Below are 72,089 nucleotides of genomic sequence, written 5' to 3'. Positions count from 1 at the left end.
TGTCATCATTTCTCACAAGGTCATACATATATCGTCCTTTGTGGATGACTTTAGTTGAATTTACACTGGAGACTGTGCTATCATTTGAGTGTGTTACACATGGAAGCTGACGAACATTCCCTGGAGTTTATTGTACAAATAGGATTACTGGATGGGAGTCCTTGTATGTATGTATGTATGTATTTATTTACTTATCTCTCAGGAGAATCAATAGAATGGCAAACTCTTCCTAGAAATCTCAGCTGTTCAAAGCTTGTCATTGTCCTCACGGTATGGGGTTGTAGTTCAGTGTTCTCACACTGGCTTAGGCGCACAGATTACTTATTTACCTTTTTTAACAGTGCTGTGAGAAAGTATTTGCCCCCTTTGTAGCAACCAGCCTGTGGAAGAAGGTGTGCTGCTAGTAGTTAGGACTATAGATCACCGCAAATGACGGTCAGAGGATGTCACGATATTGTTAAAAGAAGAGGATATTTCATTTACGACAATCCTTTGAATAGCTTGTTCAGGGTGCAAACACTTGCGCTGTCTTACCTAAGGGTCACCATCACATTATATGCCAACCTCTTCTTCTGCTGCATCAGTGCTCGGTGAGGCTTAGAGCCTCACGCCCTTCCTGATTTACTTCGCTTTTGGAAATCTTTCTATCTGTTCCCAAGATCTTTTCCCAAAAAAGGGCACCCGAGTGAACAAATAACATATTTTTTAACTTGTTAATTATCGACAGTATAGATCACCAGCTGTCACTGTGTGAAATGTAACTGCTCCTTTACATTTAATAATTGGTCGCATTACTTTTAAGCTGCTGGCAAATTATGCAACTTCTAGCTGATGGGAACGTCAGACTCGATGGCTGCAGTTGTTGAGCACATCGCATGAGGATATCACAATACATGATTAGTAACTGCTGTTACTTCATTGTGTGCGTAGTTACGTCAATTACAATCCCCAGAGTACTAATACGGAAACCGGCTGAACTGACCACATCTGCACGTGAATGCACGATCAGCCGGTTTCGTCATCAACACATTGGGGCAGCATGGCTACAATACCGCATATAACTATGCCCTCCCCTGAGCTCTGTTTCTATTTAACAACTGCACAATGCAACAGACCCCAAATACACTTTACTACAAGGAACACCGACAAAACACTAAGCACTTAACAATAACCACTCAAGACAGAGATGTAGGCGAAGATGATGATTGAAGTGAAAATGCATTATCCAGGTTGATGTAATACATTGGTGGTGGTGGAAGTGGCTCTCCAGTTTCCATGTACAGTGGTACCTCGGTGTACGTCCTTAATCCGTTCAAGATCCTTGGACTTATACCAAAAAGGACGCATACCAAACAAATTTTTTCCATATGAAATAAAGGGAAAATGATTAATCCGCTCCCATGAAAAAAATCCTATTGTTATTGGCATATTATACATTGATGGGGTTGTATAAAATAAACACTGCTTAATACTAAAATACATAAATACAGAATCAATTAGATGAAATAAATAAAAATGTAACCTCACTTTACTTTTTAATAACGTCTTTGTTTTTCACAATCGTAGATACCGTCGTTCTCGGCATACAGTATGCAGCAGGCATGTCCCGGATACGCATGGCATACTTTTCAACAATCAATTCAAATTGACGCGAAAATTCACAGAGAGTTATAGCACGGGTTGCTCGGTGAATGCTAGCATCTGGCGTACTGACGCTCGTGGGCAGTCGTGGCTTTGTCTTGAGAGAGGTAAACAAGGGTAGTGTAGTGTTCTCTAGATTGAAGTAGCGACACACTCAGAATAACGTTTCCAATGCTGTTTACTTTGAATCATGTTTAACCAACTCTCCATACAGCGTGCCTTCTAAACCACATCCCTCCCTCCGGCAGTCATATGTCTCAAAAGACCCAGACCATAGCAATCAACACCCAAACATAAAGCAATGGACAAAAGCATCATTGAACAATCATATACAACAGGTAGCACATGGGTTGCTCAATGAATGCTAGCAACTGCCATACTGACGCTTGTGTGCAGTCATGGCTTTGTCTCAAGAGAGAGGTAATCAAGGGTAGCACACGAGTCGTATTCCAAACAAAGGTCGTATACCAAGCAAAATTTTTCATGTCCAAACAGGACGTATACCAAGTTGGACTTATTCCAAAGTGGAAGTATACCAAGGTATCACTGTAAACCTCTGAAGTGACCAGAAAAGTGTTATATAAACATAATTGTCTAACTATTGTAGATGCTAAGGCGAATGGACTGGCATCCCGACTGGCATGGAGAGCGAACCATTACCTGGCCAGGAGACCATAATAGATGGACAGTACAGAAGGAGCTGTAACCTGGCATGGATGTTTGGCAATCCTTATCCCAGCTTAGATAAAATACTAATGGATGAATTGGGCAAACATTAATTCCAGAGGCAGTTCATTCCCCACACGACAGGTGGCAGTGTTCCTCCAGGCTGTCTCAGTTAGGACTCCCATTGGGTTGCATAGAAATTTGGGTTTAAAACAGCAGCCCTGCTGGGGTCCTTGAGTGCCACAAGGGTGTGCTGAATTCTGTATGACCCAGAAGTGCTCCAGATGACCACTAAAGTGGCACGAGAAGTGTTCTTGGGTCCAGTTTGAAGGAAGCCTGCCACATATCCTTGGGGAGTCACAGTTGGGAGGCAACACACACTTGGAGGAAGGAAGGAGAGAGAAAAGAATCATGCTTTATAATTGTATATTTGGGCTGTATTCACTAGGAAACGTGTTGGTGACAAATAAAATCCTGTGTTGGGTGATACTGTGTCTGTGGTTTTGGGCTTAGTGGTGCCCCCTTTTGGTCACATTATATTCCAAGTACAAGTTCAAGTGCTCCATATCAGCATTGTGCTTGGTATTGTATTCACCATTCTGTAACTAAAACTACCCTACAAGTGTCACATGAAGCACACGCCCGAGTTTAATTTCCTGCATTTGGTTGCATCGGGCAAGGCCATGATGCATGGTGTCAATTCAACATCAAGCTGAAAATAATTTGTTGTCTCTTATTAGACACCCAACTGCACGTGCAATGCATATGGTGAAATGTAAAAAGGTGGGAAAAAAGAAAATGATGTTAGGCTTTTTGTTAAGAAAATTGAGAGACTTTCACAAAAGTCAGCCAAGAAGGACTGAATTGTTGAGGACAGCCATTTTAAGTCTTTTGTGACTTTTCTGTATTTGAGCCGCAGCTCAATGGCACCTAATGTATGCAGTCTGATTGAAAGTGGGCTAATAAGCAAACAAGTATCCATTCATTATCAAAGTCTCTTAACTCAGTTCAGGGGGCCTTTGCCTATCCCCACAGCACCGGGCAGAAGGCAGGAAGCAGTCTTGGATGAGATGTCAGTCTCGTGAAGACACCTACACTCAAAACAGAAAAATAAAGAGCAACCACTTAATCAAAAATACACTTCTTTGAGATATGTAGAGAAAAATTATGCATTTCAAAGGAAAATTAACAGAGACGTAATAAGTTTCCTGGGGAAGAATCTGTCCATTCTCAAAGGACACTAGTTGACATTAGGAGGTTATTGACTGCACTACCGATTACATCAACTTCTGTATGGCCATTGTAGTTCTATGCGGTGGTGTTCTGGGGAGGCAGCAAAAAGAAGAGGGACGCCTCACACCTGGACAAACTTGTGAGGAAGGCAGGCTCTATTGTAGGAATAAAGCTGGACAGTTTGACATTCGTGGCGGAGCGACGGGCGCTGAGCAGGCTCCTGTCAATCATGGAGAATCCACTGCATCCACAGAACAGGATCATCTCCAGGCAGAGGAGTAGCTTCAGCGACACACTGCTGTCACCGTCCTGCTCCACTGACAGACTCTTCAGTTCCACCCGGGGGGGTAAACGCTAACATTATACAAAGTTATTATCTGTTATACCTGCATTGTTATCACTCTTTAAATTAATATTGTTCTTTATCAGTATGCTGCTGCTGGATTATGTGAATTTCCCCTTGGGATTAATAAAGTATCGATCTATCTATCTATCTATTAAGGGGAAGCCAGGAAGCACTTCTTTACGTAAAGAGGTGTGGGAATCTGGAACAAACTACCAAGCCATGGAGTTGAAGCAGAAACGTTCACAACCTTCAGGAAGTACCTGGATGAGATATTGACGCATATTAGCTATTAGCTAATGAAACGAGCTTGATGAATTGCATGGTCTCTTCTTGCTTGTCACCCTTCTTATGTTATCATGTTCTCATGTCCCAGGACTTGAGAGAAGAGGTAGCTAGATATCACTTTAGCTCCCACCCTGTTGTTCACTGTCTTACCTTGACAGAGCTACTTTGATGCTCGCCGATCACTCGTGACATAAACATTGTCTTGCATGTGCATCTGTCGTTCACTTTCAGGGTTCATTGGAGGTAAGCACTACCACTCCAGGACACCAGGGGGCGCCATCGGTGAGGTATATTCTCATTTTTCTCCCAAAGCCCTGAGAAACCGCCAACTGAGAGCACCTGACTCCACCTGATTTCTCAACTATAAAGGAAAAGGGCTCCTGCCAAGAGTTATTCCATTCTTAGAGAGAAGACAGACGAATGGAGTACTGATCCCTTTAAAAGGACCTTGAATCCTCCTGTTTTTGCGCTGCTATTCGTTTGCTATTATTTGATGAGCCAATGGGCTCCTGTTTATTTTGGACAGTGTAAATATTAAAAGGGACAACCCAGTTGGTCCCCTGTTTTCTCTGTGACCAGTTGTGTTCCATTGGTCAATGACAACATTTTACAAGATTACCTGAAAGAAAATCCCTGCAGAATGGGGAGAACAACTCCATTCAGACAGTAGTCAGGCAAGAATTTGAATCCAGGAGCTATGAAGCAATATCGCTAAACTCTGCACCACTAATTGGCAGTCATTAACATATTTTCTTATTCTGTTTGTCATAATATTGACGTTTGGAGATACTAGAGCCGATCCCAGATACACGGTATAAGAGTACTGGAAGAAAACCTTAACTTCGTAACCTCCATTTCTTATTGAATCCAGCTGGCAACATTGTCAAGCTTTGATAAGAGCTGCTGTGAGAAGCCTGGGCTAAACTGGATTTCATCTGGCAACGATTAGCCTTGAGAAAAGCAGACTGAACCCATTACTGATAACATTGATGAGATCCTTGTGTGAAGTGAAATGCTTTCATCCATTTAATATCTGAAATGCCTGCATAATTCATAAAAACATGTGCTTCATCCATTCACGTATGGATATATGTACATGTGTAGGGAGAGAGATTGAAAGGTCTTGAGCCTGGCCAATTAGGAGAAATCCCAGTAAACAAGATTTGTTTTCACCACAATCCCATGAACACTCATGGACTTCTTAGAGCATTCATGGTTCTGCCTGGTCTCTATCTCTGTTTAAGTTTTGTTTAGCCGTCGGGCCATGAGGAAATTAGAAACAAAATGATCAGGAGAAAAGAGGCCAGCAAAGATCATTACCAAAAGGAGAGCATCAAAACTATTAGCATGTAAATTTCTGGAAACTATAATTATAAATGAATTGCTAGGCTATGTACTATATTATAAAAAAACTAAGGTTTGTGTTTCTGGTCCCTCTGGGCAATCTGATTGGTCAGTTTGGCTTTGGTGACATGATGAAAGTGGAAATGCGAAAGTGAGGAGAAACAACATGGAAGGCAAACGGAGAAAGTCGCCTTGAAATACGACAAGTACAAAAGCGGACAGGATGCAAGAAAGGTGCTTTGAAAATAATGACAGAGTCTGACAAGTGGGCTTTATGGAAACGCACTCGAGAGATGGAGCGGCGGTGAAGAAACATTCACCGTGCGGATACTAGTTGAAAGTGCATGTAGGATAAGCAATAACAAATATTTTTTAATTATTCCATTACCTGTCTTTGAGCAGTAGCGTGGCTATCATGAGAATAATACACCAAGTCACAGCCAGCAAGGGTTTATGAGAGGAAGATCTTGACAAAGCAATCTTATAAGATTTTTTTGAGCAGGCTACAGCAGTAATTGACAAAAGCCAAGCATACAAAGGAATTTACTGAGACTTCCAATGAGCCTTTGACTCGGGTGTCCCACACCGAAGATTAACTCTGAAACTGGAAGCTGTAAGCATCAGAGGTGACCTACAAAATTGGAGCTCAAGATGGTTAACTGGCAGGAGACAAAGAGGAGAACAGGGTGAGGCAATCAGTAGAGTCCCTCAGGGGTCCAACCTTGGTCCGTTACTTTCTCTGATTTATGTTAATGACATGGACTCCAGTATGCTTAGTGAACTTGTGCAATTAACAGAAGACACTAAAATTAGAGGAATGGAGGAGGCAGAAAAAACTAATCGAGAAAACTTGGACAAGCTACAGAACTGGGTGAACACTTGGAAAATGGAGTTTAATGAAGGAAGGGACAAAGTGCTACACGTGGGCAAAAGGAACATAAGTCATAAATACAAGACGGGAGACCTTCGAAAAGGATTTAGGGATTTATGTTGACACAATGTCTTCAATGTCTAAACAACATTCAGAAGCGTTTAAAAACTCAAATAAAATGTTAGGTTACGTCGTAAAGAGTGTTCAGTATAACTCGAGGGATGTTCTGCTCAGTACTAGTGAGACTGCGTCTGGAGTACTGGGTGCAGTTCTGGTCACCACAAGACAAGAAACACAAAGCAGCACATACTGTAACTGCACAGAGAAGAACAATCAAGAGCATCGTGAGACTTAAGGGCATGTCGTATTGTGACAGACCCAAGAGAAGTAAACCTGCTTAGTGTCAAGCAGAGAAGACTGAGTGGAGACCTGATCCTGGTCTTCAAAATCTTCAATGGCATTAATAAAGTAGATCCAGCAGGACTCTTTCGACTAAACAGTGAGGACCCCAGTGGAAATTTATCTATCTATATATCTATCTATCTGTCTGTCTGTCTGTCTATCACCATACAGTGACTTTTATATTAATCTGTCCATCAAAATGACTAAAGGAAAAGTTTATGGCAGAGTCAGAGCAGTTCAGATGATTAAAATGCTGCCAACAGCAACTGACGCCAAGGGAACTTTGTTTCATTCATAAGATGGACTACATGCAAGCATAAAAAAACAGAAATTAACCTTCATCTGCACTTGTTCATCACTTCTCATTCTGAAACATGATGTGCCTTCTCCCATGATGTGGTGTATTGAGTTGACCACAAAGATCCCGAAATGCTCACCATCGCTAATCTAGGAAGGAGGAAAGACTTGAGGCAAAGTGAGAGGATGTGGAGAGGCTATGGAATGCAAAAGCGGATGAGTCTGATCGGTTGATTTAATGCACGTGAATCGCCATCTACACAGTACACATTCTTTACATATAAAACACACACTGATGAGGACCCTGAATTCGCATACATCTGCAGATGGAAGGAATTACAAATAAAGCATATCAAAATGATGCGTGATTGCATCTACTTAACTGGAATAGAAGTCTGAAAATTGTGAAAATATGCCAAGTGAGGAATCTTGCAGACAAGTGTTCCAAACGGAAAACATGCCTTAATGGTGTAAAAATTAATAAAGAAATGAATACATGTGAGGGTGTGTGTCCTCCACAGTATGCATACATTGCAAAACATTTTGGCAAACAATATAATGAGGCAGAGAGCTGCTGGCCGAAAAGCTGGCTGGGCAGATCACAGGAGATAACAAGTGACGTGTCAGGCAAGTGAAGAGATGGATATTCACAGCCACTTAATGTCAAACAAAGAAAAACTGATGAGGAGCTGACTGTACATTTGGGTCATTAAGCTTAGTTACGTTATATCAAAATAAATCAGGACAATGGAATGCGATATATATTATATATATATATATATATTACATTAGATTAAATTATATTAGATTACACCTCTGGGTGCTACGGATTCCTCCCACAATCCAAACACATACTGGTTCGCTGAACTGCCCCCTGTAGTGGACTATCTATCTAGTATGCTTCATATCTATCTATTATACAGTGTCCATAATATTTATCCATCTATCTATTATATAGTGACGTTCTTTCTATCTCTCAATCTATCTAAATAACTAAAGAAAAAAATTATGGAAGGGTCAGAGCAGTTCAAATTACTCTCGTGTTTAAAATGCTGTCAAGGCGTTATTCCTGCCTTATATCCTATGCTTGCTGAAATGGCCCCCTGTGATCCTGCCCTGGATAAGTGGGTTAAGAAAACAGAAGAATTACATTATATTATGACTGGCACCTTGTCCAGGTGTTGCTCATGCCTTGTGCATCATGCTTGCGCGGGTAGGCTCCTACTGCACCACAAACCTGCCCTGGATAAGCAGGTTAAGAAGATGGATGTATATATTATATTATATTATATTATATTATATTATATTATATTATATTATTCTCCAACCTGTTTGATCAGATTCAAGGTCAAGCAGGAAACAATATCAGATTGTCCATTGTAGATATCATTGTAGAACATCTAATAAAATAACATTTATAAACTAACCTTATACATTTTAGTGTTGCAGGAAGCTGGAGCCAATCCTAGCCCCATATAGACAGAGCAGGAACTGAACCTGGATGAAGTGCCAGTCCATTGTGAGGCCCACCATAAAAACAACAGCATTTCTTTCTATAGCTCATTTTGATACACAGGATGAAGCTCAAAGTACAAGATGTCAAAGAAATAGTTACAGGAAAAGGAAAAAAATCAGGTAAGAAAAACAATGAATAAGTAACAAAAAATTAAATAAATACAGGCTTACATAACATAAATATATAATAAGTTCAAAAATAAGAGTCTTTTTATTCTATTTTGTTCTATTCTAATCTGTTATGCTCATTTTACTGTTATTTCCATTTTAATTTGTTATATCCATGGCCACAGGAGCCAGAACTCACTCTGGCAATACTTGGAATATAGCTGTATGTTTTCTTCTATTCGATTCTGTTATGTCCAGAGTCATAGGGGATAGTGCCCACTATGGCAACACTGGGCACAATGTTATGTGTTCTGTTCTTTTTGGTACTTTTTAATCTATTCTGTTCTACTCTTTTATGCCCATGGTCAGAGGAGTCAGAGTTCAGTCTGGTAACCTGGGGCACAATGTTATATGTTCTATTGTATTCTTTTTTGCCCATCCTTATATAAAGCTCACAGACCCTTGAAAACATTAAGCCAGTTCCACAATCACCAGGAGTAATTCAGGAATCTGACTCCAGTCCATCTCTTGGCACACTCACGCAAATATGCTCACAACATTTCAGTTTATGGACACCCCTGAGCGGAATGTGCACATCTCTGAACCCAGAGAAGGAGGAGAACGGGCCGCCTCCAATCGGTACAGCTTATTATGATTCCAGTTCCTTGTGTGGGGGGTCAGCGCTGCTGGCTGCTGTGCCGCTATACCTCCCTAACAGGAAACTTTTTTATTGTTAATTATAAGCACATATTCTCAGTCAGCTAGTTTGAATGTTTGTCAATTTCTTCTTTATTGTAACTTTATCCTCTCAACAGATGAATCAGCTCACAAGGATTTATGCTTGACAGACAACGTCTGGCTAAGACAGAGTTAATTGAAGACGTGATTAGTCCGGGGTCATGGTGTTAGTCTGAAACAAACACACCCTAATTGGCTTTCCTTCACTGAGCACAAATGGAGTGAAGGCTATGGCTGCTCTGTCTTGGCTCAGTGGTCTGTTGGATGGACAGAGCGCATTCCAGAGGCCATCATTAATGCAGTCAGCAATTGTTTGTTAAAACCCAAGTGCTTCACTCTCATGCAGCTCTAATCCAGCTCTGTGCTCATCCTGCTGGTCACACAGGGCACCAAGCGAAAGCCTTTGGAAATCCCTCGTCCCAGTAACAGGCATTTTAGAGAAGCCTAAACAAATGGATAAAATACAAACAAAAGCAGACAAAAATGTTCAAAATTATATGAAGCAAGCATCATGGGTGGGCTCGCCTGGCGTGCCGTCTTGTTTCTGTGGCATTGATGGTTCTCTGAATCATGGCTTCTATATTTGGTTTGACCCAACAGAAACAGAGAAACTGAAATTCACTCACATATGTGTGATCTGTTAAATGTGAAACAAGCACTTGAAAGGAAAGCCACATTGAACCTCTGCAGCCCAACTAAGGGATCATTTGTACACTAGCTGGACATGAATCAGAAGTTCAACCTGAGTTCATAACTATCTGATATCTCAACCACAAGGTTTGTCTAGACAGAAAATCCCATTTTTTTTTTTTTTATTTTACTCATTTATTTTTTTCTTGTCCTGAAACTGCTTTCAATACCTAAAAAGACATTTAGATATAAATATATTTCTCCTCAAAATTCAATCAATCTATCTTGTATATAGCACCTTTCATATCTATCTTGTGTCTATTTTATAGTAGCCTTCATATATCTATCTATTATTTACCCCTTACATATCAATCTTTTATGCAGCACCTTTCATAGACCCTTTCTTGTCTATTATATAGCCCCTTTATATCTATCTATCTGTTTGTCTGTCTATTATATAGCCCTTTTCAATCTATTTATCTGTTATATAATGCCTTTCACATCTAACTATTATATAGCCCCTATCTATCTACAGTATCTATCTATCTATCTTATAGTGCCTTTCACCCTGTCTTTCTATCTATCATATAGTGCCTCACATATCTGTCTAGCTATCTTTACCATTCCACTACAACTGCAGATTGATGGGATGATTGGTGCCAGAGGTGTCAAACAATGGTTGTTAAGGCAGCCCTGGGATGGAACCCTAGAAGAGAAGTCATTTAAACAGAACACTAAGAATAAGAACATCCAAACAAAGCTGTACCCAAGCAAACATGCAGTTCAAACATTTTTTTATTCGAAATCAATAAATTATGGTTCCATCACGTCAATATTTTTACTGATGAATAGCTGAAGTCATCCATGAAACTTCCTGGACCTCTCTTCAAGGCAACTGCCAAAGCACAATGGCTACTTTAAAAATAAATGATGAATTGCTTGAAAAATAATTAATAACCTTATGAACAAGAAAAAATGATTTACAATGAAAAAACAATGTTCACAGTTGGTACTGTCTAAGAACATAAAAAAATTGACAAACGAGAGGAGACCTTTTAGTCCATCAGGCTCATTTGTTTAGCTAATAACTAAGTTGTCCCGATATCTCAACCAGATCCCTCTTTAAGGTAATTGAGGTTTCTGCTTCAATTCCATATCAGGGTACTTTGTTTTAGATTTATGTAACTGTTTTGTTTCCGTTGGTCTCCTGGAGTTTGTGATTCGCCATTAAGCTGAAAGAATGCTGCTGGATCTACTTTATTGATGCCTTTTAGGATTTTAAATGCCTGTATGAGATCCCCACATGGTCTCCTCTGCACGAGACTAAACAGATTAAATTTTTTGAGTCTGTCACAGTAGGACATGTCCTTAAGGCCTGGGATGTACCTGGGTATTCTCCTCTGCACAGCTTCAAGTGCTGCTATGTCTTTCTTGTAGTGTGGTGACCGGAACTGCACACAGTACTACAGATGTGGTCTCACTAGTGCATCATATATTCTGAGCATAATGTCCCTTGATTTACATTCAACAGCTTTTATGTCATAATCTAACATTTTATTTGCCTTTTCAATCACTTCTGCACTTTACTTAAATGGTGAAAATGTTGTGTCAACATAAACCCCTTAACCGTTTTCAGAGGTTGATTCCCACAGCTCAGAATCTCTCATCTTGTATTTATGATTGATGTTCCTTTAGCCCACAGGTGGCACTTTGCGATTTTCCACATTAAACTTCATTTTTCAGGTGCTCGCCAAGTTCTGAAGCTTCTCCAGGTCTCCTTGAATTCATTTTGGTGCCTCCTCAATGTCTGCCATTCCCCCAATTTTAGCGTCATCTGCAAATTTAACTAACTATACCAAAATCAATGTCACTAAAATAAACCAGAAAAAGTAATGTACCAAGGACAGACCCTGGGGGACTCCACTAATGGTCTCACTCCATTCTCTTCATTGTCTCCTGCCAGTTAGCCCACCTTCAGCTCCAGGTTTGTAGGTCACCTCTGATGCCTACAGCTTCCAGTTGCAATTGTAAAGGTAAATGGTGCTTCTCACAAACATTTGGGTACAAAGTTGAATTCCTTTTTTCTGATGGTTATGTCTGTCTCGCTCTTTCTAACATATATTTTTTAAATTTTGGCTCTGCAATATTTGAGATGAGGATGAAGCCTTCTCCTCCTTGTGTTCACTCTGTTCAAGATCTGCACAGATGGCAGAGTGACTGCATTCAGCACAACATTTTTAGAGAGACATGCTGAACTCTGGTTTAGATTTTGGAGATGTACAAATTTATTCCAATTTACTAAAAATAAAATAATGAAACAGTTAACGCTTCAGGGATGCAGATTTGTGCGTAAGTCCAGGCTAGATGCTACTTTTCTATTTATTGTGTTTATCTGTGTGTAGCCGAGCTGTAAGATTTTTCACTTTGCTCGCAGTGCAGAATACGCCCAGAAGGTAAACTGAGATCGATATGTCTATCCGTCCTGTTGCTAGGGAGAGGAACACCGAGAAGCAAAAAATAAACAGAAGACAGTCCTAATTTGAATTGAAGTCAGTAGAGATTTAAAATAAAATTATTCCCATAAAAAGCTGACAGGCATAAACATGACGAGAGAGAACATATTTAACAATCCTGCTGGAGGTGGCATATTTAGGACTTCATACACCGTAGACCTGCTTTTGTTTATCAAGCCGGTTCTGCCGCAGTCTGTATGTTTTCAATTCATTAATGTCATGTGGATCTTTCTTGTCTGGGGTTAAATTCTAAACTTATTGGTGACAAAAGTGGTTGTTTTCATGTTGGGTGCGGTAGTGACATTTCACTCTCACAATGTCTATGGTCAACACAACTGACCACCTACATCCTGGCAACAAGGCAAGAAAGATCAAGACCAGGAGATGAGAGCAAGAAATGGGCAGCGTAGTGAAATCGTTAAGGCTTTAGACTTCACACCCTGAGGTGGTGAGTTCAAATCATACTACTTGGCACTGTGTGACCACAAGCAAGTCACTTCACCAGGCATGTGCTCCAACTGGGAAAACAAAAAAAAAAAGTAAGTAGCCTTGCGTAAAGGTGTTCACCAAATAACAAATAATATTGATGGCTAATGGGCAAAGGTGTATGAAATGGTGGAAGAAGAAGAATTGATTGATTGATGCTGCTGCTGGAGTATGTGAAGTTCCCCTTGGGATTAATAAAGTATCTATCTATCTACTCAATTAGTTAATTATCAGCATTGTAAAAAAAGAAAAAAGTGAAAAAAATTAGTCGGACACCCACCCAGGGACGCCAGAATAATGTAGGAAATGTAAGGATTTTTAATTTTAACCCACCCAAGGATCTCTGTTTCAACATTCAGCCAAGTCGCCAGAAATATGAAGAGACCTATACAAGTGATGAACAAGATTCATAAATTGGCAAAGTCTTCAATAAATACTTAGTAAGAGAACAGACAGAAGAGTTGGGGCACCACCCTGTTGACTCCCTATAACTGCAGTGAAATAATCATAAAAGAAACACGTGAATTCCCATTTGAACTGTCTCTGATTGGCTGATCATCTGGTCTTAAGTCGTCCTACCGGCAAGATGAGGTGGGTCCCGGTGAAAGGACACTGGAAGTGACGTCAGTGGTGTTACAGCTGTCAGTCTTCCGGTCTGCGGTGGGACAGAGGGAAGGGCATTAGGACACAGTGCCAATCCCTGGAGCACTGGGGAACTACAATCATATTACAAAATATTTGCATAGATTTTGGTCCCACCATGTAGAAATGGCAACATTTTTTCTACATGGTTCCCTCCTTTTCAGGGCACCACAATGTTTGGGACACAGCAATGGCAGGTCTATTAAAGCTGTCACATTTAGGACTTTGTCACATATCCCTTGCATGCTGTGCCTGCTTGAAGTCTGCGATTTATAGATATTACCAGGTGCTGAGTGTCACCTGCATGCTAATAATGGGAATAATAACATCATGGTGATCTGACTGTACAAACAAAATAACGATTAAGGGATAATTAATCATTATATTATAACTGTGAGGAAGCCACACAGATTGGTGCTAAAGAAAAAACAGGCAAAATACCCAAGTAAAATATTGCTTTACAAAATATTTTGAGAGAGAAGAAAAAAAAATTTTGAAAGTACATAACTCATAACAAGAAGGTCACTAGCAAACCCTGTGGATGTGCTGCTAGAAATGCTTTGATAAATTTCACAGATCAACACTAGTATTCAATCGATGCGGGCAGATCAGCAGTGCTCTAATCCCACTAACATGACGCTAGTACTGGATGAGTGAGGAACAAAAATTGAAATATATTTTAATAAAAGAAGCGAGGAAAATTTTACAATCTTAAATGACAACAGACATCATCGAGTCAAGTCTGACGACGATTGGCTCGTTCAATCCTCTTCCCCGTTCTTCTTCTCTCACCGTTTGGATGCCCAAATGACTAAATCGGTCTGTCCAGTTTCCGCTAATTCTAGGTCTACAAAGTTGTCTGATGGGTTAAAATAATCATGGCTCTTCCCTCAGATCCTCTGGAATCATTCATCGAGATTCCTTTAATACAGAAATAACAACCATCTGTGTGCACCAGGGCTCCGAGATGACTATACATGATGTTTGCTCTTTGATTTTCTATAGTAGTGGGATACTTGAAATCGTTCCAAATGTTTTTTTTTTCCTTTTAACAAATTGCACACATGTAAAGACCCAACTAAGTTTTATTCCAGTTATCTCAATAAAATCAGAAAACATTTCACGGCCCAGAAAGAGCGAGCTGTGAATTAAGGCCGTCGATGTTCTGTTAAACAAGATCCTCGGCGACTTTAATGCGTCTCCAACCGCTGTTTCCTGTTTTCACAAGTAATCAGGTCATAACACATTCTCTTTGTGTCAATTTCAGGTCACTCTTCCTCTGAATGTTTTAATGGGATTCTGTTGGCACACTCAACTCTTTATTTGCCATATTGTTTCATTTAGACTTGTGCTCAAAAATATGCTGCCATTTAAATATTTAGCTTGGATTTCCTCTGCGTTAAGAACAAAGTTAATAGTGTAGCAAGCATTAAAAGCTTAATATAACCTCCTCTGATGTTGCTCTACAAAACCTCTTTATCCTGCATGAATAGGATTTTTATTCCTAGATATACTGCAGCAGGAACTTTAGAAAGCATCCTTTTATCTTAATCTCACAAAAATAATTACTAAGAGATTGTGGGAAAAATTTTTTTGGATACATCTGCATTTTTACTTGGGTTTTGTTGGCCTGATTAACTGGTCTGGTGCAGATATGCTGCGTGCCAGACGGGCAGCCCATCCAAGTTTGGTTCTGCAATGAGCTCCAGCTTGGACGACCCTGAACTTGGATTAAGGAGGTTTGGTTTATTGTACAGGTTGTAGACATTGTAGCAGTCAGTCATGGTGAGAAGAAAGGGCTGAGCCGAAAGGTAAAACTCTCAATCTACCTGTTGATCTACGTTCCTACTCTCAACTATGGTCACAAGTTGTAGGTAATGGCCAAAAGAATTTGATCACGGATACAAGAGGAGGAAATGATCTCCCTTAACAGGGTGTCTGGACTCAGTCTTAAGGCTGATTTATGTGTGATTCTGCATACATGGTGTTTATGGTGTAACCTGACACGTATCTCCTCAAAATTGTAACTACATGTCGCGTCAAGACGAACCCCACGCAAAACCCTACAACTGTGATTGGCCAGTTTGGAAACTATGAATTTCCTGAAATGTGCTTCCATACATTTTCCAGTTTGAATGTCCATGAATTTATAAAAAATGGCAGGGATAATTCTATTCACCAACGAAAAAATGTGTGTGCCATGAGGGGCAGTGATCCTAGAGGGCAGGAACTTCCTGTATTTTAACGTGCCATTTGATTTTCTTACGTGCCATAAACACCACCAACTAGTGTTCAGGCATGTGCATATGTCACGTCACGATGCATACGTTACAGGTATCCCATGCAATTCAGGTGGGCTACAGGTGCAGAATTGGTGAGAATGGTTGCTGGGATTTGCAGTCCATTTAAGTAGTGCTGCATCATCTTGGGTCTTCCACAATAGGTCACAAAATAATTTCCATTTCTTTATTGTTGACAAACCTGCAAATAGGTGGATCAGCGAATCGTAAACCCACAAATCGCAAGCCCCGACCTGTATAATCTGCTTTTGACAGCAAAGCCTATGGTGTAGGCTTGACGTATTTGCATACATCAGTCTTTACAGACATTCAGGAGGAGCTCAAAGTACAGCCACTGTATCTCCTCATTAAAAAGTGCCAGCTGAGGTGGTCTGGGCATCTGATTAGGAGACCACCAGGTGGCCTCCCTGAGGAGGTGTTTTAGGCACTTCCAAATTCGAGAAGACCTCTATGAAGATCCAGGAAACACTGCAGAGATGATATTTCTCAGCTGATCTTGGAATGCCTCAGTATCCACCTGGAAGAGATGGAAGAGGTGGCAGGGAAAAGGGATGTCTGGGCATCTTTGATCAGGCTGATGCTCCTGCAACTTGAACCAGGTAGGTGTTCGTTAATGAATGAGTGGATGGATGGATGGATTGACAGGTTGTTCATAATGCTCCTGGTTCAAACTTCAAACCAATCTCTACTTACAAAATAAAATAAATCAACTAAAAAACTCAAAGCCTGCTGCCCATGGCAAATACATGAAACCATTAGGGGGCACTCAAGAAAAACCATCCATTTATCATAACAAATGACTTAGATTGGACTTAAAATGTCGGCTCACTGTAAAGCTCTTTTTCTTTAAAGCCCCTTTATTCGCACGGCGTCTGTGCTGTGAAAGCCCGCAGTTGGCATGAACTTCTTATGAGGTTTTTTCCTCCAGGATCTCCTGTTTTCTCCAATTTTTAGGATAAGCTGTCCAAGAGACTGACAACTTTAAATGGTGCAAACATAGCTGTCCTTATGTGTGTCACCATGAAGAACAGCTTAACATTCATGGACTGATGAAGTAGTGATTCACCCAGACCTCGCCTGGAGAGACTCCAGCTCCTAAGATCAATGTTAATTGTATTTAAATTCATATTTAATTTTATTGTACACATACACCTGCTTTCCGACTCAAGTGCAAAGTAAGGCATCACATTAAATAAAAGGGTGCAGTAACACTGGCACAGGGCAGATTTCCTGCCAGAAGGACAGATGAGGTTTTCTAGTCCTGACAAAGGAGTATTGGAGGAGTAAACCAGAGAGGTCATGCCATGGTGGTAAACGTCGAGCCAGTGCATTCAGAGAGAATTGAGACCACCTTCACTATTTTCTCATTTTGTTCAGTTGCAGTCATGTGCTAAAATTATTTAAACATTTTTTTCCCTAATCAAACAACACTCAGCACACCCAGAGTGGCAAAGCAAAAACAGGAATTTAAAACTTTTTGCAAATGTATTAAGAATTTTTAAAAAATGTATATACCACCTCAGCATAAATATTCAGGCCCTTTACATATGACACTTGAAATCTGGCCCAGGTGCATCCCATTCAATTGATTACCATTGAGATGTTTCTACACATTGTTTGGAGTCCACCTGACTCAAAATATATCCTCTAGAAATGAGAATCTGTAAAACTATGGCTAGTGAGGAAAACTGCAAATTTAGAATTTAAAAAGATTTATTATCAACAAAAAAAATCTTCTATAACAGTAAAGTGCCGAAGAGCACAAAATGCTCAACAGGCAAAGGCAATCTAAGGCAAAAAAGTCTCAAAAGCACAATCAACAACAGAGCATAAGGTAAAAAAAATCCAGAAAATTAACAAAAAAGCACAAGAGAAACTTGCCATCCCAAGTACCGTCAATGAACCGCAAAGGACTGCGGGGTTTTCTCCACCTTTATATATGCTGAGGGCAGTCCCTGGATGGTGATGAGCAGGTGGCTCCACCTCTTGGGGAGCCACCCACAAAACACATGATACGTAGAAAAAGACACAGACATAAAGAAACAAATGAACAACAATGACAACATAAAAAATGAACTATACAGATGTGAATGAGACATTTAAAGTACAGCCCCTTTGGCAATCCTAGCTGAAATATAACACCTGAAAGATTCTTCTGGTCTCAACTTGTACCAGTATTTGTGTCTCATGGTTTGGCTTTGGTAACAACTTTGATTTGAATTCCTCATTTTCGACCCTTTTTGGCTTTTTAACTTACTCTTTTCTCCTGGTTACTTTCCACAAAGTTCTCACCAGTTCCCTAGCAGAACAAAACATAAAGTGCACATAAACACAACTTGATGGGTAACAACGCCTTGATCCCGAGATGTATGACAAGTGAGAATGCAGAATTTTTATGAATCTGGGGTTATCTGTCTGTATAAATTAGTGATGAGCAAACAATGCTGAGTTTGCTTTGCTGTGAGTTCAGTGAAATCACAGAAATATTCAGGAACTTCGCCAAACCTCATGAAATGCATCAATGTCAATAGGGAAGGAGAAATTGAACTAGTTTTATGTGGATTACAATAGTGCAGTGGTATTTGAAGTGTCCCAGAGTGCTAAGAGAGCGTCTGTCAATAATGCTGGACCAATTATTGTGGCCAATAAATGTTACCTGAGCCGTGAGGCAGCCATGCTAATCACTGTGCCACTGTACCCCAAACAACACAGTTGGAAGGTCAACCACAATGTACAACAAATGGCTACAAACTAGGAATAAGTAAAAATAAATATATATACAGTATGTATATATATATATATATATATATATATATATATATATATATATATATATATATATATATTGCTCTCACAGAGTTTCAATCTTGGAGCACATATTGGCTGTGCCACGAAGCATTGGTGTGGGACTGACTTTGTTTGAAGTCAGGGCTCTGGATACAGCTCTTATGTCTTCTTTTCTGTCTATCTGTCTGTGCAGATAACTTTGCATTTTTCAAGTTATAAATGCCTTGTAAATAGTAATAAACTTTATTATTATTAGTATTACTTCACAGGGTCTCATTCTGACTTGACGATGAGGTACAAAGAAGGCTCCTTTAAGGGTTGTTTGAAGATGGAGGCTGAGCTCATGGCTAATCATGCATGCAAATTATCCATGCTGTGCTGCACCACCAATCCATTGGGATCAATGTTAATATATCTGTTGACAAAACTCACAATATTCTCATTTCAAAATCAAAAATATATATATGTTCAGCCAATGCACCCCTGAAATGAAAATACTGGATGTTTTCTGTTTTTTTTATTTTTTAACAAATCTGGCCGGATAGGGTCTTGATATCAAGCATCCCTGTAGCAGATCAGCTGAGGCAGAACCATTTTTATTTCTGAATCAGAAGATGAAACAAGAACAAAACGGAGTACATGCCAAGTCAAAACCAATGTGACAAACCAATCTTTCACCAAGCCAGAAAAGTGAGACAAGAATCAGAATCGTAAGCCAGAAAGTAAGAACACCTAGAATGAAATACAGAGAAGCACATGTTAAGTCTTTAGTTTTATCCAAACATAATGCATCCATTTATAGAGTTGCGCCAATGATGTCATGAGAGCACGCTCCTAGGGACTTCTGGGTGTGACAATGTGGGTTTGCTTCACGCTCCCATCTGGCATCTGGGAGCCCTTGAACCCATCACCATCGGTAATGTTACCGATGAGCTCGGCAGTGAGGCACTACAATGGAGCAAGAGGATGGTGCAAAAGTGCAAAGTGCTTTTAAAAAATCTTTAATATATAGAAAAACAAAATCCTTTAAAACAACATGGTTAAAATAACGCTGGAAGCAGTCCCTTTTGCCTGGCGGCTCCCCCTGCTTCTCCCATCAGGCTTCTCAACAGGGGAGTCACCCTTCCTGCAGCTGGCCTTCTCACTACTCAACTGGTCTGGAAGCTTCAGTTGCACTCTCCAGACCGAGACTTGGCTTTTCACCCAATGGCTAGGACACTCACGTTGGGGCTTCTACTTCCAAGTCTCCCGACTCCCGCTGCCTTCTCGGATTTATGCGGCCAGCCGTCCTTTTGCTGGTCACTCCCATTCCTTCATAAAAAGCTCAGTGGGAGCGACCAACACCAACTGCCCTAGGTGTTGGCCAAACACGCCTGCTAGTGCTCAATTGTCTAGCTGCCTGCCTCGCTCCGGCTCTCTCTCCACGTTGCTTCCTGCTCTCCTGCAACCTCTGTCTTTCTTTATCCTTCCTTTTTTTTCCTCTCCCTAGCTGCCTCGTGCTTCTATTTATGACAGGGATGTGATTCACCTGTGGCAATCGGTGGCTCTTGGGAACAATTACGGATGCGGACAACTCCTCACCTGTGCACTTAAGTGCACATCTTGAAAAGTTTCCCCCCTCACATATACTAATGTGCCACAAATAGGAAGTTAATATCACCAACCATTCCCATTTTATTAAGGTGTATCCATATAAATGGCCCACACTGTACTTCAGCCACACATCACCATGCCCCCTCGCTAAGCCGTGAGTGCAGTGATTATTTATTTCAAAAATGGCCCTTTGACATGAGCTGTGGACCCGCTATTCCACATTGGGAGGTTGCCTCAGCCACAGTCCACATGAAAATGACCAAGATTAAACCACCTGTCAATACTGAAAACAGCACTGTGATAAGACATTTAAAAATTACATCTTAAGCTACAAACAAGGATAGGACAAAATAAATGTTTGATTCGTATTCCTCACTTTCAGAAACCCCATACTAACCACCAAGGAGTACCAAAAAATTCCTGTGGAATGCAAAAATAAATAAATAAATAACCCTAATCTTACAAGCTCTGGGCATGACTGCTACAGCTCTATGATGTCATGCTGGCTTCGCAATGTATCATGGGGTACTGACCTCCATACCCATCTGCACCATGAATTTCCAAGAAAATATTCAATGAAAAATGCTTTGGTGAATTTTGCCCATCGACACTAATATAAAATGAAAAAATGTCCGGTGCCTGTGCATGGATGCAACGTTGTCCATATCCACAAGAGGGCTGCATAAAGGCAATAAGGGGCACAAAGAAAGAAGGACGCATTCGGCTAGCATATCCAGTGAACAGAGGATCCTAAATGCACAATGTGATCAACATAGACAGACTTGCCATTGTCCCATGCTGCCCATTTTAATAAATGGGCATTTCACTGTACTAATGTACCTAATGATCTGACACTTCAGCGGTTGAACAGGATGCCCAGTCAATTTTAGTGCACCCACCAACACCCACCACAAGGGGGCCAGTTAGAGTCCCAAGATAACTTCTACAGCTTTAAGAGATGGAAGGAAAACTCCATAGAGACAGCGACGGGGACAAAGCTTTATGAACAAGTGCTTTGTGAAAAGCTGGTGGGCAGGCGGTGTGCGACACTGGCCACTTGACAAGTGCATTCAGGGACCTGACCTGCTCTTAACACACAAAAAGATGGCAGGAAAGCGAAGGCAGCTGCACACACACAAAGCAGACGAGCGCTTGGCAGAGGCTCAAAGCCGCTTCACGCTAGAGCTGAAGATCTACATTTCCAAATTAAAAACAGCCAGTGTTTTTAAAGCTTGAGGGAAGGAAAAAAGTGATTATGCATTAATGTGTTTCTTCAGCAACAAAATCTTAACAGTTTCACTCAAGTGAACAGAGTTTGTGGCACTTTTCTGTAATCCATTATACTTCAGCACGTGGGCTCTACAGAAAGCAGGCCAGAAGAGGAAGCCCCTGAATACTCCTGTTCTCTCGCCTTCACCAACGTTCACCCGGTAACATGAGACTCCTCGCCTATAGTTACTGAACTTTGAAGCGGGACGCTCGTCTGTGTGGATTGAAGATAGAGAACAGACAGCGGGGAAGATCTGCTTCACGAGCGTACCCGGCCGCACAGCTGCAGGAAAGTGATAGTCCGCTAGGCTCCATAAATCTCCTTCTGGGCTGTCACTCATGATAACGGCCAGATAGTGCACAGGGATGAAGGCGCTCCCAGTCTGCCAGCATGTGAGGTCAGCACTTTTAAAAATAACGGAAAAAAATTAGTCGCGGCAGCCCGGGAGATAATTGAATTTGAATTGTGCTCTAATTTATCATTCGGCAATGTGGCTTTCAGGAGGTTTGGCTCCTGTAGATGAAAATGTCTCCAGCTGTCAGTTGTTCTAAATATAAGTGTGGCCAGGCCCTCTGGTCTGTTCTGCTTGCAAATGTGACCTGTAGGGGGCACCATTGAGCCCTCAACACATCAACACAAGTTTCAGGTTCAAATAGGACTTATTTCAGCAAATAATTCAACAAGACTTCTTTGTAAAGTTTATAGAAGCAAACAAACACAGTTCTCTTCTCTCCCATTCTTTCTTCTTCTCCTTCCACTCCTTCAGGTGAGCCTCTTCTTCTGACTCCCTAAAGTTAGGCATCAGAGCCCTTTTATGCCAGACCTGGGAGTACTATGTTATAGCACAACATGTTGGAAGCACATCCGGGTCAAGTGGAAGATCCTTAAAATCGGGGTGGTCTGTCTTTGCCTGGCAGCACTCATGGGACCTAGCAGGGCTGTCTCACAGGACTGCAATTCCCAGCCAGCCCTACGGGTATCCATGCAGGCACCGTAGCCCTGGGAGACTGCCACTTATTGTATTGGATTAACAAATAGTCCATGTGGATGGTCTTTCCTGGTCTTCCTATTATACTGGCCTGCCAAATGAGTAAGTAGGACAGCTTGGACCATTGTAACCAGAAAACCATCTCATGCTTGGGGTCATGACGCTACATATCAGGCAGTATTAAATGGAAAAGTGTACCAAAAAGTTACTATAATGCGATATCTGCTTCACAGCTTTCTGAAATTCTGCATGTTGTAGCACCTCACTGGAAAAACAGCAGGACCTCTGAAGCTCGTACCACTTCAATTTTTGTTCATTTTAAAGAAAGCAGCTGATGCTGTCTTAGTCTGGGATACTAACTGGAATTGGTCAGCACATCAGATGATGAACTGTGGTGGGCTCTCACTCTTGGATTCTGTAACAGAATAAGTGGAGTGAGAAATGGATGGACAGATGAGAAGATAGAAAGGCAGGAGGTGTTGGATGGATGGTGTCATGCTTGTGCTCCAGAGGGTCGCCTTCCAGGCTCACCTAAGGTATGTGGTACCACCTTGGGATGAGAGGGGGTTGCTGTCGCTAACAGTCTTGCCTCCTTTTTCCCTCACATTGCCGAGATACCGTCCCATTGTGGGAAACGGAGCCACAGAAGCAGATATACTGTAAAAGGGAGATGTCCCCGGGAAGGTGGCATCTCATTTGGACCAAAAAAACCATAACCACCTGAAAGCGCCAATAGAGGGCAATAAGCTTGTATTGTTTGCCTTGTGCCATTGTGTGCCTGTTTGTTTCTTTTTTTATTTATGTTTGAAATTAAATGGGTTTTGCCCAGTTGGCAGCCCAACTATTTTGGGACTCAATCTGCCTTCTTCTCACTTGCCACTCTACAATTGACAGGTTTAAAAGATATTATAAATTAAACCTACTATATATAAATTGAATACTATATTAATTATACTTCAATATGTTATTAACGAAATATATTTAAGCTTTTCTTTTTAAATCTTGAACTATGAAGTACATTACAGGTTAATATTAATCGAAAGTCATTTACAAATCTAATCCTACATACCATATTCTAAAATCAAATACAAAATAACATCTAAAAAAGCACAACCCTGGATGCAAGCACACCCTGCGTATTTCTTGGATGACTGGCACAGACCCAAAAGGAGCTGGCGGACGGTGGGCACTAGCTGTCCTTGGGGACGGCTGCCAACATAGAACTCATTAAAACACAGGGAGCGACTGGCTAATTAGGTCTCTTTTGGGGGCTGCAGTCCACTTCCCTTTTGTACGCTCAGTTACAAGGATAGAAGTTCGAGTTTCTTTCAGATAACCGTTACAAAGCCTGACTGACAGCAAATAAAGCCTGCAGCACTAGTCCGGTCCGAATGGGGTGTGGCCGGGTACAGCAATGGGGCTCAAAGCGGGTCATCCCATTTAATGTACAAACAAAAATCAACAACAAAAAGTGCCCCCTCAAGCATCTTTGCTCTTGTGTCTGTCAAACTGTTAATGAATGATTTTTGGTCTGTGGATATTTGTCATATTGTTGATTGATATTTTTTTTATTATGCTAGTTTTGTAGCACTTCACTTGGTGTGATGATCAACGTTTGTAAGCAGACCTGTTACACCAGTCCAAAACAGTCCTGGATGTCATTTTGGACAAAAGGCTCTGATTAGCAAATAAATATAAATGTAATGGATCATTTACTGAGTCTGTGTACGGTTTGTGTTCTGAGTCTTTGGAATAATAAAATTAGTAGGAAACCACAGATGTAAACTCTCATACTGTAGATGAATGTTACTTCCTTTGCAGTTCAAAGTGTGAAACCACCAGCATCCTGCACCTCGCGGCAAGAAAGAAAGAGAGACAGAGATGGAATGGGCCTTCAGACCTTTTTATTGTTCAAAATTTTGAGGCGAGTAAAATCCTTTGTGTTTTGTATTTGTAATAACACAATGAAGGAAGGGAACATGGCGATGCAGTGGTTAGGACAGCTTCCTGATAGATAGATAGATAGATAGATAGATAGATAGATAGATAGATAGATAGATAGATAGATAGATAGATAGATAGATAGATAGATAGATAGATAGATAGATAGATAGATAGGAAAGATGCTATATAATAGGAAGACAGACTACAAATAAATATTGTTTCATAAACAAAACAAATGTAAAAAATGAGCAAAAAGAGCAACAGAGTGTAATTGCAGCCTGCAATGCCAATGAGGTCAATCAGACATGTAATGCCTACAACATCAGTCACAGAACACCCATCGAATGCCTGGTTAAGACAAGGGTTGTTACATTTTGTGACTACTGATGTTGTGGACATTCTGTGATGATAAGGGCATTACGTGACCTACATCATACCTATCGTGGGCTGAAGTCAGTCCCATCCAATAAAGGCAATATGGGACAAATAAAACATGTTTCTTCTAGATTATAACTAAAAGAACATTTAACTTCTTTTAACTTTTAACTTCTTCTAGCGTATAAGGGCAGCAGAAAAGACCTTCCACAGCTGTCTGTCTTGGGCCAGTTTCTCAAAAGTGCCCCAGCTGTGGTTCATAGATTTGGTTTCACCTTGACATTATGGCACCATGAGTTCCTGGGCCAGCCCATTTTTGCATTTCCCATTATGGGTCCAATACAGGGCAGTTTTGATGACAGAACTTCCTCAACTTCTGATAACATGGCCAATCCATCTCCACTGTCTTTTCATCACTATGGTGGTCACATTCTCTAGATGGCACTGGTTAAGCAGATCTTCATTAGAGATGGTTCTTCACAGAAGATGTGCAGGCTTCATGTCAGGCTTTTTGTGTAGTTTGTTCACATCGCCATCCTCCAGCACTTCTCTATATGGAAAGGTTACATGGACACCGCTTTGGTTGAGCCTGAGCTTCATGTGGACACTGTACTCTGAGGATTTCCAAAGTTTACTGAGAGTCCAGAAGGCAGTCCTCACTTTGCACAATCTGTTCTGGATGGAGCAACTTACTCCTCCATTGGGCCTCAATGTGCTACCTAAACAGCTGGAGTTGTAAAGCCAGCCCATAATCCAAATTTGTATTTCACAAAACAGAACAAATTAATCAAAAAATGTTCTAATAAATAACAACTAAACAGATGAATATCAATATAAATTACACAAAAAACAGTAATATGAAAAACAACAATAAAAAAGGAAAATACATAAAAGGTGATAAACAATGGCTGTTAACACAACATGACTGTTGAACTTTTCTTATTTTGTAAGTACTTAATGAATCTTTGTGATTTTTGACTTCTCTTCCTCTGGCTTTGTAGATTCTTCATTATAGGGGACTGGATTTTGTTTGTTCTCAGTTGCAGGTAAGGTGGAGCCCAGATAGTACAAGATATCAATATTTTAAAACTTTAAACAAACTACAACACTAGGCATAAACCAATTTCTGTCATTCTGCTGGGATATACATGTCACCTTCTTCTTCATATTTAATCGCCTGCTCTTACAAAAGCTTAGACAACAGCCGTGCTCGCTCTCCATGTTCCTTCAAACAGCCTGTGTCCAGGTGCTGCATCTCTCAAGTGGCTACTTTGCCGTAATTCTGGTGGACTGCTGCATTGGCGACACTCAAAGCAGGACCATCTGCATGCAGTTATCACTACAAGAAGAAAGACATTTTTTTACAAAGCCAGTGGGAGCACATTAACTTAACCAGGCGGCGTTTAATTTCTGGGACGCACATTCACCCCACATGCCCCAGGGCTGGAAACTCTTTTGATGGCATTTGGTTAAGAATGTGTAAATGTGCGTGTGTGCAAGTTGATTGTGCTGAAAACGAGGAGTCCATTTTTTTTATTTAAGTGGTGCACTTGGTGCAAATGCAAGGCTTCAGTGAGGCAGACATTGTAGCCAGCAAACCTGCTTCAAATGAATCCTTCAAGATGACAGCAACTGGAATCACCTCACTGAGGTAAATTACATCCTGAAATGGAGTTGCAAACAGGACAAAATGGATGCCAGACCTCCATATTAAGCTAGAAAAGCAGGTGAGGAACTTCACTGGCCAGCCAAAAAGTTGCCACACAGGGCCAGACATGATTCTCAAACGAAAATGCACATCTGGTGCCACACAGGTGCACATGGGGGACAGTTTACAGGTTGAAATACTGATATTCATGAGCCAGACTGGGGGTTGGCGCTCTCACTTAATCCTCTCTCCACTTGTTCTTCTGCAGATCACACAAAGACCTGGCCCCTTGATGACATCACCACCGGTCCACCAACTATAGATGTCACTTCTGGCCAACACTGATGACATCATTTCCCATACCCAGAATCCATCATACTGCCACATCAGTTTCCTTTTCCTGCCATCCTGACTTCACCTTTTCTTTTTGTCCACCATATTTAAGCTCAGTTATTAACCTGTTAGCCAGTTCCATTTTGAACTCAGCCTGTAAAGACGGGTTTTCTTCATTTTTGCAGTATACAGGGTGGCCATTCTCAAACTGTTTTCTGTCTGCTTTTTCCCACACTGGGGAAAACTCCTTAAAATGTTTACTGTGAAAAGTGGTGAAATCAGCCACTGCAAAGGCTTTGCCCAGAGGATTTCTTCCTCAAAACCCAAGCCCAATTTCATCCAGTCCGTGCACTTTAAATGTTCGGGGTTGCAGGGTATCTGATTTATACTTGTGCATTAGACAAACATGTAAAACAACTATGGAAAGACGCGCATAGAAGAAACTGAGCAAAAGACTTGACACTGAGAGGAAGCACAAAGGTGAATTGATGTCATCAATTCTGAGCTTACTGCCTAAACCTTTCTGATGAATTTATACATCATGCTTGTCTACATGGCACAAAAGCAGCAAATGGAGTTTACAGAAGTACTGGGGTCTGCATGTTAAAATGCTGCGACCATATTCAGGTACGGCATGTTTGGCAGTTCCTAAGAGACAGTAATGTAAAATTGTTGACATGGTGTCAGAAGGTGAAGGCTGTGTAGCCCTGTCTGTGGTTCTACTGGAGTCGTGTTCAAGCCGTTAAGCACATTTACTGTTTCAGGTGTACTGAGGACTTATGATGACCTCTCCTGTGGCACCTCACTGTTAACTGGGGGTGACAGAGCACCGTTTAGTCTGTCCATCCAGCCACTACCCTAACCTGCTTATCCAGGACAGGGTGGAGAGGCAGCTGCTGCACATCCCAGCAAGCACTGGGCATAAGGCAGGAACAGCACTGGGACAGGCAGCCAGGCACACTGTCCATTTTGAATGTGTATTTGACAATCCGTCATTTCGCAGACATAGCTGCAGTTTCTTTTCAACTGTGGCAGTGGTATAACTGACAGCGACAGACACCGCAGGAGGCAGTGCTTCACCCAGTCTGCGGTGGTGTGCACTCTGGAGCAGGACCTCTCTGGATTAGACTTAATTCATCCATCACTCAACAATGACCAGTCTCCCTGTTCCTGTCACTGATGCACATTTGAGCAAATTCCAGTCTAGCTTTTTTTACGTGGCATCCTTCCACTGGGCCGATTCTGCAATCAGACACTGATGGACCTTGACATTGGAGTTCAGCTTGTATCTCTCCTTAGAAGTTTGGAAGCTTTATATCTACCATTCTCACAAGCCTTCTGCACATTCTGGGGTTGATATTTCTCTTGAGGCCGCATCCAGGGAGATTGGCTACAGTTCCATGGACCTTAAACTTCTTCATAATATTTGACACTGTTGTTACAGAAACATCAAGCTGCTTCAAGATGGCCTTCTAGCCTTTGCCTTTCACATGCTTGTCTAGAATTTTCTTTCTGATCTTCTCAGAGCTCTCCCAGGTCCATGTTCGGTTTAGGACAGCAAACAGTGGAGTGATGAGTTTTCTCCATTTAAACAAGCTGAATGACTAATTGCACGATTGGAGACTGTGCAATACGAATTCAAGAAAACAGCCTGAAAAATCTAAATATTTAGCATTTTTCTAGGTGTACATTTGCATTTACATTTATTTTCTTGACAGATACTTTAATCCAAAGTGACTTACAAAAAGGTACCAACATACAGTATGTGTCCAAGCCATTTTAGAACATCTTTGCTGAATAAGCAATACTTGATCTCTTGCCACATTCAATGACACCTCAAAGGCCTGAAGGCACACAGGGGACAACTGCTTTTCATTTAGGCATACAGAACTTGTTCAATGAGATCTAAGGGGACCAACACATTTATCCAGGTCTGTACATTAAAACCGAACATCAAACTTGCCTTAACCAGATGGAGGACTAGAGTCTATTCCAGCATTGGGCACAAGGCTATAACCAACCCCTCTCGCTGCCCACTTGTGCACACAGCCACTTTAGAATGGCCAAACCATCAGCAGGAGGACCAGGAGAACATGCTGACTCCACACACTGAACAATTGCTAAATTGTAAAGGGGACACCATGTTTTACTACTATTATATCTATTGCTTTTTGTTTTATTATTATATAAAAAATAAATGTGAACCATCTCACCAGGGTTCTGAAATCTTCATGAAGCTCTGCCTCCTGGTATTCAAAGCAAATGAGCTCTGCCTTACACCAACGAAACATAAAGTCCTCTTCTACTCCATATTTATTCTCCTTCATACATCAGCAGTATCAGTAACCTTTTAGTGGCTGACATTTGGAATTCATATCATTGCTGCGTGCCTCTACTGTTGCGTGCATTTCCCAAAGTGGAATTGATTGGCTACACGACTAAACAAGCTCCATTTAAGCGTTGCCCTTTGTTTTTCTTTTCCTCAATGTCTGCCTGAGGCACAACAACAGCACTATGGCATGAATATCAGCAAATCAATCAGAGTGGCTGATGTGAATTCTAATGACTGCACAGTCTGGGCCGGTGGGGCTCTGGAGGGCCCAGCCTTGGCCAAAAGGAAGAGGACATCACCATTCTGTCAGTGGCTCATCTGGGCATCTAATCTCACTTTGGCAGACCATTACACGTCCTTCTGCTAGAAGAGCTAACTCAGTGAACTCTGATTGTAATCACATTTTCATTCCAACTTTGTATATTTACAACCAAATGTAATGGATAATGAAATCCAGGATAACCTGCCATCCACAACTCTGCACCCACATATAAAATCACAGCATTGCAAGAAATAAGCACACACTGGAATTCTGCTTGTAAGAGTTACTGATAAACGCTTTCAGTTCACTTCAGGTTTGTTAGTCCGACACCTCCTGACTCACCAGTACAAGAAAACCCACACGTAAATTATAGTTTGACTCTTATAGATGTCTAGTTGTGCAAAATATCAAGCTTTTTGATGTTACCCATCTATTTTTGACCTTCCAAATGCAAAAAAACTGTCATTTCTGGACCACATTCTGTGGAGGAAAAGACACCCTTACGATAGAGTAAACCAATAAGAGTCATCAGCAAAAATGGTTAGATGTTGTACATGCCACATCAACCAAACCCAGTGGCTCACCCTCAATGGGAAACTAGCAGTCAAAGTAAAGGCGAATTTAGACTCCTGTGTTGTGCCTATGCCATCGAAAGTAGTTCATACTTCTCAATCACACCATGGTGCAGGCGCATGCCTTAACACTTGTTGGCAAGTGCAAGAAAAGCAAACGATCCATTAAAATGCTGGCACCAGAATCACTGCTCCTCTAGATGAGCATTTTTGTCTATAGACAAACGTATTTGCTCCTCACATTTTTTTCTATTTTTCATACATTTGCTGAATTCCAAACCAATGTTAGCCAATATTTTGTGACACAATATTGGCTGACGTCTAATCATCTTTGTAGTATTGTGTTGAGGTATAAACATGTATATTTTCAAACTACTTCAAAAAGTGTTTCCTTGATCTATACCATTTTAATTCAGAATAGCTAAAAAAAAAATAATAATGAAAATACATTTCAGGGAATATGTAGTTTTGAAATTATGAAAATGTGCTATATAAATACATGTTGTTGTTGTAGTTGCCAAACTGGCGAATCAGTGTCATAGGGGTCTGCATATACTAGATGTGAAATTACATTTTATGTAAGTACTAGTATAAATCATCCTGTACTCCTCTGCACAACATTTCAAAGAAATGTGGATCAGTAATATATAATAAATGTGGAATGTCATTTTTTTTGCTATCATTTTGGACTATTTATTTTTATAGGAGGTTATTTTTAATTTTTTGATTCATTATTAGGGATCTAGCGATATACAGACCCTTATCAGACGGTGACAAATGACACATTTATATTACAATCGAGAATTTTTAAACTTTAAACATTTAACCTGAAGTAGACATTTTAATATTTCAAATATATAACGCAACTATTTTTGCTTATTATGTACTTATACCTTATGAAGTAAATCATTACATCTTCTTATATAATACGCTATCATGGTTGTCCGTTTGTCTGTCCAGAATTTAAAATCACCTGTAGCTTGCAAACCATCTGAACTATTGACCTGAAATTTGGTACACATATACTACGTAACATTTACTATCCACTTCGGGTTATTCCTCTTTAAATTTGACTTTATTGCAGAATCATCTCTCTGCAGCGGCCAGCAGGGCGGCCATGGGACACATGCGTATGTGCGCCATTCTCATTCCCTACCACCTTCGCCATCACTTCCCCTACCTCTTCATATCTTAAATCATTCTTGAGGCAGATTGAAGACTAAAGTGCCAGCTTAAGTGAAAAATTACGTAAAACGTACTAAGTAATGTGAAAAGATGCAGAGGAAAAGAAGAGAAGCAGCGGGTTGCTAGGGTGGAGAAAAGCAGAGCTGCTCAGGAAGCAGCAAGCACATCAACCTCTGAGCAAACGAATGCTAAACGTACAGAGAAAGAGGATGAAAACTAGGAATGCTCAAGTGAAGTGTATTCACTGCACGTTATAATGCAGTGTGCCGTTACTGGTTTCTTATAAACACCATGAATTATGGAAGTTTACACTAATTCAAACTTTTTAACTTTCGAGATGTTTTTACATTTTCTTGTTATGCAACACTGAATCTGAGCAGATCTGAGCACCCCTAAAACTGGCAATAAGTGGGTTCAGGAAATCAATGGGATGGACGGAGTGCTGCAGTGAACTCGGAGCAGGTTGGTGATGGTGCAATTCCAGTCATTGCTAGTCCATACAAAATGGGCCCCAAAGATTAGCCTTGACTGCGGAATCTTTAATCACCCACCCACTTCTATGCCTTCATCTAAATCAATTTCAGGATGCTAATCCTGGTAACACCAAACATCCTCGACTGGGCAAAGATCTACAAAAAGAAAAGCTTCCTTTAATCAGACATGCCTTCATTCATGCTTTCTATATTTCTTGGGTGATTCATAGCTTTCATTGTTGGTGTCTGAAGGATGCAACTAAAGTGCTGATCATCTCTTTTCTTCTTCAATAAAAATTCAAGTCTTTTTACTTAATGACCCATTTTATTAGAATTAGAAATGGCATTGGAGATAAGTGATGATAAAGTTACGTTGTATCGTTTTAACAATTATTACCGTAACTAATTATGGAATCCAATTAGAACTCCAGGAACAATACAGCACAGGGACCTCGCTTTGAAATGTGGGATTGACATCCTGCATTTGTTAATTGGATCTGCAGCCCCATCAGGAGATCTTAACGGATCGTTTCTCACAGGATATGTTTTCTATGTCTTTCTTTTTCTATTTTTGTCAGAAGTGAACAGAGATGACAGTTGGATTGAGTAATGATTTCCATGTAGGTTCATTGTTAAGGTCAGCAAGTAGTTAACAGCCTTAATTTGAATTGGAGTTGTTTGATTTTTTTGACCATCTGGATTGTAGCTGGAGCATATCGACTGTCTTTTCTCTTTGCTCTCATATGATACACTGGATTCAGAAAGTCTTCAGACGCCTTCACTTTCTGCACACTTTATTGTGTTGAAGATTTCATTCGTAATAGATAAATTTGCCACTCTTGAGGATGAATCTACACTTAATAAGCCATAACGACAAAGTGAACACATATTTTCAGAAGGGTTTGCAATAACTGAAATAGATAGATAGATAGATAGATAGATAGATAGATAGATAGATAGATAGATAGATAGATAGATAGATAGATACTTTATTAATCCCCAGGGAAAATTCACATCTAATTATATAAGTTGTGACAGATGTCCAGGGACCTTGCACAACAGGGATGCCGGAAGTACGGAAGTACCGGAAGAAGGGCAGTGTTTACCCTGGACCACAAGGGGGCAGCGCCCCTGGGTTATAAGGGGGCCACTGAGATGGGGGTTCAACCCTATGCTCCACCGTGGCCACCGCCAGGGGGCATCTGGATAGCCCCTGGACTACAGTATGCAGCGCTTCCGCCACATCCAGATGTTAATCAGGGAGCACCTGTGAGACATCTGGGGACTGGATAAAAGGGGCCGCCTCCCTCCAATCAGGGGGCCGGAACTGGATGGAAGAAGGACGGAGCTTGCCAGTGAGGAGATGGAGGCAGGCGAAGAAGCAGTGAGGAGTCAAGAGAGACTGTGTCTGTGGCGATTTACACATTGTGTGTTGTCTTGGGGGTACGGGTTGTAAATAAACGTGTGTGATTTAGGACTTTCTGTTTCAGCCTGTTGGTGTCCGGGTCCAACATGTCCACAAAGTATTCAAACCTTTTGCTGAAGCACTCCAAATTGTGGTCAAACATGTCCTATTTGCTTTAATGATCCTTGAGATGTTTCTGGAACTCGATTGGAGTTTGCCTGTGGCAAACTGAATTGGCTGGACATTCTTTCGAAAGGCACACATGTACCTTTGAACAGACGGTCCAACAATTCATACGACTCTCTGTAAACTGCAGTGAAGCACCGATCAGGATAAGAGGATAAAACCATCTGTAAACCTTTGAGTGTTCCCAAGAGCACCGTAGCCACAAGAATTGTGGGATGAAAACACTTTGAAACAACCAGGAGTGCTCCTAGAGTCGGCCATACAACCAAACTGAGTAATCAGGCAAGAAGGGCCTTGTTCAGGAAGGTGACCATCAACTCAACAGAGACTCGAACAGAGCTTCAGAAGTCCTATGCCGAGATGGGAGAACCTGTCAGAAGGACAACCATCTCAGCAGCACTCCATCAATCAAACATTTAGGCTAGTGGCTAGGCTAAAGTCACTCATACGTAACTCTAGATACTCTTATTGCCAGAACTTCAGGCAATATGTATGGCGAAGACTAGGCACTGCTCACCACCTGCCTAATATGAAGTACGGTGGCAGCAGCATCATGCTGTGGGAGTGCTTCTCAGTGGCAAGGACAGGGAGACTGGTCAGAATTGAGGAAAGGATGAATGCAACCAAATACAGAAAGGTCCATGAAGAGAACCTGGTCCAGAGGGCACACAACACCTAAGCTTGGGGCAACAGTTCACCTTTCAGAATAACAATGAAGCATATAGCAAATACAACATTGGTGTAGTTTAGGGACATGTCTCTGAGGGTCCTTGAGTGGCCCATCCAAAGCCCAGAATTAAAACTGATAGAACTTGTCTGTAGATACCTGAAGACAGCAGTTTACAGACTCTTCCCATCCAGCTTAACGGAGTTGGAGAGGATCTGCCAGGAAGAGTGGGATAAACTGTCCAAAGTGTTGTGTGCAAAGCTTGTAGAAAATGGTGCAGATGCAGATCACGCGGCACGGCAGCAGCAGCAAGCCAGCAGCTGATCGAGCAAAGAGGAAGTAAAAAAAAAAAACTGTATTTGTTTCCCATTGTATCACCATTTAAGAGGGGGTTTAAGAGTAGCGGCCACATCTCCTTGGGGTGCGTTCAGACCCCTCTTTACAACGCGAGCAACAAACTGGCAATAACTGGGGGATGGGTGCCAAAGACACCAGGGGGGGGCTTGCCCCCCTTGTGTGTGTGTGTGTGTGTGTGTGTGTATATATATATATATATATATATATATATATATACACACACACACACACATATACATATCTTTATAGCTTTTTTTTTTTACAAAGCCCAAGAGCCCATCTGCCCAGGGATATGCTGGTCCATCAAAGAATTCATTCATGATGATGAAGTGTTCAGCCAAAAGCCTCAACAGACTCTTATTTCATTTAAAGTCTCTTTCTGCACAGAGTGTTCCCGAGCCGTGTACAGATTTATCACCGTCACCAAGTGTTGGAAATGATGCTGGGAGACATGAGTAATCTTAGAAACAAGCAGGATCTTTCTGTGAATGCATGACATCAAGTGTGATTTCAAATAAAGCCTCCACAATGACACATCAGGGGGTTCATTTACAAGCACCAGACATTTATGGTGCTTTGTTCAATTGCCTGTATTAGCTCATAAATTTTAACAGTTGGAGTGATTAAAATGAAAGTGCTCATTTTCAGAAATGATTAAAGGGCCCTTAAAAATGCTATCAAGCTGGCTACTATTTATAATGGAGACACTTTGCTTCTTCTAAACACACCTATCCAGCTTTTGAGTTAGTTATTCCAAATTAGGCAGAGGGAGGCATCATGACCACCATACGACTACCAACCTGCATGCTGTCAGGAAGTCTGAGAAAAGATAGGAGGAAACTCCTACACAGTCAATGACAAAGTATGAAAGAGTAACCAGGCCAGAATTTGAACCCAGTTACCAGGAGCTATGAAGTAGTGGTGCTAGACTGTGGTTTTAAATTTACAAAGCTATGGATTCAAATCTTGGCCATTATCCTCAGTTTGGAGTTTGCAGGTTCCCAACATGTCTGTGAGGGTTTTTCTTCAGGTGTTCTGACTTTCCTGCTACATCCCCAAAGCATGGGTTTATGGTTAACTTGCCAGTGTAAATCAGTTAAGTGTGGGTGATTATGTGTGCGTGGATATGCTGTAGGTCCCTGGTCAGCACAAATTGCTGTCTGTGGTGTTAACAAAAACATAAAATAACATTTGGCGAAAGACCTACAAACCAGGCCAGACCTTCATTGGCATGCCTAGCGCTAACCCTCAGCCCAGGCAGCCTGACCTCAAATGCAACAGACAGGTTTCAGCCTGCACAGGCATCGAAAAGGGAATTGGCTTTTAAAGTTCAAAAAATACCTTCAGTGTCTCAAAATACACAAAATATCCCTGTAGGGATAAAAAAAAACATAAACCCTTGGCTTCTGAATACAAGGCCATAAATTATTTTTTAAATGAAAAGATTACTAAATAAAGAAATGAAGTACAAAAATGGAAGTAGAAGTGAAAAATAATGGATAAAAAGGGTTTGCCCACAAAGTCAACACCAGGTAGATATCTGTTAACAAGGAGAAAGGAATAAAAGACAAGGAGACGCAGTTCGTAATCAAAGCAAGATTGTAACCAGCAAGTCAAAGCATAGTCACATATTCCCAATAAGGAAACCAAAAATCAACACTAAAAATAACAGCAAAAACTTTTGAAACCAGGAAAATATCCGCAAGCTTGGAAGAGTGACCCTTTTATCCCATCATGTACGTGACATCACGTACAAGGGTGACCAGATTGTAACAAAGGTGACAAAATAACTAACGATGGTGTCCATGGGAAAAAAAACTAGGTGTTAAAAGATGGAACATTTTAAACCATTCAAATAGCAGCCAGTTGAAACAAACACTGAAACAAATGAATTTTCCAATATGGAGAGCATGTGTTTTAATAGTAATAAAAACATAATTCTATTATATTCTTATTTTCAACGTTTGAGTGGATCTAGCATTGGTTTTGGGGAGTGTTCGGATTAGAGTATTCATATCTGATCTTTTTGTTTTGATTGATCAACTCCCTGGCAAATTGCATAATTCTGTTTTGAGCTGTTTTAGTTCATTGTGGCAGTGGATATCTAATGAACCTGTTGTTAAGACAAAGCGTCCTGTGTCATTAGGGGGCGTGCCTTCGGAGGTCGTGAACTTGGTAATTGATACAACAAGTTTAAAGGTCAGCTAAAGGGTGTTATGACTTGGAGTTTCATAGTACGTGCCGAAAACACTTCTAAAAATTCAAACTTGAGGGGGATTTACCGTCACATCCGGGCTAGATATTCCACTGTGCTGAGCTTGTTATTACATTGTCATACATGATTTTATATTATTGTTTTTCACTTCGCTTCTTTTATTTGACTCCATTTGGAGGACTTTCTGCTTTTGTACTTCAGTGTCTGATGTATGATGGTCGCCGATTATTCACAACTTCACATATAAAGAACACCAAATGCCCCTCAGCAACTCTCTGTCTGAACTTTTTAAAGTTGACGATTCCATTTTCCGCAGGCTGTCATGCCACTGGGGCCTCATTGAGTCACATGTGTCACCAGCCTTCACTCTGTGTCATTAAACCACATTCATATTTAGAAGGATCAAACAGTCGTTTTATTGAATGGACAGAAATGATAATTATCTGTTCTTTTCACAAACAGTATGGGAATTCAGACACATTCAAGCAACAAAAATTGGGTTAAGGAGTCTTCTCTTCATGAATTATATCTATGGTATATCCATCTACCCATTTACAGAACTCACTTACTCTATTTTTAAGGCTGCAGAGCCAGATTCAATCCAGGATGGGGCGCCAGTCCATCAAATGTCAAATTCATGCACACATATACTAACAGCCAATTAATACGCAATTCTCAGAGGTGCAAGAGGAATCCATCATAACAGAACAGAAACCTGCAGGAGAACAAGCTAACTCCAGAGAGGTTGGGAACAGGGAGGAAGCTGATCCTCTGACGGTGTAATGGAAAATGAAAGGGTGGATTAAAACAAGGCATCATGTGGCCAGCATGGCCCCTGAACCAAGTCCAGATATTTTAAATGTCAGCCCCCAACTCTGGTTTGTTATGTCATTTTTGTAATATAAACATCAGTTGACATTTGTTTTCTTTTGGTGACATTTATTAAAATTCAAAGCAATTCGTTGTATCAAAAGGAAAACAACACTTGCTAATTCAATGCAGAAGCAAACAGGCCTCTAGAAATGTCAATCGATGGCACCTTTCATGGTGAAAAACACTTGGAAGAGTGTTACAAAAATTACAGGTTTACATACGGTATTTGGAGGATTTATGTTGGGCATACCCAAGGAGGCAGATCTGAACCCACATCTCAACAGGGCTCCCATTACAATCGAAAGCTAATAAAATTAACGGTAACTGTGATACACAAAGACATTCATCTAAATCAGGGGTCCTTAAAACTTTTAATCTGAGGACTTGAACAAAAAAATCTGCACCATTGTAGAACCCAAGAAGAGGACTATTGCAATGACAGCAGAGCCAATCAGTGGCCATTTAATCCAAAAACAGTATGTGTTTCTACTATCATTCAAACATACCTGTACTAAATAGGAAAAGTGAAATGCAGTCCAACTTTTTCCTACTAAAGACCATGGCCTCAGATTTGGAGGTGGTGATCCTCATCCTTGCCGCTTTACACTCGGTCACAAACCATCCCAATGTGTGCTGGAGTTCAGAGGAACGTTTACTAGTAGAGTACAAAAAAAGTCACTTCTCTGGAAATGAATGGAATGGAAAATCAATTATGTATGTATTTATAAGACTGAACTAATTGAACTAATATTATATACAGATTAAAGCTGTAAAGAACCAACGTTATCAACCTGCACATAAATGGTGGTTGAACTAATTAATAGCACAATAGAAGGTGCAGCTTCCTTAACTGATACAAACAGAGGACGGGATTAAAAATCAACATTAAAATACTGTGGCTATTTTGTCATGGCATGTTTGCATTTACAATTGTACTGTAATTTTAAATCTCTTTAGTTATTTGATTGGATGGACATTCAGAAAGTGGATGCTGTGCAGCCTAAACTGTGCATCTGTGTCGCTAGGCAGATTTCTTGATTCAGGTGTTTATAAATCTGCATTTCCTTGTCATTATTTGAACAATCTAAACGAGATTGGGCCATTCAGCCCAAAAAAGCTCACCAGTCCTATTCAGTTAATTCTTCTAAAATAACAGCAAGTCATGTTTTGAAAGTTCCTAAAGTCCTACTGTCTACCACACTACTTTGTCACTTATTCCACGCGTCTGTGGTTTTCTGTGTGAAGAAAAATGTTTTAATGTTTCTGAGAAATTTACCTTTAACAAATTTCCAACTGTGGCCCCATGATCTTGATGAACTCATTTTAAATTACAGTCTTGAACCACTGGGCTAATCCCTTTCAGAATTTAACCACTTCAATCATGTCTACTCTTAATCTTCTTTTTCTTAAACTGAAAAGGCTCAGCTCTTTAAAGCTTTCCTCATAGTGTATATTAATTAACGGTGTGTTATAAAGCTTGAGCAGAACCTCCTTAGACTTGTACTCCACACGTCAAGGCGCTATATAACCTGACATTCTGTTAGCTTTCTTAATGGCTTCTGAACACTGTCTGGCAGTTTATACTGCTGAGTCCACTACGACTCCTAGGTCCTCCTCATGAGGTGTACTTTTGATTTTCAGATCTCCCATGTAATCAAACCAAACATTTTTAGTTCCTAACATGTAATACTTTAAATTTACTTACATCGTCATTTTTGGGACATGCTGTTTACTTCAAATGCATATTTTGCAGTTCATATTTTCATGGATCTAGCTGCCAGTTCATTCAGGGTTACATTGACTCCTACACTATCATCATAACGCTGAACAACAGACAGCACACACAACACCCGTGACAACATATCGTTCATGTTTATCATTCATAAACTGATGCCCTCGAATACCAAAGTAAAATCTGAAGCTACAGAAAGGTTTTTCCCTTGCTACAGGTTATGTTTGTTTGTAAGACATGCAATGTGCTCTCCGCACACACATAACAAATATTTATAGTTTTTGTTTTTTAAGGAGACTTTTCAACTGCTTGTGGTAAATAGAATCTTGCTGTCTGTCAAACCAGCTTAACGAGTTCACCGATGATCTGTGCAGTTCAAAATCCACACCCCTGCTTTGAGCTCCACCTTCATGAAGCGTAGGATTGGTTCAGAAATGTGACACCCAGTTTTAGGCAAAATTCACTCCTGGTCGTCTCCAGATATATATTATACGTCTGGCTTCAGCGAGACTACCAATCACCCTGTACTGGAATAAACGCATTCGGAAATGGAATGAATTAATAAGTGTGTGTTTGTGTGAGTGGGTGTGACTTTGACGGACTGGCGTCCCATCCCGGGTTGAGTCCTTCTTTGTGTCCTATGCTCCTTGCTTGTCTTGAAGTATGTGGGTTCACAAATCTACTGGATGAGTGAAAGAAATGCTAAGAATTTCCATCAGCTTTGTGTAATTCCCCCTTGCTGCTTTCCTATGCACTCCCTTCTTCTCACTTGTAATAGCTGGCAGGGAATCTTGTACACATTCCCTGCTGATTCTGGGAATTGGGTCAGGTTAAAAAAGAGTCTTGGTGATATCATGTCAGCAATGTTTTGTTGGAATTTGGCCCAGACACGAGACTACAAGACCTCGTAGCTAAATGAATGAAGCGCCAACTCCTATTCCATATCCTGCTAAAAGAAGAATTAAAAAAAATGCAAAGTGCCCCCATAGGCGTCCTCCAGCTGGCTCTGCTGAATCGGCTTTTCCCATTTTTGTTTGAGAAGCCTATTGGAATGTGAAATGATCAGCCAGCCGTATAGTGGACACTGAGTTTTTTTTTTTTAACATGCTTTTACAAAATGCCAATCAGGTAACTCACAAAATTCCTTTTCTATGTCAGACCCAAGAATGTTTTCTGCTTGCTTACGTTCCTTTATTCCTTCGTCGAGAGCCAGAAAAGAGTTGCAAAGACAGAGTTACATAAGAGCTCAAAATAATGATGGAAAAACATAAAAACTCAAGAGTGGGAGTCCAGCGTCACCGACTTTCAACTTGGTTAATAAGCACCTTGTAATATGTCTGTGTTATGGCTTATTGTGGAATAATTTGCGACATCTTTGAAAGTTTCAAATTTGTGATTTCCACTGTTTTTTTCTATTTAACATTTTATTGTTATGATGGTGACATCACTGTTCCTTCTCTTATGGCCTAGTTAGGGTAATTTGTATTACAGTGCCTTCAAAAAGCCTTCAGACCCTTTCACGTTTTTCACATTTTTGTTCTGGTACAGGTTTGTGCCGAAATCATTCAATTTTTTTTCCCCATTTGGCAAAACTCAATACCCCAGAACGACAAAGCGAAAACAGTATTTTAGGAATGTTTGCAAATTTATTAAAAATAAAAAACTGAACTATCTGACTGACAAAGTATTCGGACCCTTTACTCAGTACTTCATTGAAAGCAGCGATTCCAGCCTAGATTCTGCTTGGGTCTGACACAACAAGATTTACACACCTGGATTTGGGTGTTTTATGCAATTCTTCTCTGCAGATTCTCTCAAATTATGTCAGGTTGCATGGAGACTGTAAGTAGACCTCTATTTTCAGCCAAGTCCAAGATCTGGTTGGGCAACTCAAAGACATTCATAGAGCTGATCATAAGCAACTGTGTTGTCTTTGCGTTGTGCTTAGGGTCACTGTGCTGTTGGGTGGTGAGCCTTTGGTCCAGTCTAAGGTCCACAGGGCTCTGCAGCAGGTTTTCATTATATCTCCATTCAGCTTTCCATCAACTCTGTCTAGTTTCTCAGTCCTCATTCACACAGGATGATGCAGCCATCCATCATGCTTCACCACTGGACTGGTATTAGACCTTTAGAACACTCTAGACGAGAACAGGCCATTCAGCCCAACAAAGCTCACCAGTCCTATCCACTTAATTTTTCTAAATTAACATCAAGTCAACTTTTGAAAGTCGCTAAAGTCTTACTGTCTACCACACTACTTGGTCACTTATTCCAGGTGTCTATTGTTCTTTGTGTAAAGAAAAACTTCCTGATGTTTGTGCAAAATTTACCCTTAACAAGTTTCCAACAGTGTCCCTGTGTTCTTGATGAACTCCTTGTACTAATCTACTGTAATAATACTAATGCCCTTCATCATTTTAAACACTTCAATCATGTCACCTCTTAATCTTCTTTTGCTTAAACTGTAAAGGCTTAGCACTTTTAATCTTTCCTCAAAACTCATCCCCTGTAGCCTGGAATCAGCCTAGTTGCTCTTCTCTGGTCCTTTTCTAGATAAGCTGTGCTTGATTTCCTCCAGACATGTTGTTAATCTTGGATACATAAGCCCAGAGAAACTTATTTCTCATAGTCTGAGCCTCCTTTAGGTGACCTTTGGCAAACTCCATGCAGGCTTCCATGTGTCTTTTATTGATGACAGGCTTCTCTCTGTTCACTCAGTAGAGTGTTGCAGTAGTGGTGTTCTTCTTGAATTTTCTCCCGTCTCCGTAATGGTTCTATGAAGCACAATCAGAGTCAGTAGTAGGTTCTTGGTCACCTTTCTTAGCATAAGCCTTCTCCCATGATTACTCAGTTTCACTTAATGGCCAGCACTAGGAAAAGTTGTTGGTGTTCCACACTTCTTATATTTAAGAAATGTTTTCTTAAAAGGAGTACTGAAATACCACTGAGTCAGGCTTAAAAAGGAGCCATCCATCTTAACCAAGAGTGCTGGAGTTTGGAGACAGGAAGTACAAAACTCACCCCGGAAGGAGTGGAAGAAGAAGAGAATTGAAAAACAAGCAAATAGAGTCTTTGAATCTAGGACTTTGTGTTATGTGCGATTGTGTCTGGAATTTGGGGTTATGAGATGCTCTCCAGTGGTGACATTATACACTTACTATATATATATATATATATATATATATATATATGCATATATACATATATATATACGGTGTATATATACACACACACAATATATCAATATGTCATGCCTGGGCATTCTAAGCTCCCCTGACAAGCTTGACTGAGGTAAGAGGGGGTGCAGTTACTAATGGAATCCTCTCCATTTTCCACAGCCCAGATGAACCACCCAGTGAGGACACTTCTGCCAGCTGTGCCATCCGGAGCAAGTCCTGCCCCTTCTGGCCAATGCACTATATAGAGGCAGTGGCCCAGGAAGATGAAGTCTGATTGCTGATCAGCACTGGAGTCTGTTAAGAGCAACAAAACTAAGAAAGAAGGAACTGCTAAGGGTGCAGTTGGCCGATACTTGGATCAGCGCTCTTTCAGTTATGAGTTATGCAACCTTTATGCCTTCTCTTTGGTTGCAATTAAAACGGGGTTACTGGGGTAGTACCACAACATTTCTTCCTGCTCTCTACTGCTTCCTTGTCATTGGTCATTGTTATTTATATATAAACATATTGTGATGTGTGGGTCACAGATTTGCACAACAGAGAACGAGGTGAATCCAGGTTCCCCAAAAAATAGCTTTATTGTTGTGAAGAAAGGAACATTTTGAAAGCGTTTATTCAAACGTGAGCTGTCACTCAAAACACACGCAGCATGCAAGTAGGGACAATGATGTCATCCTGCATAAAATCCCTCCTCAGATGAAAAGAACAGACATCCTTCCAGCACAAGTGAGGAGACAGAAACTGAGCACTCGGCCAAGGCAGCGGCCATTTTTAAATGTTCCCCGCATCAACCAGTGGGGCACAGACATGTTATGTGGGGAGCCGGCAAACTTACAGTTACACTGCCAGCGGACAACCAGTCTCTGCCCACGTTAACAGAGTGTTGGTGTACAGCACAGTTGGGATTTTGTTGGAGTCTCAAAAATCTGACTATATATATATATATATATATATATATATATATATATATATATATATATATATAGTAAGGTTTCTTTTAGGACTACCCCAATGGGATAACACAATGAAGAGCAACTTCAGGCCCCAACTTCAGGCCGACCACGGTCTCGCTATAAGCGCCTATCATCAATGGGTCAGGCAAGGAACATTATAAATGCAGGGAACAATATTACTTGGCCACAATCCTGCATGATTGCTGTGCCTGTTTATAGGAGAGGTGTAGATCCCGCTATAATAAATAACCATGCTATTCCTGTTTCAAGCTGAATAAAGCTGGTTATGCTAAAGTATTGAGACTCAGCCTCATGTTTTGGGGGTCAAGACAGGGACTCCCATGTCACTATATATTATATATATATATATATATATATATATATATATATATATATATATATATATAGTGGAAAGCATACCCCTGAACACAGACAGACAGACAGCATAATGTCCAAAACACCGTTCTTTACTTTTCCTTACAGCACCACAATGCCTTCCTTTCTCTCTTTCTCTTCTTCTTCTTTCTCTCTTGACCTCCTCTCCCCTCCTCACAAGCTTTGTCTCCTTCCTCCCAACTCTGGCTCATCTACTGGAGGGAGGTGGCCCCTTTGATCATGACCCGGATGAGTCCCAGGTGCTCCACCTGACGACACTTCCTGGTGTGGAAGAAGTGTCAGGAGAGCACCTGGAAGCACTCCGGGTGCCGCTGGGATTACTTCCGGCAGCACTCCCTGGTGTGGCGGAAGTGCTGCCATCCAGGATTCCCTAACCGTCCGGGCGCACCTCGGCGGTGGCCATGTCCTCTCACGTCCCAGCTCCATTTCCGTGGCCCCCAAGCAGACCCGGGTTGCTGCCCTCTCATGGCCCAGGAGAGGTATCGTCCATGTCGGGGCCCGTCCAGGTAGGATCCCCAGTAAACTGGGACAATATATATATATATATATATATATATATATATATATATATATATATATATATATATATATATACTGTATATATGTACACACTAGCTGTGTAAGCCTGTGCTGTAAAAAGTCCAGGCTCCTAGAAACTGTTGAAATCGTCAGCTTCATGCTGTAGCCTTGTTCTACTTTCTTCTTCTGACTTGTTAACTTGGGGCTGCTTTGCCGGCTCTTTGAGCTTCATGCTTTAGCCTTGCACTTCCGGGCCAGACAGACAGACACACTTCCATGCGTAGGCGTTTATATATATAAGATATATGTGTATATATATATATATATATATATATATATATATATATATATATATATATATATATATATATATATATATATATATATATAATTAAATCATGAATCTAATATTCTAACAGTGTGAATGAATAACATGATTTGTACTTGGAGAGAAAAGGCCATGATGTAGTCAGTCCACATTGAGATAATTATTGGTACACAAGATGTCATTTCGGAGAAGTCTGTAGAATTGACAACCATGAGCAGTTCTAAACGTTCTGCTCTCATCAAAATTGTTCTCATGTTTTAATGCTCTAAGACAAACCTAAACTTGGCTTGAAGTGAATTGTGGTTGCTAAGGCAGGCAAAAACATTAAACTTTAAGAGCACATGAGTGACCTGAGGCAAGTGGGCTTTGAAGAGGATGGAAACAGGAAGGAGACACATGTGCCACATGGCTATAAAGTTTTACTGTCCTGTCGTCTCGAGCAATTAACATTAATAACATCCCCACTAGAACATTATGCTGTCCCCCCTATCAAAGAGGGGATGTGTGATGACCATACCTGCCACAGCCATTGTTAAGGACTTCCCCTTACATTCACTAATATTGAAAAATGAAAGGGAGAACAAGAAAAAGAGAAGTACAAAGAACTGGAAACAAATGGAAAATTCATTAAAGATTGAGCAACCAGTGAGCACAGAGAGCTTCTTTTAAATGGCCGTGTAATTAGAATAAAGTTTTATGATTAGTTAGTACTCTGCTCTGCACTGGGAGCTGTCAACGAGAAGAGTGCTGCTAATATGCAATGCCATACTGCTGGTATAGTGGGATCTCCATTTTGAAAATAATGGTGGCAGGCAGTGTTGCCCAGTAATGAATTAGAAATATTCTGTTGCTTTTCTTGAGTATATTTTGAGAAAACTTATACTTTACTTAAGTTTTACTACATTTTTAAATGCAAAAAGCAACTTTTGCTAGATACGTTCAAGCAAAGGGGCTATACAAAAATACACAACATTTTACTCAGTTAATTATTTAAAATATGACAAGGCTTCTCCAGTTTGGCAACGACCGCTTTACAAAAATTTGTGTATATGAAGAATCAAATGTGCGCCATTGTTGCTAACAGTTGGTCGTCTACAAAGATATTCAAGCACACCTCACAGCCACCTATAGATTGGGGTTGGGATGGACATTTGAGGGCGGAGCTGGATGGCAGAGATGAGTAATCTCCAGATACCGTTGACACATTCAAATTGTCCTCATGGCATCCCCATTTAATGCTGTTAGTTTTTCAATAAATGAGCTAATTCTAGTACAAATGCCATTTATTCTGCGCTGGTCATCAAGTGACATTTATTTAGTTGTTTTTTTTTTCTTTACAGGCATTCCTTTATTTTGCTGAGACCAGGTAAGGTTGGAATTGAGGTGGGGACTACACTGGGCCTTTAGATACCTCCAAATCTTTCAGGTGAAGGTGAGAAGATGAAGATGGCTAAGTTGTTTAACTTTCAGATTCCCTCTTGCTCTAACTGTGTATCCCCTAGAGTCATTCCCTGTAGGTGTGACAACCCATTGTTATCCACTTCTTCCAACTGACCCATGCTACCATTCAAGAGCACTGGGCTGCTGTCCACCCTTAAGGCTCGACTTCAATTCCACAGATGCCAGTTCAAGAGTGAGAAAGCCATCAAAAGAACTAGAAATGTCCCAAACGAAAGAAAAAAGCCCCGGAACTTGGAGGATAATTCTATAAGTCTGGCTTACACACAAATGGGCAAACAAAGAAGCTTTAATATTTATCAAAGAAAATTTTGAAAAATTGTAAAAAAAAAAAAATGATTAAAGGACGAAAATAAAATGAAACAAGATGTCCGAGAGTCATTCCTATGCAAACGAGTCTCAATACTAAATTCAGAAGTCGTAATCCTTATACAGACACAAGAAGTCAGCCGGGCACCACTTACAACACTCCAGAATACAAACTGAATAATCTCCTGATCGGAGCTCACTTGACTCTGACTTATGTAGCCAGAGGGAGGCTGCATATGTCATGTTTCAGTCAGGGTTCCTTCCCTACCTGGGGTTCAAATTCTTGTTTCACGTCTTATTTGTTCATTTTTGTACCATTTATTTATGTGAATGTTTATTGAGTATGTGCATTGTTCTTTGTATCTGATCTTGCATATATGCTGCCTTGGCTATGCTCCTTGTGTTTTGTGGGTGGTCCCACCCTGCCAATTACCACCAGTAACTGTTGTTGTTGTTGTTATATATTTGGAGGGTCTTCCACAGTTCCTTGCGATTAATTTCATTCCGAATGCGCTAGGGAGTTTGGGTGAGTTCTCGTCTTTGACTGTGCTTTTGTGATTTTCTTTTGTGAATTCTTCTGGACTGCTGACCTTTTTGCTCTGTTTTCTGACCATTCTCTGCAGGGGCATAGCCAGCTTGCTGAAGGCCCCTATGCAGAAACCTGAGGTGGGCTCCTCCTGTCTAGCATAAATGTTAGTAATTTATCCGCAAACTAGATCCTAGGCGCCAGCTGGGCAGTGGTGTCACGCTGATGGAAAACAAACTAGCTACCTAAATGAAATTTGTAATAACTTTTTAAATTGCTTTATTACAGCCACATTAATAAAAAATAAATAAATTGTAAGAATGAAATGTGGGAGGTGTAGGTAGTAGTAGCTGTGCATAAATATCTGTAAAATGTGGACCCGCTTACTTTTCCAAGACAAGTTTGTGAAAGAAAATGATTAAAATATAACGTAAGCTACAAAGTAGAAACTGTTATGTTCTATAAAATGAAACAATTTCAATTTGTAACAAATTAAAACGACAAGACCGGCAGACAGGATACTACTACACAATCAACCCGTTTTACACAAGTTCTGAGAAAATGGACATCATAAACAGGCCACACTCACAAACCCTCATAGTAGTAATGCTAAGGCACAGTAAGCCATATTAAGGTACACAATAAAACAGATCACAGATATGTTAAACTGTTAAAACTTACAAAAATAGAACTGACTGTCAAGTCACAAATCATATTATTTATATCACCTCTTCTTTCGGCTGCTCCTGTTAGGGGTTGCCACAGTGGGTACCTTAAAATACTGTGAAAATTCTGTTGCATAAAAGTCTCAACGATGTTTGACACATTAAGTTGTCCGGCGTGCTCGTTTTGATTGCAAGTACAACCAAGCCACTAAGTCTGTCTTGTTATGTGGCGCTTCTGAGGTCATTTTTGATAAGTTTCAACATGGAGAATGATCATTCACACGCAGTGACAGTCACTGGTATAGACAGCAGTAACATGTAAACTGTGCAAACGTCACTGGAAGTAGATGACAGTGCACAGTGATCTATCACAGCAATTCGGTTACTTCGAAAACAGTCAACTTGGTTGACAGGATCAATTTAAAACTTGCAGGGAATGACAACAATTCAGAGGAAAACGCCGGTGAAATGTCGGTGCTACAGTATAGCATTCAACGAGAACATCGGCAGCAGCATACAATTTGTCATCAGCCATCGAGGTCAGAGTCGATGGTAACAAGACGTTGAGGCCACTGCATCGAGACTGTGAAACTGCTATTTTCTGGTAGGCCCTTGTGCTTTGCACAATGCATTGCTATGCCACTGATTCTCTGGATCTGTGATTTAGAATTTTGTTTGCTTGGATTGCCCTATGTTTGAGGCAGCTCCATTTTGCCATTGTGGTCTTTGAAACTTCACAATATCACAAAGTATTTTTTTGTGGAAATAAATCCTTATTATTTCTATAAAGTTTCTGTTTGCCTATTCTTTCTAGCTGGGGTTTGATGGTACATCCCCCTCTAGTGGGCATTTAGGATTAACATGCTTTGGAACTCAGTGGCTAGGGTCCAAATCTTTGTTTTTGTCTTCTTTGTTAATTTTTAATTCTTTTGCCCGTATTAATTGTATCTCAGTTTATTTACATTTTTCTGTATTTGATTTTGTCTATGTATCTATTTCATGTTGTGTGGGTGGTCCTCCAAGACACAGAGCCACACACAATCCATCATCACAAGGGACCGGCCTCAGCCCACAGTTCCTTGTGGTTCATCTGAATGACTCGTAATACGGTGAGTTCTCTTGTGACTTTATTAGTTTATTTTAATAATATGGATTTTAGAACCTGTGCTCTGGTTTTTGACTTTGCCTTGCATTTTGTATTGGAACTTTGTTCGCCTTAGATTGCCTTTGCCTTTCAGGTCATTTTTTGCCTTATTATTATTACATAATATTTTTGTATTAATAAATCTTTTATTTATAAAAATTCTACGTGGCTCTCTGTGCTGCTAGCTAGGATTTTTGGCAGCGTTTCTCCCTCCAGTGGCCATTTTTGGAACTGTTCGGGACCTATGTATTTTGTGACTCTCAAGGGTAACAAAGGTGGGCTCAGTAGTGGTGACATCAGGGTGGACCCGAGTCCTGGGGCTCCACACACAAGAACAAGACAGAAGATAATTACATGTCATAGAAAATACATGAAAATAAAAGAATACCTCAAATACAACAAAAACAACAATATACACAAATTGAAACAAATACATACGTCTAAACATGAAACCCAGCTACATAAATGATTAACACAGTCCCTTACCATTCATATATCCACTCATTAATTTACTCAATCTGCTTATTTTGAAGAGTTGCACCCTTTCCTCGAACCACTGGGCAAAAGGCATGGACCCTTCCAGGACAAGATGGCAATCCCATCCAACCACACTTACTCATTGTGTGCCTGAGTGTACTTCCTATCTTTGGAAAGCAGGAAGAAAAGCCACACAGACACATGCAGTGCATACACAGACAGTTCCCGAGAGCAGGAACTCCGAAACTTTGAGACAGCAGCACAAACATCTTCCCACTCCCAAATAAAAGCAAAAAAACAAAGAAGGTTTTAGTTCAGCTCTCAAGGACAAGTTCTCAGTGCATATGTCAAGCAACTTGTTAATAAATTCACAGTAAATTAAAACCTTACAAACACTCTGATGTGTCCCAGCTCACAGCACCGCCCCAATAAAGATGATGCTTTTAGCTAACCTCTTTATCACTCTTTTGAGCATTTTGCTTTATTCTTCTATTTTGTTAAATCCTTTATTTATAAAGATTCTCGGTTTGCTCTTTTCTCCACAAGCTGGGGGTTTACGATCATCCTCTTTCTTCTGTTGCTTTTTGCTAGATTTTGGAATATTTCTTTACATATTAAACTATTAAGCCAATTTTCCACAATTTGGGCCTAGCAAGGCTTAAGCCAGCAAGTTGATTTGGAGTGAGTGTCTCCTGGACCGACTAGTGAAGATTCTGGTCTGCTTTATGGTTAATTTTGGAGGCCTCACACCATTTTGTTGTTCCGTCACATTTTTGTGTTCTTAAGAACAAGGGGGCTTTGCCCCCATCTCGCTTCGCTCGCCAACCCCCTGGCCCGGGCTTCGTGCCAGCCACTGCACATCTGTGCCACTCGCATATGTGGATTTCACTTTCACCAAACAGCAAATCTTTTAATTCTTGCAAATACACCTCTTCATTGGGAAGAGACACTACTTTTCCCTGATGGCAACACGAATTAGATGACCAACAAGTCTCCAACTTAAAGTATAAAGCTGAACAATATATTCAATCTCTTTTTGCTGTTCTGTTATTTCACCAAGTAATATTTTCAGTTTGTTTGCTCTAATGCGATCTTTACTCTCATTTTTGTGACACTTTCGATTTTTAGTACTTTCATTATGTCTAACCTGCTCTACACATGTAGCGCACCAACGTTTTTGAACCTCTTTACGATGGTCTACTTCGTAATCTACTCTGTCTTTTATTTCTGGTCCCGGGTGTGGTTAAATCTCTTGGCACAAACTCTCGTCTTACGGGACGTGAAAGTGTCTATCTGAATAAGTCACGTCTCGTCCCAGGCTAAAAAGTCTCATCTCGTTCCAGGATTTTTTTATATAATAGAGAGATTACTTATGAACATTGACACATCCCTTTATTTATTTATTTATTTTTTAATCGGGCACCTAATGACTCATTGGTAGGAGGAAACCCCCAAATACTGTATGGTGTATAGGGCTGCAACTAATTATTATTTTGGTAGTCGACTAATCGTTCAATTTTTTTTCCCCCCGATTAGTCACGATTATTTCATGCCTGACTATTTTGATGCCTGCGACCTATGGTTGTACATCCTGTTCTGAATGTCACCTTGATGTCTCTGCATTAACACAATTAAAATTAATAATAATCAAATTAAAATAACAACCAGTGAAACATATGAATTTCAAAATAATCAGATGTTTTATATTAGTGTGACCATCAGAATAAAAAAGAAATATATTAAACAACACAAACTATCTTTAAACAAAAAAAGTGCATTTAACTTAACCAGTGGTCATTTGTCTTAAAGTTTAAACAAAGCTTAAATACAAATAAAATAAAACAATAATGTACAGTTTATAAAAGATTCAGTTCATATATTCCTGATTGCAGTGGAGGAACGTGAGCATTTCGACATGCTCTGGTGTGAGGCTGGCTCTCTTCCTTGAGACAATGTTCCTAGCTGCAGAGAAGAGACGCTCAGAGGTAGCAGGAATACACAAGAAGACAGAGAAAAATGTTTTAATCATCACACTCTGAAGGAAAAGTGTTGTAGTTTATCACATCATGTACTATATTATGCCAAAATAAAAAAATAACGGACTAAAATATGTAACAAGCTAATTACTGATATACTCCAAAACACAAGTTAGCTAGAGATGGTTTACTATTCATATGAACTCAAAAAAGAAAAAAAAAACTAGGACGGCTCAGCTACTCCTATTCACTCGTTTACTATAGCTCCAAACACGTTAGCAAACATAACTGAAGATATATTCACTTAACCCTTAAACTGCAACAACCGGCTAGAGTCGGTTTCCAGTGCAATTCGGAAGCACGCCAAAGCCGAGTGTATGCGGCAACATACATTCAGCGACGTACATTCAATGAACTCCGCAACCGGCTAAAGTTGTTTCTCAGTGCAACCTGCCAGCATGCCGGAGTCGAGTATATTCAGCGACGTACATTCATTGAACCCCGCAACTGGCTATATTTGCTTTACAGAGCAATTTGGCAGCACGCCGGAGCTGATCAGTCAGTACCGTACATTCGTTGAGCAGCCAGCTCATTAGCACTGGCGGCCCTGGCAGCACTGCAGCCTCACTGTCCCTGGGATTCAGCTGCTGCACTAAATGAACCTGCAATCATCAGCGTTTACCCCTGTGTGTTTGCCTGCAGCCAGTTCAAATGTAGTTGGCTCTGTGATTTACTGAATTTCATAAATGGCTTCAGTTGCATCTTGAACATATAATAATAGATTGTTGCAGTAGTTTATTTTTATGGTTTTTACAGTTCACTTGCAGTATGTAAAATGCTCAGTGCTGCAGTAATTGTGATGCTCTTTGCATGAAAAAAAATGTGTTCCATTAAAATTTCACATTTTCTTTTTGAATTGTGATTTTACTTTAAAAGTGCAGCTAAAAAGTATTTGGCGTCCAGGGGTGCATTAACCCCCAAGTATGTGACAGGTTAAGGGTTAACTACCATTGTCAAAACCTTGATATACACATTATAGTTCAAACATCAACGTTAACACATGACACTAACTTTACTCGCTAAAACTTACCTCTCAAGAGACAGTGGTATCACAGCTCCAGGATGCTTGCGTTTCAGATGCTCATGCATCGCGGTGGTGCTGCCGTGAAAAGAAAGCTCCGCTTTGCATAATCTGCATTCAACTACTTTTTTCTTTTTCTGTGAAGTGCTCCCACACTTTAGAAAGTTTCTGTTTCAATTTTTTTCCATCTCCTTCCCCCTCCTGTATCTGACTCGCCGTTGCAACCACATTTACTTTCCTCTACATTCTTCTTCTCCTCAGACGTTCTTCTTTGTTGGTAGGACTGTGTGCATTCTTGACAAACAATAACAAACGATACTGCGTCAGGTCGTTCATGTAAAGCATTGCAGTTACAAAAAACAATGTGCTTCTTTGTGACTGCAGCTTCTACAGTATTGAAGGTTCTGTTTATGATGCGTCGACAATAAAAAATCTGCATCAACGTCGTTGATTATGTCAACTAATCGTTGCAGCCCTAATGATGTACCGTTTGTCTGGTCTTGATGTCTAGTCATGCAAGACATCGAGCCTTTCGGTGTTTCCCCTATTTTTGGCCCCATAGACCCACAAAACCCTCTTTTTAAGCTATTTTTGAACCATCTTTTGTGCAGAAAATGACACTCATAATTAAAAGGTGTCTTGGTTAATGCAATAACCAGCAGCAACTGCAGACCTCCAGGACCACAGCTGAGAACCCCCAGAGCCAGTCAGTCCATCAGGCATCTGAGGGGTGCCATTAATGAAAGTTAAGGAATAACAAAAGTAAAAGTGCACATGCTCCATACACCAGAACAGGCACACTTTAAAGTGCACAGCAAATGCACAAAGGGGCATACAGACAAGACAATGCTAGAGTGGCTTCATCACAAGACTCCGAGTGTCCTTGAGTGGCCCAGACTTAAACCACACACAACATGAGTGGGGAGACCTGAAGATGTCGGTTTACAGACGCCTCCCATCCAATCTGAGCTTGTGAGGACCTGCAAGGTGTGCAAAGCTTGTAGAGACTTAAGGAGAGTCAAAGGTGGAATTCCTGCCTTCTATAAAGTACTGAATGAAAAGTCCACATACTCCTATGAAGGAGAGATTTCAGTTTTTGATTTTAAGTAATTTGCAAACAACAACAACATTTATTTTTATAGCACATTTTCATACAAATAATGTCACTCAAAGTGCTTTACATGATGAAGAAAAGAGAAATAAAAGACAAAGTAAGAATTAGAATAAGACAACACTAATTAACACAGAATAAGAGTAAGGTCCGATGGCCAGGGAGGACAGAAAAAACAAAAAAAAAAAACTCAAGATGGCTGGAGAGAAAAAATAAAATCTGCAGGGGTTCCAGGCCATGGGACTGCCTAGCCCCCTCTAGGCATTCTACCTAACATCAATGAAACAGTCCTCTTTGTATTTAGGGTTCTCTTGGAAGGACTTAATGATGATGGTCATGTAGACATCTGGCTTTTAATCTATCAATGTAGGACATCACGGTGCTTTGATTAGGTGGTGGTGGTGCAGGTCGCCATCACAGAAAACCGGGAAAAAAAACAGAAGAGAGAGTAGGGGTCAGCACAGACTGTAGAGCCACCATGAATAGTTATTATAATAAATTGAATATACAGAGCATCAAGATTTAACGAAGATGAAGTTATGAGAAAGCCATGTTAAAGTAATGTGTTTTTAGAAGTGTTTTAAGGTGATCCACCGTATCAGCCTGGTGAATTCTGTAGCAGTGCTACCATTGGTTAGAACTGCATCTCCCAGCAGTCCTTGCAGGGCTGTTGGGGCAAAGGTGGCCAGACGGGTTCAAAAGGAGGGCAGGGGACGAAGAGAGAAAAAAAGTTTTGTTTTGGTCGTTTTGTGCTTGTATTTATCTGTGGAACTGCCTGTCGTTTTCCTGCTTTACATCTTCGTGTCCTGGATTGTGTTGTTTGTTGGGGTCTGGAATCATTCGTCTGCCTGTTTACTGTTACTGAGGACGTTGTCTGGATTATTTGGCTTTCACGGAAGAAGGAGCGCTCCTGAACCATTCATCTGTCAACTTACTTCAGCAACTACCGGTAGGACTGTGTTTTTCCATTTCCCTCGCTTCATTCAAATCACTGGACATAACTTCACCTCTATTATTTCATACATGGACTTTACTACGTGTTTGTCATGTTTATCTGTTAATTGTAATATCGCCGAAGGGATCAGGGGTGGTATTATTGTTTTCATTTAGTAATTTAATTTCATTATACTTTTTTGTCGTTTAAGTTCCCAGTGCGTTTTCTTTGTCTCTGTTGTGTGTGTGTGTGTGGGGGTCGTGCCAAGGCTGGGGTTGTCCCTGGTAATCCTCATATAAAATAAATAAATCACCGTCTTTCTCGAGGGTGTGAATCTTAGCGGCTTCTGACCGCTACAATTCCTATTGGCAGGCTATTCCAGATTTTAGGTGCGTAACAGCAGAAGGCCGCCTCACTAATTCTTTTAAGTTTTGCTCTTGGCATTCTAAGCAGACACTCATTTGAGGTTACGATTTGGAATATAAGGTGTCAGACATTCCGATATATAAGATGGAACAAGATTATTTAAGGCTTTGTAAACCATAAGCAGTATTTTAAAGTCAATTCTGAATGACAAAGGTAACCAGTGTAGTGAACCTTTCTGAGAACACATTTTCTCTTTTTGAGTGTAAATTTATTGGCAAAAATGGTAAATTTAAATGTAACTCTTTAATATTAAATCTACAACACAATCTAATGTGGAGAAAGTGAAAGGGTCTGAAGACTTTCTCAATCAACTGTAAAGTAAGTCACACTGGAGTCCCATGTCAGAGTGTTTATTCCTCTGGCACTTCAAGACTCCATTTTACAGATCAATGGATATTTATAAAATCCACATAATAATTATTTACCTATAAATTATTTTGCTCAAATAGGATTTTGTGTATTTTGAAAACAGATAGACATTTTAGTTTAGCCACAGATCTACAATTCCCAGTCTTTGGAGGCACCAGCTTACCGTATAAAACACACATTTTTCTCTTATTCGAGAAAATACGAAGGATGAGGCGATCAAAGGGAAGTGTCTCCTTTGATGAGCTTTGCTTCTCATTTCATTAATTTTAATTTGCAGAGGATTTAGACACAAAGGGGTTAAGTGAGTCACCCTAAGTCAGACGGTGAGTAACGGGGACTGAAGCGTCCTACCTCTTTTGTCCTTCCTGTCTAAACCTATGTGACCACAATGTCGACTCATTAAAGAAGAATGGTCTTTCTGCAGATCTGAAAAACAACTTGTTCTTGGGTACAAAAGATGGCTTATATGATGAATTGATTTGGTTTCTTGGATCCAGAAGAACTAAATCCATTCTGAAAAGTCCTTCATGTTTAACAGGGTAAAAATGCTCTCCAGTATACAATGGGAGCGTTCACGTCACAGAGGCAACATGGTCCTGATATTTTGTTATTTACCATATTAACAAATCTAGCCAAATTGCCAAGTGTTAAAGAAACAGAATATCATGAAAGCACAAGTACACTTGAGATAATGTGTACCCCGATTAGAAAATAACTTCAAGGGACTTCTGGCAATTCCATTAATTATATAGCTTGAATAAAATCGTAGTAAAACATTTTGTTTTAAGTCTGCTTAGAGAGTCCTGAGTTGCTTAAGTCTGTCTCAACTACAGATGGTGCAGCAGCCCATTGTACTGTTGGCTCTCTTACTTGGCCAATTTACAGGCTCGATGAACCTAAAAAAATGAGGAGGAAACTGGAGTACTCAGAGACATGGAAAAGAAAGTTGAAACTCTGCAAAGGGAGTGCAAAGACAAAGCACAAGTCTGCAGAGATGGAAGGCAGCAGCTCAACCCACTCTACCACCATGTGCAACACGGAGGAGCTCTAGGAGAGTTACTGAGAAAACGAAATGACTTGCAATCAAAGTACAACTGATTACACCAAGCTCATCTGGCGATTTGACATGTCACTTCTTTAATCGGTATTTAAAGAAAACATAGGATAAATGCACCTTACTGTAGTGATATTTATTTATTTAAAATGAAACACTTTGTCACACACATGTGATTAGGGGACATTTTTAGGGCTTGTATACTACTGGTAATGCCAGCCTGAGACAAGAGGTGGTGCTGTCAGACTTGTGTCTTCAGGACAGATGAACACCAGAAATAAGATCCAGGGAGTCACTTCCACTTCTGCAATTAACCTGGCACCAGCAAGGACCCACCAGTTAGAAGACTCACATCTGTGAAGACTACTCCAGCATCAGCTGATGAATCCTGCCATTTTTTTAATTCCTCAAAATATAGGAATCACTTTCTGGGGCCACAGACCTTTATGTTTGTTTTTTGAATTTTGCAGCAACATAAATACCCGATCTATAAAAAGGAATATCACATAATCCATAAAGGAGATCACACATGAAAATAAATAATCAATTACAATAAACACACTGCTAATCTTAAACACAGAGATTTTTATTACCTTCATGAACATCATGCTGCTTTCACTACGTGGAGTTAAATAAATATTCAGAAGTAAACTGAAAATGCCATCTTAATATCTACATGATAGATGACATCCTCCATTGACTCCTAACAATCATTTATCTAGTGCCTTGCATAGCTATACGCTGTATCAAACTGACAGGAATAACACCACAAACAGAATTACACCCCAGTACATGCCAAGATGCAACGTTGACTAGATTTAGCAGAAAAGTTGCTTCTCGCGAATGGGACTTCTTCAGGTTGGTGGCACTCATGGGGGAAATAAACAGCAAGTGGGCTGGAAAGCCAGCAAAGGTGGTTGAAAGAAGAACAGAAAAGAAAGACAAGAGAAAGACATGGGGCTTAAAAGGTCACTAAAGGCAACTCTTCATTTGCATAAGCTATTTAAAGTGATCTGTGATTGGCTGCCTCTGCCATTGATATAAAATGCTCTATGATAGGCTTCTGCCGAGAGTGACCTGTGACAGGTCAGCACTGGCATTCATTTATCAATCTAACATTTTATTTAGCTAATGGAATTTGGGGGCCATCTTTATTTAGAACTACTCCTGGAAAGGCTGCAATACCAGGATCAGACCTTGGCCTAGTAGAGCGAACCCTACAAACCTGCACCACTACTTCCAAACATCTGTTTAACACTCAAGAGACAACCTCAGATGTGGAAGTCCGTCAGATATCAAAAGGACAGGAATAAGGCCGCAAATACAACTACAACCTAGTACACGCCAGAATGCAATGTTGGTCAAGTAGCACAAGACTTGGGGAAGTTTTTTTGGGAAACAGCAAGCCAACTGGAAAGCCAGCAAAGGTGATTGAAAGAAAAAAAGACAAAAAAAGAAAGAGAAGAGAAAGAAATGGGTTTTAACAATTCACTAAAGATCCTCATTTGCATAAGCTATTTCAAGTGATCTGTGATTGGCCAGCTCTGGCATTGATTCAAAGTGATCTGTGATTGGCTGGCGCTGGGAGTGATTTACCTATCTATCTACCTTTTCTTTTGTTAATGGACAGTGGGGACATCTTTATTTAGAACTACTCGTGGAAGCTCTGCATTACCATGATCAGGCTTTGGCCCACTGGAATGAACTTCACATATCGAGACCACTACTCCTCAACATCTATTGTAACATTCAGCAGACAACCTCTGATGAGGAAGTCTGTTAGATACAGTATCTTATTATATAGTAACATTTCATAGTAATCTGTCTACTATATATTGCCTTTCATATTATTGCTTTACACATAGTATTCTGTTCCTAAATAATTAATTTAAATAACCACCTGAGACATTTTTTTTTCTTACTTTTAGGTACTCAACCCCACTCACAAAAAAAAAACCCTCACAAAAATCCATATTACACTTCAAATGAAACAGTGTTATTGATGGTGACAAACAACGTGACATTAAGCAGCTCTTCCTGCAAGAAGACCAGAGGCCCCATTTCTTATTGATGTCTTTTGCCAGAGGCCACAGTCTATTTTTCTTTTTATTGCACCCAACCCAAACAAGCAACATTTCTTGGTCTAAATCACACAGAAGAAGCCTATTAAAAGCAGGATGCTGCCCACAGATGTCAATTATCAGCTCATGAATTTGCAGGGAGAAGGAGTGCCGGACGTCGGGTCAGCAGGTCAGTCCAGAGTGCCCCGGCCTTGTAAATAACCTGCAGGTGGGTGTGTGGGATGGCGGGACACGGTGGTAAATCTCGGCTGTCTCGTCTGCCTCCTTCTGTAAAGAAAATTTAGGCTTAATTGCTACTAACACACTTTTAAAACTGCCAAGTGCTCTGTAGATTGCTATGCACACTGTCCTGTTTACCTTCGGGCTGTATTCACTGACTCAAATGGTGTCTGCGAAGAAACCCAGCAAATGAAAATCACTGGGATCTAGATCTGGGGACAATAATTTAATTGTATTGTATCTGCAAATGGGTCAGAATGTCCCAAAATTTCAGCAAAGGTCATTGCTTCAAAAAATTCCAACACACAGAATGGGACTTTTTACCATTAAGTGTATCTCTGCTTTTATTCAAGCTTGGCTGATAGATCCTGTCATTAGTTATTCAACCCAAGAAATGTTGAGGTGCCCTTTGTAATATATAAGTAGTCCACCAAAATAAGAATCTCACGGTGGTGTATACAACACAAAACAAAACAAGGTGGTATCGCCTAATAAGGCTGTGGTAATTCAAGGCTCTGTGGAAGGGTCACAGGTTCGGTTAGAGCTCCGTCCCGTGGTCGGCTCTTCTCAAAGTGGTACTACCCCATCCACAAGCGTCTCGGCTTTACAGTCGCTGGACCAGAAGGAGCGGAGTCAGCTGCCCTCACTGGGTGGTTTCTCTGAGCTGTTGGTTGAATAAGAGACAAAAATCTCAGCAACAGCACTCCTGTGTGCCCCAGAGAGGCAGGGCTTACCTCTCATGAGCCCAGAAGGCAACCCTCTGAAGCACACGTGTGCCAGTATGTTATACAAAAGTGGTGGATGGATGGATGGATCTGAGTTAGCCTTCATTACTAGTAGCGCCCTTTAGTCAGCCCTGACTTAACGGATCTCAAACCCTAATTTAATTTTAACTCTTCAGTGTAGCAGCCACAATCTGAAGGAGAAAAACACAACAGCATACTTCTAAAGTTAAAATGAAAGTTAACTGATGGGATGTGACAGTGCTATGCAGAAGGCCAACAAATACAAGTCATGAGGAAAAAAAGCAGAAAGCCCAGTTACTCCTTCAAAGGACACCCTGCTCGTGAAATGGATTTCTTATGGAAGTCAACTCAACTCTGATTTTATGATCATAAAAAAATAAAGAAAATGACCCTGGGAGAAAAGGCGGCATATGTTCCATCTTGCTGGTGGTATTGTTTGAACAGCACTCCAGCGCCTTTATATAAAGAATCGCCTTAGCAGAAGCCAAGCTGTCAAATGCATTCTCATAGAACAACAAGAAATGTCATTACTAACACAGTTTAGTTTATCCTTTTAAATCGAAAAATGATGGAAATAATTAAGAGCTGACAGAGCACATCAGTCCAAACATCTGGGAAGTACGCCCAAAGGATTGAGGTCAGACGCTCAGCTTTATAGAAACTGGAATCGGGTGACCGCTAATGCAGCTGATCAGATCTTGGGGCCACAGCTGACCCACCAAGAGACAGCCATGTCAGCCACGATAAGAAGCAAGAAGCTGCAGAGCAACTATGAGCACAAGGCACACACCAGGCCTTCAAAGACAGACGCGTCCTTTGAAGAGGTACCAGTAAGAGCTCAAATGACGGCCATAAAGACTTTCACAGCCTTCAGACAACGGAAATTGCATTGTGGTCTAATGCTTTCTTTTTTAGCCACATAGGGTGGGTGCTGAACACATCATCACCATCATGTCAGCCTGACTAATGAATGGGAAGCGGTGGAAAACTGACACCCTTTGCTGAAGTTTTAGTTTTGTTCGTCTTGTCTTTTAAACCAGTGGTGTCAAACTCAGATTGTGGAGGGATGCAGTGGCTGCCAGTTTTTGTTTCGGCCACCAGCTACCGCTGATAATTCAAGCCTCTTACATTAGTTATAACTGACTTAATTGTTTTTGTATTTCCTTAAGGATGCAAAGCAAGTCCTCAGATGACCAGCTATAATGGCAAGAAAAAGTATGTGATCCCTTTGGAATTACCACGTTTTCTGCATTGACTGGTTAAAACATGTGATCAGTGCCCACATTTCTCAGGTACTCCAGTGTAGAAAACCATTAACAGTGACACAAATGTGGTCTTACTGTTAGCAGTGGGAACAAAAGCATTTTATCCATTTTCATAATTCAGGGAACTACTCCCGAGTTCACCATGATATAGGAGAGCTCATGAGCTATCCTGCCTTGCTAGGAGCTGCCAGACGATGGCATTCAGGGAGAGATTGGCATCAAGAAACCCAGGAAAGGTGGAATGTTTTGAAAATGTTGGCATGAGTGTGGAGGACTTTCGCTTTGTCCAGGTTTGGTTCCTGCCTTGCACCCAGCAATCCAGAACTGGATAAGCAGAGCAGAAAACAAATGGATGGGACTGACAATGAAGGAAGAGAAGGAATATTACCATTGGTATTACAGTATGATGAACCCTTACACCTTAAAGAAAGAGTGTCCCCCATCAATCACCCACTGGATTTTATTTGACTTCTAAGTTTCTATTAAATTGTCCTCTTGGCTGATTGAGGTGCACACAGCTGCCTGGATCCGGGAGGAATTTCTCATGATGGTCGTGCGCTATGAACTCCTGATGTCTGGTGAATATGAGACCACAAGTGTTAATTCACGATGTGTGTGGCTTTCCCGTTGGAATAACGCTAATTCAATGTTACAACATGTCTGGAATTATCAATGCAAAATTGCGAGTTCAGTTAAAAGCCTTCCTCTGACTAATGCCAAGCCAGGATACTGCGGTTTGAAACTAATTGTCATTACTCTCTAAATTATGACCAGATCTCTAAATTCAAGCTTTTAACAAAAGGATTCATCTTTACCCAGTTTATTTTGTACAGATTGTCTCCCCCAAACTGTAATCAGAAGGATCTGTCTACATGTGGTCACAATGGCCATTGCAACGTGCTCTTTTTAACTGAGCTTGTCTTAATGGGCTCCTTCATTCTCTGCCATGGCTGCCTTGTGGCTGAACCAGCTTATTAAGTGGGTCAGAGTCTGAGTCCGAATTAAAAGTCTGAGAGCGTGTTAAACTGTGGGAAGACAATATGCTTTTTAAACACAACAGTCACAAAGCGTGGGCATCAACTGCACGATCTGGAAAATGGAAGAGCCAGCGCATTCTGGCCATGCCACAAAGTGTAGTGTTGTGTCCTTATTGTCACACAGATAGAGTGCTGGGAAATTCTTATTTGCATGGGCCAATCAGCATGTCACCACTCAGCATCCTAATTAGTGATTAGTGCTGATCAGCAAAACTTTGCCAAAGACCTTTTCATAGCAAATTTGCAGGGTTTGCTGAATTTTTCCCTAAAAAAAAAAAAAGTGGCCAGCTTAGATACACTTTTTTTCTCTTCGGCATCCCATGGTGCTTTGTGAGGCCAACATGACACCACAGAGCTGTAGCACACAATTTTTGATGATGATAATAATACATTTTAGCTATATAGCACCTTTCCAATGCACAAAGTGCTTCACAGAAATTCAGCAGAACTGGGCATTTATAACATTTGATACAAACAATTTTTGCTTAAAACACTAAATACAGAAACATACAGGTTATGCAAAGCTTTGAAAACAACCTTTATAAAAGAATAAGCGTCTGTGTGTCTGTCTGTGTTTCCATCCAATTGCTATGTCTCTGTCATACCAAGAGATGGCCCATCACAAACATTTGTAGTAATAAAGTAACATTGTATTTGTTATTCTAATAGATGGCGCATCACAAATATCCATCCATTATCCAACCCGCTACATCCGATCTACAGGGTCATAGGGGTCTGCAGGAGCCAATCACAGCCAACACAGGGTGCAAGGCAGGAAACAAACCCTGGGCAGGGCGCTGGCCCACTGCAGCATCACAAATATTTTTAATATAAACTGTATTGCATTTGTCATTCCATCAGACGGCCCATCACAATTGTTAACACTGCTTTTACAAATATCATACCAAACAAAAGGCATTTAACAGAGACATAGAGGTTGCATATGTCATTCCAGCAGATGGCACATCACAAACATCAACATTGCTTTTACGAATCCCATACTAAGTGGCATATAACAGAACCGCAAATATTACCATGAGGTCTAGTTGATTACTTAGATTACAACCCATCTTAGATGGGTAGCACAGAATAGAATAGAAGACAATAAACCAAAACTAATGGGGATGTCAATACCCAATCTGTGTTACCTGCCAGATTTATGCAGTTCATGCACAGAATTTTCACGCATGCATTATGAAAGCGTACTCCACCTCACACTTTATGGCACTGCCCAATCTGCTCAGCGCATGCATGAATAATTTATGATATACATGCATGCATGATGTCACTACCTGATCTGTACTTCAAATGGATTTGCACCCTGCATACGTTTAAAACATCTGTGTGGTACATTAGCAGACTGAAATGAGAATATTACAATTCATTATACAGTATGTTACGTCTTCACTGCTGGATTAAGCGTGTTATGGTCCTCGCTATCTACTGCAGATCAGGTAGTGACACAGTCTGCCCCCCCCCGCCTGACACTATATAACACTGATTGCTGGCTTAACTGGCTCTGTACATTTTAGTTAGTTGTAGCGTTGGACAGGTGTGCAGGTCTGATTTTGAACACCGTTCTAGTGTCCTTTCTTCCCGCTTTTACCCATGCCCACATTGGACTAGCCTTAGTCCTGTCCAAACAGTACAAATTATTATACTCCTAAGCATATACTAAAAGTATCACCCCACTCCCACTCACTCTTGAGGTTAGAATATTGCATGCAACTTATTTTTTAATGTCACTGATACCAACCTTTCAAAGGTGTCATCCTGCTCTCACCTCCTCCTGCACCGAATCAGTGTCAGTCCCATCATCCTTCCGCCAACACATTACACATTTTGTCCCACTTCAGCCTTTATTCTTATATTAATATCCTGTTGTTGCACTGGAACCTGAGCTTAGAGCGCTGTGTGGGACTGATCTTTTCTTGAAATGTCACTTCACCTACTTTCTAAGCATTTCTTTCTGCTCCCACTCACTCCCACACACGACCAACCACAGCCCTATCTGCCTATCACCAGCGCACCATACCATTTTCACTCATAACGTAGGAGTGCCACTCCACTTCCAGTCTTGCATGTTCTTGCACCGGACAGTAGAAGGGGGCGTGAGACTCTCAGCTGCGTCTCGCTCCCACCCGCTTCCAAACAGAACTAGCCTCAGTCGTATCTGACTCCTTCCCAACAAAAGTAGAAACGTTTTGTTTCTCTTCGATCCTCAAATTAAAAATACTGTCCCACGCCTTTCTGCTCTTAAACCTGAGGTTAACAGATCCTTTCGTACTACTCCTCATCGTTCTGTAAGGGTGTCACCATTGCTGCCTTCACCTCCACAATGAAAGATTTCCAGTCCTACTTGCAGTGGTAAAATGACATCACACACTACATAGTGTTAAATCAACTAACTCTTGAACTGATGCCTCCACAATGAGGTTCTTGACATGGCTTTCACAAAAAAAACATGCTTGACTCAATGCAGTATCATTGTGGGGAATGGCCAGTGCCCATCACGGCGGCATCAGGTGCAAGGCAGGAAGCACTGCAGGTCCATCACAAAGCCCACAAATGAACACACCAACTATCACACTCACAATGAAACCAGGAGGAAATACTAACTAATTGGAATATTGCACCACCATGTGCTCATCTTGGTTTTAGTGAAGTCAGAATAATTTAATTAAATTATTAATTCTTATGTTTCTTGATATTAATTAATAGATCTAAGAAGCACACCCTCCAGCTGGAGAGCAGTATTGTAGAAACCAGGACACCATTTCTCATCCTACCATATGAATCCAGCTTTATTCACTGGCTCAGCTAAATGGCCTTTAAGCATCACTTCTTAGTTTCCAAAGGTTTCATGTGGACCTTCTACAACTTCTCCAAAATTGAGTGGACAGCAATAAAATTAGGAGCTGGGAAAGGTGCATCAGGGTGGAAAGTCCATCACAGGAGTCGACACTTGCAGAAAAGAACTGTCTGGGAAGACAAGAAAAGGCTGTCTTGCCACAGTGACCAGAATTCCCAGCATTGTTCAATTTGGAGTAAATTATTAATACAAGGGCAAAGAGGACAGGTGGTGCTGTTCCAGTAATAACTTTGGAGAATCTCTTCCATGGTCTGTCTTCCCAAGTTTATCATTTTTCTTAATTGTTTCCTAGCAGACACATCTTTATAACCTTAACAGAGGGGCAACAGAAGGAAAAAAGCAGCACTTGTTTCCCTAACACTTCATATCAGTCTATCCTCCATGTTTGCTGCTTTTATTTATTTAGATAGATAGATAGATAGATAGATAGATAGATAGATAGATAGATAGATAGATAGATAGATAGATAGATAGATAGATAGATAGATAGATAATTTATTAATCCCAAGGGGAAATTCACAATTATTTTTATTATTTTATTTTTTTAAATTATTTATATGTAATTCTCCAAGGAGCCCAAAATAGCTGGACTGCCAAAAGCAACACACACAAAGCATGTGATAGATTTTCCATATCCGACTTCATAATTCTGCCTCATGGGTATGGAAGTGATGGTCAGTTGCTGTTGTGTATGAATTTTAAAGCTTCTCATTGTGTCTGTTGAGTTTTTTTTTTGGTGCTCCATATAAATGTTACATTGATTAGTGTTTGAATGTGTGTGAGTGTGCCTTGTGAAAAATACTTCACATTTTTTTTAAACAGGATTTCAATAATGCAGGATAATCTCTATTAATATTATTTGTATATCCATATTCTAAAAATTCAAATTTGGCACTTGGCACAAAATGGTCATACATATACTGCATATTGTAAGCTCACAGGTCAAAAACATTAATCTCCCCAGCTAAATCAGATCTAAATGTACGCAACTCTTGCATGAGACAGAGGAACAGCTGCAATTCTGTCTGGCATAGATGCCACTTGTTTGTGAATGTAGGGGACTTTGATTTTCACTCACTCTTTGTGCACCAAATCCCACAGTTTGGCCAAATTGGTCACAGGCATTTCACTCATTGCTCCAAATAGCCCCACAGATTTTCTATGGGATTTAAACCTGGTGATTTTGAGGGCCATTTGAAATACAAGAATACTTCACAATGTTCTTCGTGCCAGTCATACACAGTTCCAGCCCTATTTACATGTCAACTGTAGCCATTCTGTGTTCACTCTGGAGAAGAAGCATAAAGGGTAACAGTTTGTTTCAACACTACTTTTATACAAGCAGAGGACCTGTAAGTAATCAACAAAAAGTGGGACACCTTTAGCAATTGTTTGCTGTATCACAAAGTGTGACACATGGTGGTAACAATTAGGAGTTGACTGTGATTTACGCTGGAAGAGCCACTGGACAGTACACTTTGATTCCACCACAAACTAGAAAATTCCTGCACACTTTGCCCACAGCTGAATGCAATAACTGCTTTTTGCCAATCATTCACATCTGTCTTGTGACCCATTTTTTTTTTTGGAGACAACCAAACCCACATGGCACACCATAACCCCTCGTCACTCTAGAAACACCACAGCAGATGACACAGCTATATGTAGGATGGTATTTGTACTAGGGTGCTTCTGTTAGTGTCTGAAGTATGTGTCACCTCTTATATGGGGAGTAACTCATTTTCTGTCCAGTCAGCCAACACCCCATAGACACACACACACACACACACACACACTATACATATAGTCACACACATGTGCTTAGGAGACAACTTGTAATTCCATCCTGAGTTAGGGTTGGCACTGCCTCCTTACATCTCATACTCTCTGCAGATCTGGAAAATCATGGACCAACGACATATGACATCACTTCCTTATTGACCTCATAAATGGCACCAGTACTATCTTTCACCAGTCTGCTCAGAGACTCCCATCTGTAAAGATATCTTTTTTCAAAAGCTTATTTGTGTAGCATAACATACAAAGATCACCATTTGATGCACCTTTGTCTGTGTTCTCCGATTACTATATACAGTATATTATACACTGTATTGTATGTATACACAAACACATACACACACACACGCTATATTTGCTATCTCTTACAGATTCAGTGTCTTTCTTCTCTATTTGCATGTGTGAATGTCTCTTAACTGGTGCTCCATCTCTTTAGCACTTTCCCATAAAGCTTGTATCTTAGGCTCTATCATTATTTTCAAGGCAAATTTCTAACCACCTGTCTGGTTTTACACTTGCTGTCTTTGAAGGTGACTCTCTCAGCGTGCCTCCGCTCATATGCCTTTACTCCTCTTTGTGCATCTCACACTCAGTCTTCCTCTTTCATTGTGTCACCAAAGCCAAACTAACCAATCACACCAAAGCCAAACTGACCAATTAGATTGCTCAGAGGGACTGATAGACATATGTACAGTATATATAGGTATATAGGTTACAGTTCCTGTTGTACGGTGAAATAATTGTACTCACGACGCCCACTGTGAGCAGACAATGGAGCAAGAAATGTATCCTTGCCTTGAGAAAATAGCCCAAGAATCTGCGATAAAATTCATTATATCCAGTTTTCTTTTGTTGTCGCAAGCTTGCTTCAAAAATGCACAAAGGCACATTTTCTTAGATCGAAAGCTTTTCTACTTCATAGTGAACATATTCAGCAGGTTTATGACCTTTTTGTTTTTTTGGTTTTTTTTTTTTACAATGGGACCTCAGTACCCATTAGCTCCATAATAAAACACAAGGGCAGGGACATTTATAAATTATGCTTCACTTTAGAACACAATTTCATGTAGCAAATGCATATATACCATGACTGTGAAGAAAAAAACTTAGTAACTAGGCACTTACATATACAGTAATAACTTCTCACTCTACAGCCGACAATGACTATTCTACGAAAGGACGCTGCACAATGAATTCCACAGCACTCAAGCAGGCTGGTACTTGAATTTCCTTGTGCGCCACAGTGTGTTTTAGGCAGACTTTGATAAAAAAAGAGCTTTGTTCTCAGAGGCTTCATTAACCAAGGTACAACTGTACTACCAAATAAATAAACTTCTAATAAAATTTTATAATCACCGAAAACAATTAAGTGACTAGTCCAGATGGGCTTTGCTCCCATACACACACACAGTGAAAGCGTTGTGTGTTTGTTAGTACAATACAGAATTTACCATTGGCATAGTTGTAAATAATAATACATTTTCACTTATTAAGTCAAATTCAGAGCGTACCGAGACACCCGTTCAAATTAAGTGTACATGTGTATTATCTGCGTTTCCATTAAATCGTGTGTGTAAGAGATTTTTGAAAGTTTCTGTTTAACATGTAAATTAATGCTTATGCCTTTGTTTGCAAGGATCATATCAAACCACGTTTATTAGAAGTACAGCCTTTGATGTGCGTGCATTTAAATGCAGCAGGTCAAACAATCCCTTTGACTCGAAGTTATGGCACTCAAGTCTTTAGCCAAATCTATTAACGAAAGCCACAGCTTAGGCGTCGCCTAATCAATATGTCACTCCAATTTTATGCATAAATCTACTTCTTTTAGATGAGTTCAGCGTTTATTTGCTTATGCATAATTCAAAAAGCCGAATTTCTTCTTAGCGCTCGATTTGCATTAATAGCCTCAGAAGCCGAGTCTCTTTAGGTCCCATTCATTAAATTTGCTAAGAAGCTTAAACACTGCAACAAACATTATAATTTCCTCTTTCTTTTTCAATATTTCAGCACAGCTGACAGTTGGCACAGAGACAGAAAACAGCTATGCAGGAAAGATTGGTGGCTGATTATTTCTTTCTCGTAACTATAACCATTATGTCACCAAATAATAAGACATTTTAATGGCAAATGATTGAAGCCCCGAAAAACAATTTACAGTACATCCAGCTACTGTACAGGAGTGTGAAGAACCCAGAAGAAAGTAACATGACACTCCCATGATGTCCAGTAATCCATTGATTTCCTGAACATTGTCTTCTCCACTACAAGATCAGCGTAAGGCAAAGAAAATGTTGGCAGCATTGAGATGCACCTTCACAAAAGAATTAGACCCTTCAACTTTCTTCATATATTGTTGTGTTGCGGCCTGTGCTAAAATCATTTCAGTTCATTTTTCCCTACATCAGGTAACACTCACTAGCCCAGAATGACAGTGTCATGTCATTTTCTAATCCAATTAATCCAGACCAGGGTCACAGGGAAGTTGGAACCTATCCTAGCTGGCATAAGGCACAGGGCAGGAACAGACAGGGCACCAGAGCAAACAAACACAACAAACACACCAATACAACTCACCAGCATGTCTTTAGGCAGTGGGAGAACCCAGACAAGGGCAGAACAAGCAAATTCCATGCAGGGAAGACACAGGATACAAACCCGGGTCTTACTGTGAGGCAGCAGCACTACCACTATGCCACCCAGAATAACGAAGTGAAAACAGGATTTTGGAAAGTTTCGCAATTTTATTAAAATAAAAAGTTTTGAATGGATTGTACTGGTGCAAGGGAGTGTTATGTGTCCTCGAGGGCTAGGGCTACCATCTATGTTGGGCCAATTATTATAGCCAAAAATATGATCTGAGCTGTGGGGAAGCCATGCTAACTACTATACCACTGTACCTTTCTGAGATAAATTCACAGAATTAAATATCAGAACAGTAAAATTTGTAGCAGACAGGAAGCATGAATTTACTAAGGTGTGCCCCCCAAAGATTCGATGCTCACCCCTTTCAAACTGTAAAGTACACTTTGTTCTGTTTCTCCCTGCCATTTTTGCTCATTTTCTGCCTCTGTTACCAAATAAGCTCAACAGTAAAGCCCATGGATTCTTCACTCCTTCCAGTTTGCATCAACTGCATAGCACTCTGGGTAATACATTTAGCAAGACAGGCTCACATGTTGCACACAGGACACATACAAGTCCATACAGCACTAATATGTTGCCAGACCAGTCCAGTTTGCTGTTTATGAGAACAATCGGGTATTTGTAGCTCTGCACCACTTCCTCATCCCCCAGATTGGTTGACTGGTCTCAGAGGCTCTTTGGCACATCAGAAGTCCACCACCAGCCCTTTTGTCTTACTGATGTTGAGTTGCGGTTTTCCCTGCACCACAAGACAAAGTCATGCCTGTATTTGGACTCCTCTCCATTATTAATGCAGCCTATGATGGAGGAGTCATCTGAGCATTTCTGTAAATGGCCAGCCCTGGTTTTGTTCTAGAAATCTGTTGTGTAGAAGGCAAACAGGAAGAGTGTCAGACAACTCTGTGAGGTGCTCTAGTGTTGCACACAGCCACTTCTGACCCAAACTGTTGTCTGTTGGTCAGGTAGTCCTTGATCCAGGAGTTGGTGGGGGCTCATGATGCAAATATGTCTCAAAAATTAGCCAGTGTAGGACAAGAGAGTCTAAACACCAGGGACACTAATTAGCATGTGCATAGACCTACTATTTCCTCCAATAAAAGGGTCCACTGGTGCAGTGAGGGTTAAGAGAGGCCATTGTGTCTGCCTCCTACTGTGCGTGGCATCAGGATGGCTTCTTAGCGATGTCAATCAGTATGTTGGGTTTAATTCACTAAGAAGTAGCCCAAAAAAGAAAAAAGAAAAGATTAAAATAATGTGTAAGCACTAAAGAAAAAGAAACAGTGACAGGCCAGCAGAGTGTAAGCACTTTATAAATCATGACACCTTTGATACTATTTGTGAAGATAAGCAGATAGCAATTCGTACAAGCCAGAAATTCAGTAAAGATACACTCTCGAACATTTTGAAGGAGTTTAAATTAAATGTGATTTTTTTTTTAATTACCTAAATATTACTTAAAGAATACGCACATCATTTGAAAAGCTTTGAAAGACAGACATTGTGGAGGGCTTTGATTAATTTTAGAAATGTTTCACATAAAATGAATGCATCAAGCCAAATCTGCCTCGCATTTGAAAGCTATGACGGCTCCGATTGAAATAAATTTAGAATGACGACAGAGGGTCTTTATTAAGATGTTCAGCAAAGACCTCTAAAGAGGGGTTTTACTTGTGCGGCCTGTTCTACAGCGAGTCAAAACATCCCAAATTACCAAATTAGACGGCCGACTAGGTGAGGTCTGAAGGCGTCCCCACATGTTGTTGCTCCTCAAAGTCCCATAAATGAAATAACTGGAAATGTTAACTAAATGTGTTTGTGCATTATCTGCAATTGCAGGCTTTAAAAGTTGATGGTTAACGGGTGCCACAACACTGTGTTTATAAAAGCTGGAAGAGAACAATAATTGGATGCAAAAAAATGACCCTGTGAATATCTTTCTAATTATTAATGATCTTGATGCAAGGTTCTTAGCGGCTACTATAGATCAGAGGAACTTTGTATTTGTGTTGTTCATTTGATTTACGGCCCTTCACATTCAAGGGCCAACTCTGTCACCTTGTTCCACAATGCTTAATCCCATAAAGTCCTCCAGACTGCTTTGGATAAGTATTAAGTGAAGAACTAGATGAATGGATACCAAATAGAATCAATCATTCAATCAACATTCACCTCAACTCCCTTTACATTCTGATAAACCCTGTCTTCATCCTAATAGGTCTCTCCTCTAAAACCAAGTTAGAAGCCCAAATACTAAAGCACAGTATGCAAAGCCAAAATTGTCATCTAGAATACAAGCATGAATCCAAACTCCCTAAAATGATTTTTTGCACTGATATTTTTGAAATTGTTCACTGTTGTCCAGGGTTGGTCTTATCAGAAAATTTGTTATGTCCATTCTCCATGAAGACACAAGATTAAAACTGTCTCTTGGCCATCATTGGAAACTACAAAGGAGTAAGTAAAGACAATGTCACATTGTGTGATTTCAAGTCCTTTGGTACGTCAGACCAGCCAAATGCAGTTGCTGATCTCATCACCAGACCCTATCAAATTAAACAACTACAACTGAACAGTGCTGGCCATTTCAACTACAACTGCATGCCTACTTTCCACCACAGTCATGCTCACCCCTTTATTTGACAGCCTATAACATGCTACCTGACGGAGCCAGTGCTGTATGAAGGGTTAACAGGTACGGCAAGTTCATCCACAATATCTGCATATTTTTTTTGGTCTTTTTCTAGTCTGTTGTAGTACGTAAACCAGGAAACCTCAGACTGAAAAGCCTCTCTTCTGTTTGCAAGGTCTAAAACACCTGTATTCTATGCACTGCACTTTTGGATGAGCATTCAGCGGTTGTCAGATTTCATATAATCTCTTAAACTGTCCTTACAACTCAAACCAAAATCAAACCTGATTGAGGGGTGAGTCGCAGAGTAGTTAGAATAAATTATGTGACTCACCTTCACTGGAATGAACCACCGACTTGCTACTATTAAGTAAATGAAGACTGCGACTGAAAATTGCTGGAAAAGTTCATCAGAGATGGCCTTAATTTATAATATACTGTATCTGTATATTATATATATATATAATTTGAGTGCAGTATTCCTTTAGCATCTGGATTCACAAAATCAATATATTGCTTACCAAACCCATAATGAAGATGGAAATGGTGCAAAATAATTAACCATAAATATTTATTAAATTTCAACACTGACATCATATTTGAATTCCTTATACTTGAAATCCCTGTAGAGGAAGAAAATAGCAGTGAAAAAATATAATAGAGAACTAAAAAAAAATT

The sequence above is a fragment of the Polypterus senegalus genome, chromosome 15 (genome assembly GCF_016835505.1).
Source record: "Polypterus senegalus isolate Bchr_013 chromosome 15, ASM1683550v1, whole genome shotgun sequence".
NCBI lineage: Eukaryota > Metazoa > Chordata > Cladistia > Polypteriformes > Polypteridae > Polypterus > Polypterus senegalus.
This window is presented reverse-complemented; position numbering follows the sequence as displayed.